Genomic DNA, 54,958 nt, shown 5'->3' on the forward strand with positions numbered 1-54,958 from the left:
AATAAATAGGGTAAACCTGCGGCGAAGAAAGGTATTTGCTTATTTACGAATATCTTGTCCCCTTTAGTAACACAAACATTGTGAAGTATGGATAACTGTAATGTGATATATTTAGGATCGAAGAATCACAGTATGTTTTAATCATCGTTATTACAGGAAACATGTCATAATATCATATTGGGGGAAACCATGTAAATCCCAGCCTACTTTTTGCTCACTACAGTTGCAAAAAGTGTGGTTTTCCAGTATCTAGACAATTTTGTTATCCTCTCTGTCGCCATCTACCCGCTTAGAGAGACCATGGCCGATAATGTTCTCTTGGGCTCTGGCTGCTGATGGCAATGTGGCATGACTCATTGTTTAAAATCCCAATCTGCAGGCTATAGTACCAGCGTCATAGTCAGCATAGCCACTTGGAGCCACAAAAGAACAGTTTTTACAATATGAATCTAAAAGCAAGAAACACAAAATAGTTAAAGTAAAAACAAAAACGTGACACAATTAAGGATCTTGCTTTATATTTACATTTTTATTACTCTTAATTATGTTGCAAACAATGACATCCAGATATATTGGTACACAATTTATATTTTGTGAGTGTATGTGAGTGTGTGTGTGTGTGTGTATCTGTGCGTGTGTGAGAACAGTGAGATCACAAAAAGCAGAATGAAGTTTTTTTTTTTGTAGTTTTGTTTTTTTACGTCAAGGGGACTTCAGTATATTAACAAGGCATAGAAAGCAAACGATGGGACTTTTGAGCTTTACTGGATGCACAAAGCTACTGCACATACAGAGAAGCTCTAATATCCTTCCACACATCCATTGAGACTACATACACAGCTTTGGAATAGTAGAGGCTAGGCTACACAACTGCTGTTGTTAGAAACAGTTACAGCTGCGTGCACCACTCACAGAACCCCTTAAAAGTTTGCTAAAAGCTGCCTCTCCGTCCTAGCGTTAACTCAGAGAGGTGGTTTTAATCCACATTGATGTTAAACAGCACACTTTTTTCTCCTTCTTTTGTTTTTTTTTGTTATAACCTCCTTCAGTTCCATCACACCATAAAGGCTTTTGTCCTTACATGTGTTCATAGTATGTGCACACAAGACACATACATACCGCTCTGTCAACAGTTAACACAGAACATCCTATAGAGTTATTGCACTCGTTGGTCTACCTTGGAGGCATCTTTCCACACATTTCCATACTCAGCCAGACTTTGCAGGTCAGTCAACAAATGATTAACAAATGTACAGTTTCTGCAGCTTTCTGCAAAGTGTCATCAACTTCCCTGATTTAAGGGAACCGAATTTGATAACAAGAACAAGAGAAAAGCTTTCTTTAAATGGCAACACCTTTAGAGGAACCACACGCTAACAGAGACCACAGATATGATCGTGCAGTCAACAATTTGTACGGTGTGGGGAGGGGGGTTTATTATTGAGTTAAACTGTTAAAGAGGAAGCGTTTCCTGACTAGAAAAATGAAGTAAGCTTAACTAGGGCTTAGGGTTTAGAGTTAGTTTGCCAGTGATTTGTCAAGGCCATCTGTGGTGGTGGGCGTAAAGACATGGCTAAAGCTGAGGATGGCTGTTTTATACATGGTACAACACACAGTCCCTAAGAAAGGGAGATGTATGCACACTAGCCCATCAAGAAAAATCATTTGAGGAGGAAAGGAGGGAGGGAAGGAGTGATAGTCTTATCTATGAAGACTTCAACCAGGTCCAGACAATCACAATAAATCCAACAGGTGAGGAAAAGAGGTGACAATTTTCACACACAAAATGGAACAAAATCACAGAAGGAAGAAGCCTAAACCCTGCTCCATTCACTCAAACCATGTACCTCCTTCAACAAGTGCACTTAAACAATCCCTTTCCAGTCATACTGTTGACACTTTCAGGTCTCCTTATCTTTTCATCTTGCCTGTTTTTTTGGGGGGCAAGGCTTTACTTCTCTGGCAAGTGACTTGAAAAAGAAAACTGTAGTCATATTCAAGGTAAACTGGCAAGGCAAGTACATGTGCATTAAATAACCTCCCAGGTAAGCAAGCGCTAGATAAACCCAACGCTAAATTTGAGATTTCCTGTATTTTCATTAAAATCTCACTAGATTCAATGACTACTATACCACATTTAGCAGCTAAAATGTATCAATGCATCAACTTAGGTCCTTTGGGGATGTGAGTGAGAGGGAAAACAATGTATCCAGTCAGGCTTTTGTTGGGTTAACAGAAAGCTAAGAGGTGGGCTGTGTAGTAATTCATGAAGCTTAAAGCTGTTTGACTGTTTAATAGGGTTAACTGGAAAACAATACAAAAAGAAAAAGAGAAAACTGAACAGAAAGTTAGACTGGCTATATTTGAAGTGCCCTGTATTTGTAATTCCCCAGACAGGATCATTCTGCCTTCTGTAACGAGATGCTTGATGCCAGAGCACCACCACTGGTGCTCTTAAACCCTTAACGGTAACTTCTAGACAATGGTAAGCAAATTTCTTTTTTTCTTTTTTTACAGTATACAAGTTTTGGAATCACCATGCAAGAATACATTTTTTGTTTTTTTCTTACGTTTTTCCACTCCTTGTGAGGGTGTCTTGTGTAACATTTAATAAGCTCAAACTACATCCAGAATAATTTACATAAAAGGACAATAGGCATTAGAAGAGAGCTGGATGGGGTGGTAGCCATGGTGATGAGTGCATCCTGAAGGACAAGTGTCGGGGCAGGGAAGAGTGATGGTATACAGGAGGGGCAAAGGGCAGCGAGGCCTGCCCAAAGGAGATCAGCGGCATTCCCAAACTTTAACTGTTTGATCTACGCTTCCCGTCACCACATACGGGGAAGTCTTGTGGAAATCTGTAGGGAGAAATAAAGAAGACTCATAAGTATGTTTAGGAAGAAAACGACAGTTCTTAACTATTTCATTAGGAAATGGATGGATCTTTAGGGTCTTTAGGGGCTGATCACTGACCGATGACGCCGATTTAGGCAGGGGTCAGATGGCACATTAACTTTTCTAGGCAAATGTGGTAATTTTGCCTAATTTTTAGCACCTCTTAACAAACATCTATTTAAGTTAGCTGTAAAAATGTGCAGTTGTGTGGTAAGTGGTATCGTCCAATTAGTGGGGTTCAAACTCTAATGTCATTTCAGCTCCAGAATAAGACCTGATCAGCTCTCAGAAACGATTAACTAGAGAAATAACGTCAGGTCACCGAATGAGACTTTGGCTCATTGATAAATACCCATTTCTCAATTGTTATTTATTAGTTTTTTAGGTTTTTATGTGCACACATAATGCAGTTTAAACTTGCATGCTGTATTTATATTCCCTTAAACAAAAGAAACTCCATTTAATGAACAGGAATGTCCTGCAGACAAACAGTTCTGGACAAGGCTGTCATTCACTTATTTTCTTGCATAATAGCTGAATAGTGTTTAGAAGAGAAACATTAGAAAGAACATTTGTTCTGTTTTGTCATTGGAACATATGGGGAGGGGTGGGGATTCATCATACTTCATCCAACCAGAAGTAGAACAACACCGGTTGTGGTTTTACTTCTAAGAGAGGTTGTGCAGTCCATGATTTTCTACCGTCACTGGTGTAAACCAAGCAATTAATGCTAATCATGTTACACTGAGAAGAACAAGACAATGCACCACTGATGTTCTCAGCCCACAGCTGCTGCCTTATGGCAGCACAGCCATGAATCATTAATCGATGCCAACTGGGGACACAGCCCTATAATTATTGAACTACATTAAGCAGATAGCGTTACAGGGATATGGGGATGGACTCCTTTTGTTTTTAAGCTTGTAGGCAGAGAGTCTATTTGTACAGCTTACCCAAAGAGGTAACGAAGTGTTCGTGGGCACTCAGGGTCTTCATGCAGCGCTTGTTTTTATAGTCCCAGATGCGCAGGGTCTTATCATCTGCACAGCTCACAATGAACTTTCCTCCTGGGTGGAAGAGCACTCCACGCACCCAGTTATCATGGCCAACCTAAGTAGGAGCACCATTACACAGAAAATTAAGTTTGTTATCAGTAAACAGTGAAGTTTTAAGTTTTTACACTGTTGCAAATGGTAATATTTTGGGTCTAAATAAACAACTAAGGTGCCAAGGTTAACTCACCAGTGTCATAAGGCACATGCCAGTACTGACATCCCACATCTTAATGGTCTTGTCTCGAGATCCTGACAGGAGGAAGGGACCAGGCTTTCCACTCTTCTTGTTCTACAGGAAGCACAGGAAAAGGACAAAGATACAGTAATTACCACTTATACTAAACAAATGATTTGGAATGTCTTAAAGACAGCAGTCTTGTCTAATTACTGTACAATATCCAGAATACCCAATTTTATTTTTAAGTAATGGAAGCATTATTGCCTTAGTGTATTAAAGAAATAGCTTACACAAAAATCATTCAATTTAATTCACTGACTCCAGATAAAGACAGGAGATCTGATATCTGAAGTATAGAACAGGAGACGCTAGGCTAACATTGCTAAACACTGGCCTATTTCTGTAAATAGGTACACCAAAACAACTCAACCCACTTAAAGTACATTCAGATCTTAATTTGATTAAAAGGACATGATAGCCTATAAATGTAAAACTTAATTATTCATGAATGGTGGTGGGTCTGCCGTTTCAAGCAACTGTGAGGATAACGACTTAAATGTGTATATATGGTCTATTTAACAAAATAACATTTAAAAAGTTGTTTATTATTCAGAAGTTTCTGAAGCAAAAAAATAAATATTTTAATTTATTTACAAAATTTGAGATTAGTATTTGACATTCTACACTAAAGAATCATGTGTCAAGTATCAATCAGCTTTTGGCAGATCGACTGAATTCATTAAGTTATCCAATCAAAATTAACTTGTTTTGCAACAGAAAATGCACGGCTGTTGCTCCAAAATGCAAAACAATATTGCTGGCAATATGCATTGTTTCTGTGACTGACTGCTTTGCACTTTATTTTACTGAATTATTAATATTTTATAGCTACAACCTTTTGTAATAATTCTGAAACTTTTACAGGCATTGATATAAATGCTTTATCTGACTGAGAAAGAAGCAGACAAACCTCTGAACCAGTGGCCTCCAGTATGGTTGGGTGTGCGCTCTCCGGCGCCCAGGAAATGCACTCCACCACATGCTCGTGCTCCCTCAGCTCGGCTTTACACTCCTTGGTGGCAGCCACCCACACGCGCACCGTCTGGTCATTGGAGCAGCTGGCCAACAGTGTGCCATCCTGGTTAGGCCGCACCATCCTTACCCACTCCCGATGACCAGTGAACGTCTTCACACAATAACTACAAATTGCCACAGACATGAAATAAATGTAATAAATAAAAAGAGTCTAATATTAGCACAAATACATCAATCTGGATGCAAAAATGACCATCAACAGTGACCTAAAAACAGTAACTTAATGCTAACCAAGGGAACAGTTGCACAAGGCTTCAACAAGTAAAATTAAGAATTTGTTATGCTATACTGACCGCATTAGAAGTATTCTTGACGGAGCTACTGAATAATTTTTACAAAAGTTCTTTCAATAACAGTCTAAAAAAGGAAAAAATAAATAAAAAACAGGGCAACAAAAACACTGATCCCTGTAGGCAAATATGGTAAGGTAAACACTGATATGCAAGGTGTGGGGGGGCGGCATGTTTTGGCTATGGATGTTTGTTTTATGTATTTGTTTATACAGTGCCTTGCAAAAGCATTCTCCACACTTACAGGTCAACAGATTTGTATGAAATACAAATTATAATTTTGCTGCCATTTAATTTTTAAGAACAGACCATATTAGGAACACCTCCATATTCACACAAGTGAATTGCTCTCAACACTTTCTGTTTTAAGAACATACACAGATATTGCGTTTTTTTTTTTGTTTGTTTGTTTTTAAATGTACTCGCTTGTGTTATGAAGTCAAAAATAAATAAGCTCAAAGTTATTCCAGAGAGTGGCGAGAGTCAAAATCTCTGCATTCTAATTTACCCCCACAGAGGCCTTAATGCAACTTCTGCTAAATTAATTCGTTTGGCAACAGAAGCAGGAAAAACTGCTCTTTTGATCTTGAAGTCTGTAGCTCCAAAAAGCAAAACAAATGTTGCTGGCAAAATGGATTGTTCTGTGACTGACTGCTTTATTTAATTACTGTAATATTTTATAGCTATAACTTTTCTTAAATTAAATTATTTTTTAGATGCCATTTTTGCAGTTTTACATAGCATTTTTTTATTTTGTTATTTTTTAATTTAATTGTTATACAACTTACTTGTTTATTTTATTCATTTTCAAAATTTAACTGATGTTAAAAGCGTCTGTGTGTACAGCAAACATTTTAATGTATGAAAGGTGCTATTTAAGTTTGTTATAATTATTATTATTATTACTACTACTACTACTACTCTGAAGTGTTTAGATTATGCAAGTTAAAATAAATAAATTATTATTTAATAAACAAGCAAATCATAAAAAAAGGAGCTGTTAAACATTAATTTTAAAAGTTTCAGAAAACCTAGATGCACGAACACTGGGCTTTAAAAAAGAATAAAAGGGTTTTGGTTTGCAGGGAAAAAGGGCATGGTTTGCACATGCTCTGTGGTTATTTTTAGCCAAATTAAAACTCATCCAGTTTTCAAACCTATAGCTAAGAAACATATGGAGCCCTAAAATGTAAATACAGGCCTGGAGAATATTCAAACAAAAAAAAACCTGTGTGAAACTCTGCTAATGTTCAAAACTACTCAGCTAGAACATTAGATCTTGGCTAGGGGCATATTGTTTATTCACTACGAAATTTGAAAGATTGATGTGCAAAAACGGGTCTTTAATGCATCTGAACTAATGAGTAGCTGCACCCTTGGTGCTGACCCAGTTTTAGAAAAATGAAGGATTACAGAACTGTATGCCATCGCAGATACTCAGCATCATGACTGTGCAGAAACAGCAGTTTGATCGCTTGCTTCCTGGCAAAACTACTGACTCTATTGCACAATGAGCTCTCTATGGCACCGGCCTAACAAGACAGAAGACCTCTCAACTTACCCAGTGGCCACCTCCCACATTTTAATGGTCTTATCCCTCGAGGCAGATACTATATGATCACCATTGGGCATGATGGCAACTGATGACACATTGTGGTCGTGTCCTGCGAGACGAGAAAAAAAAAAAGATGCTTCCAAATATCAATAAATATTAAACATAACTTGAAACCAAAATGGACTCAAGAACAGGGGGTCTCAACCTTTATCAACCCACTTAATCCACTGCGAAACTTTCCACAGCCCAACAAAACACGTATTATTTTAAGCTCTTTTTTCAAGATACTGTCCTAAACACAACAATTCACCTAGCCACATTAAACACCTATCAAGAGTGTTACAAGAAAACATCTTCCTTTATTCAGGTTACATGTGGTTAAAGTAATTCCCAACTTAATTAAGCCACCTGAGGAAAAGGGATGCCCCGTTATCTAACTGGGAGGATTAAAGCCATCTCCTTAAGTTTACTAATCCGGTCCCAAACAGTCTCCAGCCCTATTTCCAGACAATCCTTAAAACCCACAGAAGGTGGAAAAAGAATGTAAATCTATATACTGTGAAAACAGAATTCTGCAGGAGACCACACCCAAATGCAGTCAGTGCCATGTGTGAATTTGTATGTAGTCATGTTATTCGTGTGATTCCCTCACCATGCATGGTCCTGATGCACTCAAATCCCTGGAAGTCCCAGAGTTTAATAGTCATGTCTGCAGAGCAGGAGGCCAGCAGCTTTCCAGTCTGATCGAAGGAGATGTCCTGCACAGAGTCTGTGTGTCCCTTCAGAGTTCGCTCAAAGTCTCCTGCCTCGTAGTCCCACACCTACAAACATACACACATTTGTTTTCCTCAGTTTTCAGTCACAGCTCTGTGTCGTCTGACATTCCCCGTGGCTGTGTGTACATGATATTAGAGTGAGCTATCAACGCATAGGCCTGTAAGCAACATTTGGTATCACAAACTTAAAATTGCAACTGAACACGTGGAGAAAGCAGAACCGTATCCAGAAAAAAGGCTAGTGTGAAAACACACTAAAACCTAAAGGCCACATAACTAAATTTCGATTTATGACTGGGTGCGAGTTATGACTTTCTGCCTCAGGCTCCTGCCAGAATAGCTAGGATTTCTTATATTTTACACACAACTGATAAAAAACCAACAGATTACAGACCCAAAGTCTCAAAAAGTCTTGAGCAGTCTTGCTGTTCCCCAGAAGACAAAAATATCAGCATGATGCTCAATAGAGATCAGACCAGTTAGGAAACTCTAGGGTACTCTTATGCAAAAAGGCAACTCAAAACATCTCTAGGTTGTGTTCTAATACATATAAAAACTGAAACAGCAGCAGCGACATCTAAAATATTGAGATATAAACAGATCATTGAACAGATCAAGAGAAACAAAAAGCCAAGACACAATATAACGCTCTTAAATGAATTGAAAAGGAGAAAGGGGACCAGTGCTCCGAGAACTGCTGGCTACGCTGTTGCCCTGGGTAACCAGCGCATCACGATTTCTCCATGGATACAGTCAGTGACTCAGCATAAACGATGGGGCATGTTCTTCTGTTAATCAAACGGTGAGGAGGCTTTACTGAAAACACACCATCCGCTCCCTGTTAAGGGTTGTTAACCCCTAACACAACCTTCTTATTTACAGGACCAGATCATAAGCAGACAAACGGAGGCAAAATATACTATTGCTGTCATGAACAATCCTCAATCTCCATCTCTTTACCTCCCTATTTTTTGCCACTTTTTACCCTTATAATTTCCATTAGAATGTGTTAGTTGTTCTTTTCATGGTGTCAATATCTGTTCACATAAAAATCTAAATTCCAAATAAATTAAAAACAACAAAAAACTAAAGTGGACTAATAATTGTTTTTTGGATTTAATATCGGTTACCCAATCACAGATGCTGATCAAGGGTGGGGCTGGAAGGCACTCTAATCTTTCCACCCAAACTTAGTAATGATATCATCGTGCGGGGCTTCTATAATTTCTCTAATAAAACATATTAAGACGAAATGTACTTTCTGAAATCCATCACATTTAAACACTGTCAAACTCCAAGCACCAGCTGTGAGCGCCCATAAAGTCACAAACACAGAACTGCACACACCTTTATTGTGGCGTCCTCCGAAGCAGAGACCATGACACTGAAGACAGGGTGGAATATGACCCGTGTGACAGGACTCCTGTGGCCACTGAGCGCATACTTCTCTGGGGGGCGTGGGATCCATTCTTTGGGGTCCCTCTTTTGCCCAACAGGTCCTCCTAAAGTGATTTCCTCCTTCGCCTCATTCAGCTTTGACTCCAACTCCATTACCTTAATGAGCAATGCAGGATAAGAAATGTTTAATTAGGATTAGTGTAACATATATCTAAACAGGCCAGAAAATGAAAAATGTTCATCACAGCTACATATACATATAACAACATAATTCTAGACTTCGATTCTAGACTTCGACTTCGAGAACTCCACCAATGTATCATGTACATCACCTTCATTATACAGACAGGTTTAACATAATGGAGACCTACTGACCTTCTTTTGTAATCTGATGACAGAGGTCCATTTCTTTTCCAATAGACCTGCATACTTCTTATCTAATTCTTCATTCTGCATAACAAAAGGGACAGGACAGAGAAAGAGGTTGTTACAAACTGCAAGAGATATAAGTAAGATTAATATAGGTGCAGTCATTATTTAAAAATGCAAAAAAAGACAGAAACTGATCTTACCATGTCTATCTCTGCCTCTTTCTTAAAAACAGAGTAGGCCTCTTCATAGCCATTTGAACGAAGGTAATCCGCTATTGCTCGGTTTCTGAAATGACAAAAGCTTTTGTTTAGCACACATTAAGGCAAATATATTATGACCTTCAATTTCTGTTACACCCCTAAACATACTAAATGAAAGGAGAGTACACTTATGCCAATGCAATACTGCTTTATGCATTGTCCAACATAGCTACTGGAAATTTTATATATTTTGATGACTGTATATTCGTGAGGGAACAGACAAGCATAGACCAGCCTGTTGCTACAGTCTGTAAATCAGTTTCACTAATTTTCCTTTCACGACAAATACATTTGGCATTGATTACCGTACCTAACTATTAACCCAGTAATTAAATAAATACAAGTGTCACGATTTTAAGGCAGGTATTCTAGTATTTAAGTACAAATATTTATAATCCATTTCAGGTAATGGGTTGCTATGACATTAAATAAAGGCTATCTTCTCACACTAAGGTATATTTTGTTATGGAATAATGCAATGCAGTGTCTTTGTGTTTTAAGAAAATGCCACAAAAAAACAAAACAAATTAACTATTAAGAGATTTCTCATTTTTGTTAAAAGTTGGAATTTGTTAGAAAAAAAAAAAATCAAATTGAAAAAATAAATAAAATACAATTAGTAGTTCCAGCCCTACAGCCTGAAGGAATCTTTAAAATCACAGGTGATAACTAATAACTGTGAGAACTAACAAAACAAATATTATTAGCAGAGTGGGAAAAAGAAAAGTCCACCTTAATTTATGTTCAGCTGTTGATCAGTTGACTGACATAGTATCTAGGACTCTTAAACCGAATGCACTCTAGACAGCGTTCCAACTGGGAATAAATTCAAGCAAACCCTTAAAGCTTTAAAATGCCGACTCCTGAGGTGGCATTTGTTTTCGAAAAACAAAAAGTGAAAAGAGCTTTTGGAGGAGACAGGAGCAGATCTGAGCTGCATCAGCATTACTGCTGTAGCCTGTGACAGCTGACCACAATGTTAAGAAAAAAGAGAAAAAAAACTCCACCAAACTGAATCTTCCACCTCTAAACAGACGAAAAATACAGGCTACCCTAGCCAAGCAAAGAAAGGAGGAAAAACAGTGTGCTTGTTGTCATGGTTACCAGCCCACAGCCAGAGGATGGAAATGTTCTCAAATTACACAGCGGGAAACACAGCCAAAGCCTGGCACCAGCCAACATGGCGAACCGGGCACATAGGGATGGATGGGTACAGACACAGACCCACACCCTATGTCTTCCAGTATTTCATCATTACATAAATGAGCTTTTCACTTCTGAGAGGGTGGTGAATATTTTATGAGCTGGCCACATGGCTAAATTTAGCCAGTGAGATCAGGAGCCCTGCCTAACCCTCATTCACTTTGGTGGTGGTAATGGTAGCTTTTGTAGCTCTCGTAATATCTGCAATCAGGAAAAGCAGTTAGCGCAGACCCCAGAAACAACCAGCCGGCAAAAAGTGTAGTAGGACATGCAGTGTAAGCTAAACAATATCTTGCATTGGGGTGTTTATAAAAATAACATGCAATATAACATTAACCAGCCTTCAGTGGATGGCCTGACAGTAACTCTAGTACATGGAGGAACAACAGATCACTGATCCTTACACTGAAAGTGAACACTTTCACTTAATAGAAGCACTTTTTGCCAGCTGAAGCGTGAAAAAAGGACCAAGCTAGGCACACAACTATCAACCAATCCAGTCTCCCTAATATGAGGTTTTATGAAATACTAAAGCGAAATAGCTCTTGTCAAAGCTAGAGGAAACAAGCCATGGTACTTGTTCAAGACATTTTTTCACTAGGACATGGGTTCACAGAATTCTGTATCACTGCATTCCAAGCCTGTCAAAATACTGGTAAAAACTACTGTTGGAACCAAACACTTTTAAAGTATATACAGAAAACTAAGGCTCTATTCACAACTAGCAATAACATGTGTTCTGGCTGATTCAATCACTAATGACTGCCAAAAAACACAGCCATTCATATCTGACATTGTAAATGCATTACCTGTAACTACTTGTTATTGGCTCACTCACATAATTTCTGATGGAGGTACAGTGAGTTACAGTAAGAGTTCTCTAGTTCTCAGCCTAATCTGAGATGTGGCACATAATTCAGCTTAAACATCAGACAATAATATCACCTTTTACCAGTAGATTGTTCTTGTAGAATGATTAGCTGACTTTGTCGAGATGTATAGCGATGCTTTGACAAAAAGCATGTGTTCATATGTATCTCTGACCACCTCAGAATCTGAACGTTCAGATTATAATGCATTTCACTCTCACTTGTACATGGTGTTGAGACTTACAATTGAACCACTTAGGGCACGTTTTTGCCGGGTGTCATTAAGGTCCAATTTAGATCTCAATTTCATCTATGCATGAAAGCACTACAAACATAATCCTTACAGTGAATCAGTATATACAGAGGAAGACACTCAAAAGTCACTCAGAAGCACCATCAAAAAAACAAACAAACACCCCATACAAAGATTAACACGTAAATGTAGGTTATGCATTTGTATATCTAGAGCTCAATTAGTTTCAGTTTCTGCCCATTTCCCTAAATAGCTAGAGACTCACAGTTCATCACGTTGTCTCTGTGACAGCACCATGGTGGTGGTTGTGTGGGGGGGGGCGATCTGTGTGCCCCAGGCAGGACGCCTGTGGACGGTCCTCAGCACACTTAGCAACACCTCAGAGGACGGACAGTGGGGAGGAGGGGCACGCGCTCAGGGGCTGACGTCACTCCAGCACCTGCAGCTCTCCAGTCACAGGCTCAGTTCACACCGTTCCTTTAAGCAAGTCAGCAGAGCAGAACTGCACAGACGACTTTCAACACAGTGATCTTCCTTTCATCTAGAAAGAGATAGTGAGAAAAAGAGAGAGAGAACATGGTTAATCAAGAGATTAAAGTCTTATAATTGCTGTTCACCTTGAAGATACCAGATAACGGACTGAAGTCCATCCATCGTGCAGCAACGAAAAGATAACACTGGATAAGAAGGATTTCATTAATTACAATATAGCCTACGTTCATCTTATTACAACAGCAGCAGTCCACTCACTTCTGCTCTGTTGTAAACTGAAAGACCAGTGCACCACTCTACCTCTGCAAATGTTGAGTGCAAGGTCCTGCAACCAGCTCTGCCAGGTCAGCCAGACTGGAGGCATCAGTAGAGACAGGGGCTTAAATCGTCTCAGTTAATCCAGGGGAGACGGTGGGCTACAAAAACAGACCTCCAGACGACCAAGAAGTGGACTGTTTGTGAAGTGGGGTTGAGGAGGGAGACATGGCTTTGTAATCCCCTCAGTTTTAAGGCTGCAAATATCCCCTCTAATCTGAAGGGTGCTCACAAGAATGGCTTGTTGGAGGTGAAAATTATCCAATCTGGCCTAAAGAAAGACAGCCAAAACATAAACATCAAGCAGCCATGCCTTTAAAACCAGTAAAAAATGTAACTTAATGTTTCATTTTAAAAACTTAACATCTGAATATTAACATCTATATATTCTTAATAATTAATAAGGGCACAGGTTATTAAATGTAGGAATGTTGCATTATTATTCTGTTACATAATTTTATCTGACAATTATTCTTAAAATGGCAATAATAATAATAATAATAATAATAATAATAATAATAATAATAATATACTTTAATGTAATTATATACCGATTACGACATATGGTTCCAGGCCATGGTCAAAAATAACTCAGATTTCTAATAAATCTTTGATCTATATTCATAACTCAAAGACTGTCCAGAAAAGCTGAGCTGTGGAACCATCCTCACAAGTCTGCCAAATCTGACGCCCAGATGGCAGGTTATGCAGTAATCAGCTGGGATAGCACAAAAATGGAAGAGCATATAGTTCAGAGAAAAAAAAAGGATCTCTTCAAACAGCAACCTTCCAAACATCATTCTCAAAATCCAACTTCAACAGTTCCACAAATCTATACAAGTATTGTTGAACCACACTGGATTGTTTAAATGAATGCCTTTGTGTGCCCAAAAGCTTTTAAATGATCTTTGACCATGCATGACGTCATTGTTCACCAGCTGTAATTTTTTATTGCTGCTCTTTAATTCCATTAGTGGTGCTGGGCTGTGATCTTTGGGCATGGTGCATACACTCCCCATCATTTCTTTATCTACAATAGGCAAAGCTGAGCAGGTTAGGACTGTGGACAGTTAACAGGTCTATAGCAAACAGGGCCCTTGGTTCTCTTCAGACCAAGCGAATCACGTGGAGTAGCTGAGCCATGCTGAGAATCCTAATGTCCCAGGTCAGACCATCACTGTGAGAGTGTGAAGCATCAATGCCTGCTGTATTATTCATCTGCCACTCTATTTGCATAGAGGTTATTTACAGTGAGGTGTTTTGAAGGGGGTATGCAGTCACAAGCAAAGCCTGAATAGGGTCAGGTCTTCAGAAGAGCTTTTCTTACAGAAAAGTAGAATGCACATGAACAGCCTTTTTTTTTCTAAACCATGTCACTGTTCTAACATGTTCACTTCCACTAAATTCCATTTTTACTTCACAATATAGGGGATTTTGGCTCATTCTTTACATGCATTTCACAGTTGCTGAAATATTATACTTTTAATAGATCATAACCAACACATGCGCTTCTGTGCATCAAGATTGCAATCTTCCAACCACTCCATCCCACACACTGTAAAATGTAAGTTACTACTCTATTACCATTAAGAATGGTGCAACTGGATGGTGTGACCATCACTATCCACATAAAACAATGTAATGGGATACAGAATATATGCCCTCCACATGCAAAATAAGATCAGTTTGACAACAGCATCCTTTTGTTAAAGCAAAAAACTGCTGTGCTGTCATGTCTGGCTTAAAAATATTCATACCGACAAACTATTAATATCTAGACCTTACTGCTTTAAATGGTTTTATTAGTAAAAAAAAAAAAAAAAAAACATGACAACTTAATTTTGAATGCTTTATTTTTTTTTCTATGATGTGATTCTTTAAAAGCAGTGGTTTTCTCAAAAGACCCCTAAGTGATGCAGATTTCTGCTCCAACACTATTCACAACACAGAGGTTTGGAGAGGTGCCTTAGAAATGGTTCCATTTAGCAAGGAAAAGGGTTATAAATTTGTTACAGGTCTGCAAAACCTATATGCTTAAGATGAAGGTTTATCCATCAAACACACGCCTGCTAATATGAAACCTGATTTTAAAAAAGTAAATGTCACGGATGATGAGTAAAAAAACAGGGTCAAGATGCTGAATCTGCATCTTCCCACTCTTACCACCAGCCTCATCTGAAAAGGATTTGAAATCCTCAAAAAACAGTTTAGGAAATCCCTCCAAAAACGTTTCAAAAGCCAGAAATACCTGACACACAATTTTTTGAGAGCAAGTTAAGGCTTTCATTTTGACAGGCAGAGACATCAATTTCGCTGTCTGAAGTGCTCAAGTGATATTGAGAGGATTAGGCCTACAATTGGCCAGGCTTCAATGTGAGAGGTAGGATAAGCCCAACATAAAAAATGTCTTAAAGTGTGCTAGCCTGCAAAGGCAAGAAGTGACAACTGAGTAGTAAATTAAATAAAGTGAGTCACAGAATAAGCATACATTACACCCATACAAAAACACATACGGTACACACAAACACAAAGTGTATAGCTGCATCCAATAGATAAGGTGATATGACATTATATCAATTTTAGCCTAAACACAGATCTACATGCCAAGACTATGGAGAAAAAAAATGTTTATAGTCATTTTGCAAAAGGTTCGATGTAACACTCTATATTCACTGAGATTATCAATCAGGCACAGTTAAATGGCTAATGGAGAACCAACAGGCTCATCACCCAACAGGATTCTTAAACTGACAACAAGATTGGACATGTGTCCAGGTCAAAGCCCAGGTGTGAAGGTCAAGACGGTGTATCAAAGAAAACTACTTAGTGTTACTAATTACTAGAACAATGTGTATAAACAGAAAAAAAGGCCAAATTGAAAGTTGAAAGCTAGGCCTATGATGTAGAACATTCATCAAGAAGGCCCAATATCATATGTGAACAGTGACTGATGGCTAAAATGCAATATAATTACATTATGGACAATGCTGGAAATGATTAGGAGCAACTATGACTGGGAAACTGGAAACATTAAGAAATATAGTTAAGATACACAGTTTAACTTCAAGGATGCTTAAGTAATTTGGAACTGAGCTTCAGAAACATAGGTTATAGGAATAGGTTAGCTAGCTAGTTGGCTAATCTAACCAACCTAGCTAAGCTAGATAGCTCAGAATCCACACACTGAATTAGGTAACGTACCTTACCTCTTTTAGGAGTTAACTAATAGTTTTCTACATATAAATCAATATTATTACTAATAGTATAGATGAGTAGCTAACTAACTAACAAGCTAACTAATGGTACAGTTAACGTTAGCTAACATGGCTATCTAGCTAGCTGTAGCTAACACGATCTCCTTCTGACGTTATTACTGACAAATCCTAGCTAGACTATTAGTCAAAACGGCATATTTTGGTACCACTCCAATCCACACACACGGCAAACAATGTCGAGCTAACTTGCTAACTAGAAAACTAATTGCATTATAAGCAAATTACGAAGCTAGCTAATGGGCAGAGCTAGCAAGCTCCGATACACGCCCTTGCTTTGCTTTCCTACCGTGCAGCATTAGCTCCAGTTAGCCAGCTAGTGCTAGCTAGCAGCCAGTCAGACCCAAGCCGGGTACCAAACAGACCCACCGTGTAATGGGGAAAACAGGCACACCCAAACTACGGATACACACACAGCAGACCAGCCAGCCAACGATACACCAGTCACCGTCTGAGGTCGTTACAATGTCGAAATGTAACTTATAAAAGGCCATTACTGCCACATAAACAGCACGGAAGTTATTCATTTTTTATTATTAACATTATTCACATTATTAAGCGAACTGCTAAGTCATGATTTAAAAATACTCTCACATCAATTTTGAGATACCAACTCAATATTTTGGGACACTGTAATTATTTTGAGATGCTAAGTCACGTTTTGGGACATTATCACTTTATGTTGGGATGCCATCTCATTTTCTATTTTTTGAGATGCTGAATCATGATTTTGGAAAACTATTTCATTATTTTGAGAAGCTAAGTCATTGGGATGCCATCTCGTTATTTTGAAATACTAAGTCATTAATGAGATACCATCTCATTATACTGAAATATAATGTCATGGTCATATAAAGTCATGATTTTAAGATCCCAAGTCATTATTTTGAAGTGCTCTCTCCTTATTTTGAGATGCAAATCATTTACTTGGAATACTGTTATATTATTTTGAGATGCTATGTCATGTTTTGAGATACGAACTCAATTTTTTGGGACATAAATTATTTTGAGAGGTTTTGAGTTATCTCATTAATTTGGGATGCAATCTCTCTCTCTCTTTTGCATGTCTATTTTTTTTTTTTTTTTTTTTGAGATGCCAAGTCATGATTTTGGGATGCTATCTCATTATTATGAGAAGCTAAGTTATTGCAATGTCATGGTTTTAAGATGCAAAGTCATTATTTTGAGGTGCTCTCTCATTATTTTGAGATAGTAAGTCACTAATTTGGGATGCTGTTACATTATTCTGAGATGCCATCTAACTATTTTGAGATGCTAAGTCATGTTTGAGATACCAGGTCAATATTGTGGGACACTATGTCATTATTTTTGAAATACTATTATTATTATGAATACATTATTTTGAAGAGCGCTCTCGTTATTTTGAGATACGTTTTTATTTTGGGACACCGATTCATTACCTCATTATTTCATTGGGATGAAATCTCCTTATTTTGAGACACTAAGCCATGATTTTTAAATGCCAAATCAGTAATTTGGGATACTATTACATTATTTTGGGATGCCATCTCACTATTTTGAGATGCTAAGTCAATATTTTGATATACTATCTCGTTATTTTGAGATGCCATTTCATTACTTAGATATTATGAAACTGTTTTAGGTAAAAGTAGATGTACATACATGAACTTACAGATGAACTTACAGAAGCTATGTAAAGGCTTCACTGCAGAAAGAAAATAACAAGCAACAAGAATAACAACATAGTGTCTCAACATAATTCCTCAATATCCCAAAATAATGACTTAGTATTTGATAATAATGATCTGGAACCTCAAAATATGACTTAGTATCACCAAATAATAACTTATTATTTAAAAAATGACTCAGAACCTCAAAACATATCTTAGGATCTCAAAATAATGACTCAATATCGTAGAATTATGACATGACAACTATGACTAAACAAATGATTTCATAATGAAAAGGCAGGTGCTTGTTTTTAATATTTTTAAGTGGGGGTAATGGGCCCTGTCAAACTGAAGCCCCGGACTCTAACCCCGTCCCCGGGCCTCGTCCTCTACCAACACGGTTTGAACTGGACTGGGCGATTAGCTGGAGATGCTGCTAGGCTAAAGCGTTAGCTTCACCAGTATACAGCGCAGAACAGCCGGGGGTCTTACCATCCTAAATTATGCGTATAAACCTCATAAAACCCTGCATATAAACACCGCACACACCCAGAGACCCCCGTGCCGAAGCGACAGGGGGACTTCTGCTGCAGAACAGCCGTTACCGGCCACATTCACACCCTGCTGCTCCGCTCTAACGGCCTGTCCGCCATTTTGAGAAACACAGTGGACAAGACGGCGCAAAACGTTGAAGCGCAGAGGCGATCCGAGCGATTTTACCGCGACCCGACACCAGCGTTCACATCTCACGGCCCTTACCTTGCTATCTGAAGGGTCTCTCGCGCTGCAGGCAGATACAAAATACACATAAAACAAGTAAACGCGCAGGGCGAGTCACTTCCGATCCCCAGGCTCGCGCAGCCCGCTTCTCCTCCCTGATCTCTGCGGCGCACTCGGCCACGCGCACACAGCGACGGGAGGCGCGCGCGTCTTAAGGAGCAGCTGTAGTTACTGCTCAACCGCCTCACCTCCAAAACATCTGGATTTTACCAGCTGATTATATATATACACACATATATACAGCTCTGGAAAAAAATTAAGAGACCATTTCAGTTCCTGAATCAGTTTCTCTGATTTAGCTATTTATAGGTTTATGTTTAAGTAAAATTAACGTTGTTGTTTTATTCTATAAACTACGGACAACATTTATCCCAAATTCCAAATAAAAATATTATCATTTAGAGCATTTATTTGCAAAGAAAGTTCATATTCATAAAGTTTTAAGAGTTCAGAAATCAATATTTGATATAATAACCCTGTTTTTATTACAGTTTTCATGCATCCTGGCATGTTCTCCGTCACGAGTCTCCACCAGTCTTGGTGCAAATATTTAAGCAGTTCAGTGTGGCTGATGGCTTTTGATAATCTATCTTCCTCTTGATTCTATTCCAGAGGTTTTCAATTTGACTTATTTTTTTCCAGAGCTGTATATATATATATATATATATATATATATATATATATATATATATATATATATATATATATATATATATATATATATATATATATATAGGTATTAAGTCATCTCAGATTTGTCACATCTGTGGTTGTGTTGGTTTCTTGGTGCTATCTGTTATACTGTATTTGTGATAGTCTTGGTTATAGAAAGTGCTATACAAAACATTTATTTGCACTAGCATTGTGGCATAGGGAAAAAATGTTTGCCTTGTTATGGCCTTGTTATTTACAGGCATCAATATGCATTTATTTATTTATATATTTCGTCTTGTGATAGGATTGTATCACATCCCATTTAACTATTGCTATTTATGAATGTATCAAATGAAACATATTTTTGACTTTATGCAAAGCCTAGTATAGTGGTTTGAAGTTGTGCATAAAATCCACATGGAACTTTTGCTCTGAGCATGTATTACTGTCGCCAGTGGGGCCCGGTGTGGCTATAGTTTAGTTCTACAGTTACAGTTGGTTAAGTGATAGGTCTGGGAAGTGAGCTTGGAGGGGAGATGTTTTGAGACACCATACCTCACTGTTGAGCTTTTCAGAGGTGTCACAGAATTTGGGTGCCAGTAATGGGCGGGGCCCTGTGTGTGACCACAATTTTTGTCCGCCTTCAAGTCCAACTCAGATGTCGGTGCTTATAGTTTTAAAGTTTGTAAGTTAAATATGATCTCTGCTGGCTTTGGTTAAGAACAGTACAAACACCAGCAGCTAAGCTGGCTAAGGGGTGTATTTATATTAAATGTGATGTGCTAGAATAGTACTGTCTGTATGTGTATCAGCTATTTAATGTTATTTATACTGAGTAGCTTTCAGCTTTTAGCTATTTAAAATAGGCTAGAGGAACAGAGTATGTATTTTTTATTTAAGTAAAAATGTGTTTTTTATCTTCTTATCTATTGAAAAGATTAGAAGATTAGAATCTTAATGACTCTATTTCTTCTGATATAACCTATTTTTATTTTTATTTTATTATTTTTTTTACGTTTTTTTAGGGAGAAAAACTCTGATTTTAGAATACTTTTCTTCCTTTTTTATTTCTCTTTTTTTCTGTCAACAGAGAGCAAGTACATTTACAATTACTGCAAGCAAAACAAACTAATAATATGAGCAAAGTAAGCAGAGTATTAGGTGAGCTATACTCATATTCAGTATAATTATCTCTGTTGTTTCATGTATGGATGGAAGTAAACACTTAAAAAATAGACTGTTGTTGCTGTTAAATCAGCATTTATTAGCATTTAATCCCCTTATTCGTAAAGTCTGTGCTGAGGTCTGTTAAATACAGGTTTGTAGTGGCATTCATGTACACCCATTTCTGACATGGCTTGAAAGCAGCAAAATCTACATTGGAACTGGTGGTCTGAGCAGGGTTGTACACTTACATTTGGTCAAGTGAAAGGTCTGTAAAATGAGCTTGAAGGGGAATGGGTCTCCTGTTAGGTCTTTCAGAGGTGTTGTAGATGTGGGTGACCTACCCCAATTATCCCCATTCTTATCCTGTATAATTACTATACATATAAACATAATAACTGTGCATTCGGCTTTAAACAGGACAGAAAGGCTAATTCAACTGCATCCACTTTTATTCATTTTAGCACATCTCACAAGGCATTTTACACAATGTATTTAAAGGCATTTTCAGGTCTGTGACCCATAAAAGGCAAACAAACTCAGTTCCATGCACATCCATTAAAACAGCTTCATGTAGACTGACTCCAAACATATCAGTCATTCTTACAGTTATTACATACGAAGATACAAAATAGGAAAATAAGGCATTTACCAGCATAAGCAGTTATATCACTGACAAGTTTAAATTTTTAATATTATTATATTAGAATATCATTTTTTATCTCCAAAATTTCAAACATTTTAAACATTATTTAATTTTAACAATCTTTGACAAACTACTCAGGACTGCATTTTAGATCTTTTCACACATGCAAAACAAAATAAAAAATGCAGTACATTTACAACACATTTTATTCCAGATAAGCATGTTGTTGCCAGTAAATCATATGATTCCTATCTATTCCTTCAATATTTTTTCTTAAAAACCAAAATGGAAAAATGGACATTTATTTTCTTGACATTGTGTTAATGTTTTCTTGACACTCTCCATTAGTGGGTAGTGCTCCTCCATGTGGAGATAATAATCATTGCATATTCTGTTTGCATTTAAAGCAGCATAATGCAAGAATGGGCATTTCTTGCTCTTGGGTTCCCCCTACAGTCAGGATTTGAGCACCTTTACAGAAGGATACATTTACATGCATCTCTGGACAAGCTGACATATACTGAACCATCACTCAAATTAACAAAAACATGTGAACATTTCTGAAAGAGTAACATTACAGTATTTTGCATGAATATGCTTTGTTATGCTATGTTAAGTAATTTTTCGCAAACGTTGTTTTCCCCACTTCATCAAAGTTCCATAGTGCAGTCAGCAGCGTGCCAAGCCACAGAGTAGCAACAAGTCAGTGGACCATCCACATGATCCTGAAAGCATTGTTTTAAGATAAAAATCCTACATAGAGTTGCTTTAAGCAGCTGTTTTCTGAGAGTTTGCTCTGAGGGACTCCAAATCCTTGTTGCTTTAGGGAAAAGGGGCAAAAGGTAGACAGACATTGACATTGAGATAGCACGAAGAAGGATAAAGCACAAAAAAGAGTTAAAAGAAATAAATTACATCACAATAGTCAAAAGCACTTTTAGGCAACTCCTAAGGTGTGGCCTTGTAATGCAATGAATGAATTGGGTAAGACTTGTTGGAATTACAAATATGTATCCTTGAGATTTGTTTGCATGGTTTAAATTTTACAGTGAGAAAACAGAATACGTCACACTGTTGCATTTTGTTTAAACAAGGTTGCTGCTCTAAATAGTAACCTAAACATTTACCCAACTGCAGCAGCCTCTAGTTTCTCTCCTCAATGCACAATGTTATGAATTTAAATTAATTTTAGCTGAGAAGCATATGAAATATATGAATAACTGTCATACATTTAAAGCTCCCTGTAATGAACATCATTCAATAACAGATGCTGCAAATAAAGTATCATTGTATCTCAGTCTTTAGTTATTTAACTCGAAACCCAATACTAGCTAACAGTCAAACTCAGCAGTAAGGATTGGTGGGTGTTAGCTTGGATGCTAACTGCAGATTTCTGATATCAGAATGATTTTAGTGTGCTAGTTTAATAGAGTAAAGACTGCTATTTAATATGAATATGTGAATGATGACTGTATGTTACTCTGGTCTTCAGTTATGAGTCTTTTTGTCAAACTGACCAGAACTGTAGCACCAGGTCAAAGGGGACTAAGGAAGGTGGTTAATCCGCGTTAATTTTTTTTAAACTCATCATTATTTTTTTAAATGAACATGTTCAATTGACAGCCCTAACATTTAATCCAAAAGACCAGATTAACAGTTACATTAGATTCAATTAGATTGACCAGGTATCCTTAATTTGTACACAACAGTTGTTTCTGTTCAGTAGTCACAGCTTACCTGAGTGGGATCAGCACAATGCCAGTTACAAGATTTAGCTGCTCCACAATCCAAGATCGGCTTGGTGCAGTAAGCTATGTGTGGAAGACAGTTAAGACATTTTCAGGCAGTCAAAAGTTTTAGAACACCCTGATGCTTTTTTTATATTTTATGCACATTTAAGCAGTTTAAGATCAGTTCATAATCAGTAACAATACAAAGTCCTGTCTTTTAGAAATGAGAGAAAGCTGCTACAGGAAGATGTCTGACAGACTCAAATCCACAACAGCATCAGAAGACAAGTCTTTGAGAGTCAATAACTGGACGAAACATAGAAAAACACCTTCTAGCAAAGCTTAAAACTTAACCCGGTCTCCATTTCAACTCTAAAGAGAAGACATGGAGCTGTTACATGTCCAGCGACAGTAAGAAAGTCACTGGACTCAACACACTAGTAGACTACTTAAAATGGGGATGTTCTAAGACAATTGTAGGTGTATGATCAAGGATAAAAATACATATATAATAGGCTGCTTACTTTAAGAGGAGCAATATTGCCCCCAGCACTGTTTTTGTAGATGATGTTCATGGTCCTTTGCAGAATCACAGCTTGATTTGTGAGGTGTTTCAGGTACTCTGAGCTTTCACAGGTTTTCTCATGTGCATCACCAACCTGTGTTAAAAATATATATTAATTGAGATCCCTGGAACCGAAAGAGTGAAATACTCTGCTAAAGGGCCAACAGCTTATTGAACCCACAACCCTGTCAACACTAAGCCACGACTGCCACGAGTCCCTATATACAGTACCAACACTGGATCTGAAGTCCTACCATTGAAAACACACCTTATAAAACTCATTATCAAGGCCTTCTGAGTTGATGTGGTAATGTTACATCAGAGAAAATACTGAAATATGGAGGACAGGGTTAAAATGATGAACATGGATAACATGAATTGTGAGAAAGAAATTACCTGACTTCTGTAAATCATATAACGTTCTTTCTCATGCTTCAACGCTGAGCGAAACTCCCCTTTGCTCTCATACACCTTCGCCAACAAGTGATGACTACAAGTGAGAACAGAGGAAAAGCTTTAAACAAGGGGAGCACTCAATAATCAGCTTATTTATTCACATTATGCTAAGGCTGATGCTATGCAATATGTCAATAATGCATGTTAGTCAATTTCTTACCTTTGTGCCACTTTAAGGGAATTGGGCCCCTGATATTTGGAGGTCAAGGCCAAGGCACTCTCTAGAAACTTTAGAGCGAGGTCACACTCGAGTACACCATGTAGCACCAGACCAATCTTACTCTGAACAGAGAAGAGAGCGTAAAATACACACTGAATGATGATATAACTTCAACAGCTAAAGAAACATTTAAAGAAAATTATTAATGTGCTAAAAAAATAGTAGGCAGGGTAAAGTACATATATCTCTAAAGGTAATAATCCTTTACTATACAAAAGGTCTTGCTGCAGGGTACTGGTTTGGCGTATTGAGCTGCTATGTTACCAGGGCAAAAAGTGAAAAAAAGAGTTAATAACATTGTAAAGCAAAGCAAAATCTTTGAATGTTTTTTTCTGTTCATCTGTTAGTATAAAATATATATGAGAAAATAACATGTAAGAATTCTGTTGGCAAGAAAACACGCAAACCACAGAAGACAGCTAATGTAAAAGCAATGTAATAGGAAACTGAAAAAAAGAAATGAATATTATAGCAAAGACAATAAAATGTGAAATTTGATAATTTGTTAATGTGTTTGTATGACATGACAAATACAGAATTAATGAATTTTGCCAATTGTGAAATTCAATATTTTATTTATTATGCCAGCAAAACACTATAAGCTAGCAAGTAATCTGCCCCTCTGAAATGGTCTAGAACCGCCACTGTGTAGAAGGGCAGTTCATGTATTTTATTACAAAACAATTTACATTTCTATCAAATTACAGAACTGGAGCTCAGCTCTGTTTGCTGATAAAGCAAATCAAGCTAATATGATCCAGCCTTCTTACAATATAGAAGAACTGATTTCTTGAGAACAATAAGACAATTTAGAAGAGAAAAATTAGAAAATGAGCGGGGCTAATTTGTCATTGAAACGTATGGGGATGGGTGGAGCTACGCATTATACTGCAACCAGCCAACAGAGGCTCTAGACCTGTTGTTCACCATAGAGAGGCTCTAGCGGTTAGCCGCTAATGCTGCTGCACCCAGCCTTAGTGGAAATTTGAAAATCTAATTAAACTGAAGTGCTTTACTTACTAAATAAACAGTTTTCAGGAGAGAAATCTGTGTAGACTAACATCCAGTGCTCGTTTGACTTAATTTGTTTTTTAAGAATTACAGTTTGTTTACTTAGCTTAGCTTGCTACCCCCCCCCCCCCCCACCACCACCACCACCCATCTGCAAGATCTGTTGAATTAAAAGGAAAACATGGCGACAACCCTGTTCCTTACTAGTGTTGCATAACGCTGGTGCACCTTATAGTGCGAAAAATATGGTATGTAAAAAGAATGAGTCTTGCTCTTGCTACCACACTCATTTTACTTACATCCAACGAGGCCATCTCTGGGTGGTCTTCTCCACACACAAGCAGCATGAGATAGCGGGCTCGGTAAAGCAGCCGCAGTGCAGTGGCTGCCTGCCCACTCGCAAAACAGTACAGACCAAGGTGTTTCTGTAAATAGAGTAAAGAGTGGAGTTATTTTTCTTATTTGTGTTTAAAAATACATGCCTATGATTCATCCAGTACATACTGTAAACACTCCTGCACTCACATATTCCTGTATGGTGTTTGGATGATCTATTCCCAGCACTCTCTCACTGATTAGTACAGCCCTCTGCTGGTGACTCAGTGCCTAGAAGGACAAAACAAATAGTGTAGATAATCACACAGACACAATTCTGAATGCTAATATTGCTTTTGCTTTTGAATGCTATACATGTCAGTGCTGAAACACACACAATTTGCTCGGCATGGTAAAACATGAAAGCAGGTTAAAAGCTAGTTGGTTGGCACATACTTCTGTTACATGACAGCTAAATACATATTAGACCTTAAGATCTGTGCCAAGTTGTTTTGGCTGAATGAGTATATTTAGTATAACAGGGTACTTGTCTATACAATTAGGCCTATAAATATTTAAACAGTTTAACAATCTTTATGATTTGGGCTCTGTATGCAGCCTGGACTTAAAATGAAAAAAATGATCCTATGAAGTAAACTATCCTATAAAGCAAATAGGAACTGCAAACATTTTTGTTCAATGCCTCCTCAATCCAGGGGCTTAAAGGTAATGGGACAAATAACCTCTTCCATAAATAAAATGTCAGCTTTTAATACTTAATTAAGAACTCTCTAAAGTCTGGGACCCAAAAACATTAGCAAACACTGGATTTACTCCTGTTTGATGCTTGGCCAGGCATTTACTGCAGTTGTCTTCAGTTTTTGCTGGTTTGTGGGTTTTCTGCCTTTAATTTGGTTTTACGTGAGTGAAATTCTGCATGATCGGGTTCATATCTGGTGACTGATTCATCCACTGCAGAATATTCCAATTTTTTTGCCTTAAACAAATTTTGGGTTGCTTTCACTGTATGTTTTGGGTTACTGTCCATCTGTACTTTAAAACGCCATCCAATCAAACTTGCTGTGTTTGGTTGAATCTGAGCAGAAAGTAAATCCCTGTTCATCCTTCTGCTTCTGTCTTCTGTCACATCTTCAATAAACACTAGTGACCCAGTGCAACTGGAAGCCATGCACGCCCATACTACCACCACCAGTGTTGGGAAGGTTACTTTTAAAATGTAATCCCTTACAGATTACTGATTACATCACTTAAAATGTAATTTGTAACGTAATCAGTTACATTACTTCAAGTGAGTAACGTAATCTGATTACTTTGGATTACTTACAATATTGTCATTTTTTTAAGCCTGAATGAATGTAGCAACCACATATTGCATATTATTCTTTTATTTTTCTTTCCAGTTAACAATTAGATAAACAAATAAAACAGCCTTTTTAATCACTCTATAAAAATACTTATGAAAACATTTCATCAAACAATTTTATGAAACACTTCTATAAATTGATGATAAAACCATTAAAAAACATAAAAAAACAAACAATGTAACAATAACTGTAAGCTATCTATTTGCAGGTTTGCCACCAGTGTTAATTTTGACAACAAATTTTGATTTATTCTTAGTCATAGTTTTGTGATGAAAATAGCATTTAGTTTTAGTCACAATTTAGTCATCTGAAATGTTTTTAGTTTTAGTCGACTTAATGTCATAAGAATATAGTCTACTATAATTACAGTAAATTTAGTCGACTAAAATGTAAAGGGTGTAAATGTAAATGCTTTTTCATCAGTTCCCTTGAATTATTAACTATACACTTATATGAAATGAAACGTTTAATATCCACTTGAGTAATATTGTTAATGTTTGAATGTGAAATATATTTATATATGATTTAATGTATATTATTATTATTATTATTGTAGGTGTGTGACTATACACATTTTACATTTAAAATTTTGCTCTAGAAATCAGGTCATAAAACATCTGAATAGTTAAATTATAGTTTAAACAGAGCTGTAAATGCAAAAAGAGCTTTTGAAGGATCTAGTTTTATCTCCAGCAGTAACCCAGCACACCTACTGGAGCTACAGTCTATAAATGAGATCAAAAACACACATTCACACAGTCCTGTAGAGATGCTCTCAGGATGTACTGAGAGACTTTGAGTTAAAGTGAGAAACTTATGAGAAAGTGCTGTAAGAAACTTTACACAGACTTTTGGGTTCATAGATTCACTTATTTTATTGTTTTATTTTCGTTATATTATTGAGTTCTTTCTGACCTGTTCCTGTTTTAACACTAGCTATATATTTCCCACTGTGAGACTAAACAGATGATCTGATTTTAATGAGTTAGGGTTCTGTAACAGTTCTGTGTTTTAGTGCACTGCCGAGTTAAACACACTATCAGCTCATGAAATAACATCAGCATTAAAACGCTGATCTCTGCATGGAGATCTGTGTGACTCTGGTCTGCAGAAGCTGAAAGATTAGTGGTGTTTTTACCGGAGATGGAGTCGCTCCACGCGGTTTACACGCTATCTTGTTTTTCGCGACGTCAAAGGAGAAATATATCGCCTCTCCCCTCTCTGTCTCTCTCTCTCTCTCTCCCTCCCTGCTGAACACTGTCGAGTTAACTTCCAGTCGAGCTCCGTAAGTATCGACAGGTTAATTCCCGGGTTTGTAACTGAGCGCGCGGCGCTACTGCAGGAGAGGCGGGTACTGATTGGATGAGTACCCCGCTTGTCTCCACCTTCGCTAAAGTAGCAGTGATTGGATCCCTTCTTAACTGGTCCCTACCTTTCACAGAACTAAATCAGTTCTGATTGGATTTCGTCCCTGCCAAACATTTTCGTCTCGTTTTTATTCGTTGACCAAAATGTCAGTTAATTTCGTCTCGTTGTGTGAGCGCTGTCTGCCCCTCCTCCCTGTGTGTGTGTGCAGCGAGACGGGAGGAGGGGCAGACAACTGTCATATCAGAGCGATTTCACCGCAAAATGTTATTTGCGTTTTGTCAGTGTTGAATTGGAAGAGCAAAAATAGGAAAGTACCGCAATGTAATCCTTTTATTTTAGCAGAGTAACTGTAATCTGATTACCACTTACTGAAGCAGTACCTGTAACGGATTACAGTTACTTATAATTTGTAATCTGATTACGTAACGCCGTTACATGTAATCCGTTACTTCCCAACACTGACCACCACCATGTTTTAAAGAGCATGTGGTGAGCACTGTGTCGAGCCATCCCAAGCCTTCTACATAGTTTCTTCCTGCCATCATTCCAATACAGGCTAATCTTTCACCTGTCCAAAGGCTGTTCCAGAACTGGGCTGGCTTTTTTTAGATGTGTTTTAGTAATGTCTAATCTGACATTTCTATTGCAGCTTGTGGGGAAACCTCTGTATTTGCTATCATGAATTCTTCACTTTATGGTAGACTAAGATATCGATACACCTGCTTCCTGGAGAGTGTTCATCAATTGGGTGGATGTTGTGAGGGTTTTTTTTTTTTACCATGTAAAAGATTCTGTGATCATCTACCACTGTTGTCTTCTGTAGATGTCCAGAACTTTTTGAGTTCCTGAGCTCACCAATGTGCTCTATTTTCCCAGATTGTACCAAACTGTTGATTAGGCCTCTTCTAACATTTCCGCTATCTCTCTGATGGATTTCTTCTTATTTTCAATCTAATGACAGTCAGTTTCTCTTGCATTGAGAGCTCTTTTGGGCGCATGTTGTGGGTTCACAGTAGCAGCTTCCAAATGAAAATGCCAGACCCGGAATCAACTCCAGACCTTTGCCTGCATAACTGATTCTGGATTAATGAGGGAATAAAGCTCATAAAATAGCTATAGACATAATTTGACCAATTCATTTTGGGCCCCTGAATGAGGAGATTTCTCATTCACATCCAGTGTGGTGGCATGCAAAGCCCAAATAATGAAGACTGTGACTGTCCAGATATTTATATGGACCTAGCTATACAATTCTCAGCACCAGGCAATCTAAAGCAGGCACCCAAATGGTAGTGAGCCACACCCGCACCTCAGAGTAGTCTCCAAGGATGTAGTAAATGCGGCCCAGGAGACGGAGGCAGGTGCAGACGTCCCGGTGCAGAGCCCCGTACACGTTCGTAAACAGTCCCAACGCCTGGCTAATCAGCTCACAGCCCTCTTTCAGTGAACCTGAGGACACATTTGGTACATAAACATTTGGTAATGTCAAGCATTAGCTTTCTAATCCTGTCCATAGGTGGTATTAATCATGTCATATGTGGCACATGTGCTCTCACAGACAATGCATGTTCCTTGCACAATGCTGTTAGCAGTGTTATAAAATCCACATTACAAAACTATTTTCAGCTATTTTCATTAGTTCATTAAAAGAATATTCATAATTTTAGTATAGAACACGGAAGTGTTATTATGCATGCATTTATAATATAGTGTGTATAATATAGTAAATAAATTGTATTATATTTAAAGTAATAGTTTACATCAAATCCAGATGATCAGCCAAGACATAATTAATATCTGACAAGTGCTTCTTTAGTTTTGGCTAACACTGTTAACAAACCCTGCACTTAAACTGCCACCAACCTCATCTCTCATCGAATTGCTGACCTAAAAACTTCTCTCAACTTAATGAAAACACATTCAGACCTTCATTTGTTTTGTGCAGGCCAATTAGTGTGCTTTAAAATACCATATGATTTAATTCACTACCTAAACACAATTAAATCTGACTGGTGACAGTTTAAGGCTGCCTCCCAATTGCATATCAGGCACTAATAATACAAAGTATACACTATATAAAGTTTATTTTAGGTCATTTTAGAGAATTTCTATTGGTCCATTAATCAAGACATGTTGACACAGTATTAGAGACAGTTTGTGTGTTCAAATTATGTAGTAAACTAAAAACAACAAAAAAGAACAAAAATGTAGATACTTGTTTTTCATTGGACATGCAACAATACAATAATCTTAATAGAGTGGGTTTGGTAGGTTACAAAATAGTTAGAATTAATGTCTCTTGTTCCAAACTAAGGAAGCAAACTTCAGATATCTGACAAGCATCTGAGACTAAAGGTCCAGAAGAAAAGTGGGCTTATCCACTGGACATGTGATGTCTTGTAAGTGAAATGTTTCAATAGTAAAAGTGCAGTTTATATATTTTATCATTAAATATTTAAAAAAAATCAATCAAACTATAGTGAAGGAGCTTAGCTCATAAAAAATAAAAATATAAAAAATATATATACAAGATATGGCGCTGGCCATGACTGAACACAAATACCATTGAAAGGTTGTTCTGTCTGCAGATGGTCTGTCAATCACATAGATAGATAGATAGATAGATAGATAGATAGATAGATAGATAGATAGATAGATAGATAGATAGATAGATAGATAGATAGATAGATAGATAGATAGATAGATAGATAGATAGATAGATAGATAGATAGATAGATAGATAGATAGATAGATAGATAGATAGATACTTTATTTATCCCGAAGGAAATTTAGGAAATTTACTTCCTAGGATTAATCCCACCTTCTTACAACAACAGAACATCAACATTTTTAAAAACTAATTTCAGATGTAAAAAAAAAAATGTAGGAAACTAATTAGTGAAATTGACTAGACACTGAAGATGAAAAGACAGATTAGAGGAGATATGAGGACCATATGGCTGAGATACATAACTAGATAACTAGACCTGTGGTGGCTTTACTTTTGAGAGTTGTGCACTGTCTGTGCTTCCTATCTAGTAACTATATAGATGTTCTGTACTTACTTACCTTGCTGGACCTTGATCTGACCACAGTGTAGCAGATGGAGGCCATCAGTGGCCCGAGGGTTGATGTGCTTTACTACTGGAAACATGTTGAGGATATCCTCCTCGGTGAACACCGGCCTGTGTTTAGCATCAAAATGATACTCTTTAATAAGAATCTGAGCAGTCAGTGTGTGTGAGGATAGGAAGAGATAGACACAGTTTAGAAACAGATGGGGGTGGGGAAAAAAAAGAGGAGGGAGAAATACAGAGGAGAACAGTTACCACACAGCCACAGAGAGAATATGAAGAGTCAGCATTTTTTGTCGGTTAGATGGATGGCGGACAGATGCTGTGTTACCTGGATGCCAGTTTTGATGGAAATCTCTCTGAGCAAATTAATTCTTTGTAGGCCACATTTATCCACCGCCTGATCCACACTCCAACTGCCACACACAAAAGAGGCATTAGATCTGAGTCAGTGATAAAAGAACCATTATAAATATTAGATTTCCTCACTGACTGTGAAAAAGGAAGATGTTTTAAAAGGAAACAGAGATTATGGGCTCTATCTTACAACCTGCGCAAGGCACATAGCGATGCCCATTGCTAGCTTACACCCTACCAGTAATCTATTTTCACACCTTCCGCCTGCATTGTTTAAATAGCTTGTGAATATATCTTCATTGATAGATGTGGAGGTCTGGAAATGAGGTGTTTTCAGGTAAATTTCTGGTGTATTGCCATCAATCGTCAGATGTTCATTGCTACCTTGGCAGTAAACTGTCACAGCCGTGTTTTGAGCCATGAAAGGCATACTTTTTCCATCATTATGATAACAAAGACACACTTACTTTCCCTAAATCAAGCTGCATTGTGCACTGTTGACGGCTCGCTTAAAGATCTCTAAAATAAGGCCCTATGTTCCTTAGTGTTACCACATGAGCCTCAACATCTCGTAACTGTTCACTATTAAAGCTGCAATGACATCTAAAATGTATGACAATTCAGTAATTTAATAGTCGATTAGTTAAAAAAAGTTCAAAGGCCTGCACCTCTGATGGTCTGTGGTTGCATTAGTGCCTGAGCAATGGACAGGTTACATATAGTGAAATAACTATTTATGATAAACAGTGTATAGATGTTTTTATAACAACATAGGTTACATATATATATATATATATATATATATATATATATATATATATATATATATATATATATATATATATATATATATATATATATATATATTGACTTTTGGTGTAGTAAAATATGATAATGAATACTAACCTTTGTTGAATAGACAACCTCCGTTCACCCGCAGCTTTCCGAGATCCAGTTATTCTATTTCGTTTGTCTAAACATCCTGTAGGATGGCTGATATGGGGCATGTAGCGTAACTCAGAGATGTAAGGGGAACTCAGAGCACTAGGGGATGTAGTCAGTGTTTTTAATAAGCTTCTTGTGCACTTTTAAATGTATTAATGCCTTGATTGAAATATCAGGTTCTCTGGATTCAACCAATGAGGTGGGGATCTACTTTGATCCTTGATAATGGTGTAAAAAGAGGATTTATCACCCAGTCTAAAGGGTGTTTGGATAAACAGAATACAATTACTGGATCTCGGCTAGCTGTGGAAGAACGGATGTGGGCTATTCAACAAAGGTTAATACTCTCCTTAATACTCTCCAAAGGTTCTCCTTAAAAGCAGCCTCCCCTTCACTCTCACCATGGCATACTGTAATGGTAGTACTCCAGAGCCTCAGCCTGAATCATTCTCCAGAGCTCACAGGAGGTCAGGCTGCGCCTGGATGCCAGTCTGTCCATCTGCTGTGTCCCTGGTGCATCAGGTGAGGAGCTGAGGAGGCAGTTGAGAAAATGGCTGACGGAGGCAGACAGGGCAGATGGCTCAACAGCCTGATAAGAGAGCAAAATGCACAAAAGCCACATTAGTGCACCAGACTCAGCACTGTCTGAAAGCAAAGGCAAAACAAATAACAAATACATACAAGAGTTACAAAAGTAAAGATACATTGGACACCTACTAGCAGGTAAGTCTTGAACAAGTGCTTTGTGCATCTGGTGATCAGTTCAGACAGTGCAATTCTCTACAAGAAGGCAAAAGAACAAAACAGGGAACAGGGTTCTTTAGCTTCCATGGGACATGGCACAAATCATGGAACACAGTACTACTTCCTGTGCCATGACATGTGGCATGTCAGTGTGTATTAGTAATGGTACATAACATTTGTACATTGTAAATACACTTATCTACACTATTATTTTACTCACTTTACACAGTACTGTATATCATAACAGAATTATATGTGTTCTGCAAAAATTGCAAAAATATACTCACATAAACGTGATCCAGAGCCAACATACGGGAGGACTTCTCAATACACTCCAGTACAGTGCCCAGATACCGGATGTTGATGCCATGTTGGTGTAGAGCCTCGGTTAATGTGAAACCATCCATGGGCATTGTGGTGTGATCAAGACAGCTCCCAATCTACACAAACACAGGACGGCAAAATTAGACAGTGGCTACAGTTTGCCTTGAAAGTGCAGTTGTATACAGTGGGTATATGAAAGACATATTTTTACATAATTTATATGCCCAAGTACATGTGTTGTGTCAATGGAAATTATTATGATATGATTTTGATTAAATTAAAACCAGTACTCACAAATGCAGGGATTTGATTGGAAATAAGAAAAGCTACAGCATCCTTCAAAAGCTGTTTCTGTTCCTCAATTTCCTTAGAACTTTCACTTGGGAAGTGCACACCTTGAAAACAAACACATGGTACATATACAGTATACACTAGTGTAGCTTAAAAAAATAGAATATCATTGAAATGTTACATTATTCAGTAATTCCGTTCAAAATGTGAAACTAATATATTATATAGATGTATTACACTCCATATTAATTTTATGGTTGATGTTTATCTCTTACGGACAAAAAAAAAAAAAAAATCAGTTATAAATGAGTATAATGATTATAAAAATCATTATACTACTATATATATATTATATAGTTCTTTTGCCAAGTCCTGCTAGAAAATGAAATCTGCATCTCCATAAAAGTTGTGGACTTGATATAAAACAGTGGACCAGCACCAGCTGATGACATGGCTCTCTCTCTCTCTCTCTCTCTCTATATATATATATATATATATACTCTATTCTATATACAATTGACCTCAATTGACTTAAACCATGGAACTGTGAAATATTGTTACAAATAACTACAGATTTATCAACATACCTGGGGAGAAAATGTCAGGGTTGAAGCGTATATCAAAGGATTGAGGTAGAATCTCTTTGGATGAAATGCTCTGGCTAGCTGGGTCTGGAGTAACATCATCAATGGCCTGGTTGCAGATGTTCTGAGCTGCATCTGGGCTCTGGTTTACCAGAGGAGATACAGCAGCTTGGATACAGTTGTCTTCTTGCTTTAAGCCTTGAGATAATGAGTCCATAAATAATTGATGCCTAAAGAAAAAAAATGCAAATAGAATAGAGAATAAGCCTCAGATATAGAAACTGCAGTTTAGCGTTATTACAATGATAATGATAAGGCATTTCTATTAAATGTAGCCAGAAAGCGTACCAGCAAACGTCATGTGTATAGCCTTTTGTGACCTCATGTGTCTTTACAGCATGTATTCTGGTTGTTTTTGCATTAAACATGATTGACACTAACCAGTCCTTTTTAAGAAAAGTAAAACTGTCAGTAATTTAATCTCCGACTGCCGAACAACCTATGCAGACGAGTTCACTTACTTTTTCTAGCCTGCATTGTTTGTAATAAAATACATGAACAGTACAACGTTACACGTGATTTAAATAATGATCACATATTATTAGATAATGATGCAAAAAATCTCACTTCCTAAAACTGTACATTCTAAATTATATTTTTTTCCACAGGGCTAAAATACGGTGGGAGGGATGCTCACCTGTGCTTTACAAAAGCCTCAATCAGCTCTTGTCTCAGGCAGGCTAGGCGATGTGGGTGTTGTCGTGGGAAACCCAGCTGCTGACACTCAGGATTTAGCTCCTCCCCCTCCACAGGTAGGAAGTTGAGGTCTGGCGGAAATGTGAAGAGCAGGTCCAGGATGTAGTGACGACCATCGTTACCCACAATGCCCTTACATTCAACAGAAGAGGCCAACTCTACAGGTGTGTCATCTTTGTTGAGCACAGTGTGGTGCTGCATTCTCAGCTGCTTGCTGGGTTTGTCCATCAGCTTCAGGAACCTTGAGATAATAAGAGACTTTTATTTTGTGTCCAGGATCCCTTAAAATATTAGGATAAAAAGAATAAATCTAATTTTAAATCAAATGTACATGCACAAGTATTACTACTTTTCCTTGAGATATTTCTGCAGAGATTAATTATATTTATTTTACTATATGCTATTTTATATTTTTTTTACATGTTTTACATATACAGCTCTGGAAGAAAAATAAGAGACGACTTAAAAATGAGAGTTTCTTTGATTTTGCCAAATTGGAAACCTCTGGAATATAATCAAGAGGAAGATGGATGATCACAAGCCATCATTACCAACCTGAACTGCTTGAATTTTTACACCAGGAGTGGCATAAAGTTATCCAAAAGCAGTGTGTAAGACTGCTGGAGGAGAACATGCCAAGATGCATGAAAACTGTGATTAAAAAACAGGCATATTCCACAAAATAATGATTTTAGAACACTTTCTAAAACTTTATGAATATGAACTTATTTTCTTTGCATTATTTGAGGTCTGAAAGCTCTGCATCTTTTTTGTTATTTTAGCCATTTCTCATTTTCTGCTAATAAATGCTCTAAATAAGAATATTTTTTTTGGAAGTGGGGATTAATGTTGTCCGTAATTTATAGAATAAAACAACAATGTTCATTTTACTCAAATATATACCTATAAATAGTAAAATCAGAAGACTGATTTAGAAACTGAAGTGGTCTCTTGATTTTTTTCCAGAGCTGTAATTATAAGAATGTCTAAGAAAAATAAACGTATATGTAGGTCTGAAGGATGGGTTGATGATCAAGAAACCATTGCTGAACCAGCTGTTCCCAGATCAATGCACTGACCACCTTAGAATCCAGACCTTTAAAATCATTAAATGATGAATTATGAATGATGTGGATGGTGGAAAACAGATTGTGCTTACAACAACTTACTTTTCATTAGAGACGACAGTCTTTCCAAAGTCAATAGATCCATATACTACACTCTGCTCCTGACCACGCTCTAGAATGCCTGGAACGATCGACTGGGCGGTCACGCGGTAACCTCGGTAATCCACCACCACCGTACCAAGCATATACAGACCCTCTGCATCCACCACACTGTACGCGCTGACACCGTTCAGATCAATGGTTGAGGCAGCATGAGCTGCAGCCTCACCACCCAGCTTCTGATAGTGTTCTCGCACATCAAAGCCCAGGCTGAAGAAGATACTGCTCCAGATGAACATCTGATTGCGTGGGTCTTCACCAGGGTTGATGGGCATCACATTACCATCAACCACTGCCATTGCGCCTCGTGTTGCAGTGGTCACAAAGTCACTGTTAGCCTGAGGAGAGAGTCAGAGTGCAATACTGATAAATTGAGTTGTGAACATTTAAACATGAATAAAAATGTTGGTGAGTTTTGAAATTTTAAAGAGCAAAGCAAGAAGGAACGTATGTTAGGCTCACTTTAAAGATGGCTCTATCTCTTAGCAGACGGTCAGTCAGAGTCTTTCTTGGAAGTTCTCTTGTGCTCTGAAGCTCCTCATTCCAGTCACGAATCTGCATATAGCACAGATAACCCACTTAGACATTCATCATTATATACAATTAAGAGATCACTTCAGTTTCTGAAACAGTTTCTCTGATTTTGCTATTTATAGGTATATTTTTGATTAAATTAAACATTGTTTTATTCTATTCTATTCTAACTATGGACAAGATTTCTCACTAATTCCAAATTCCAAAAAAAGAGCATTTATTTGCAGAAACCAAGAAATGGCCGAAATAACAAAAATGATGCTGAGCTTTTAGAACTCAAATAATGCAAAGGAAACTAGTTCATAATTATAGATAATAAGAAATCAATATTTGGTGGAATAACCCTGGTTATTTACAGTTTTAATGTATCTTGGCATGTTCTCCTCCACCAGTCTTACACACTGCTTTTGGATAACTTTATGCCACTACGGGTGCAAAAATTCAAGCAGTTCTGATTCCTCTTTTCCTCTTGATTATATTCCAGAGGTTCTCAATTTGGTAAAACCAAAGAAACTCATAATTTTTAAGTGGTCTCTTATTTTTTTCCAGCGCTGTATACAGACTTCTGAAGGACTGACATTCTCGTTCACATTTTAAATATACACTGATATACCAAATGCCATGGTCAGTGTAAGTATGTAAACTGACCATGAATTTTTACCTGTATAAGTTATGAGGTGTTATCTTGTGAGTGAAACTGAACACTAGCCATGACTCACGACAAACCGATGCGAATTATCAAGGTTAAGGTTAAGCAATGCCTGACACTGAGTGCCAGATGGGTGAGACATTGCATTTTTAAAGTTGTGCCACTACTTATCATTCCTTAACCAAGACATATGTGATAAAAGGGATTACCACCCACAGTGGATAGCACATGATCGTGACCGGCAGTGTCTGACTAGAACTGTCTGTTTGGATTGTAGTGCAGATCAGTATAGCATTATTTTAATTCTATGAGATGTGTCAAAAATCACTTTTGCCTGCAGACAGTTCTCCATAACCGGTAGATTACCTGTCCAGGCACATGTTCTTCATAGCCCAGACGGGAGGAGCTGGCATCTTCAGCCCGGACACAGTCCATTGCATGGTCAAGCGCTGGGGCAGTCCAGCTGAACAACTGGAACGGGGTAGATATTCTTTCAAAAGGGTGTGTTGATGTTCTAAAAAGTAAAATACAGTTTGCAGGAAAATAACATAATTAAAAAATATATATTTAATTTCGATTTTAAGAACGTATGGATGACAAACATCAGTGCTTGTGAAAAACATAGTCCAGTTACCTTTTCTTGAGTAAAGCACTAAAGTTTTTCTTAAAAGTTGAACTGATCTGACTGAGGAGCTCCACCAAAGAATGACTATGCACACTGGGACTCGCTGGCTTTGGATTAAAGCTGTAAGTAGTAGATCTAGAAAAGACAGAGGACCATCATTTTAAGACGCAGTAAAACTGTATACTGTTAAAGAGGTGCAGAGCAAGATCATACATAATATTACACAATTACCAATATTAATTGTTTTCAATTCTTTCTATAGCGGAAGTAATGCAGTTTTAAAATTGGCAAGTTCTAGTTTACTCACTGATTGAGGAAAAAGCCCCGGGTGGACGCTGTAACACTGTAATGCTTGTCCTCCATGGTGACCACATTCAGGTACACAAGATCACCGTGCATCTTTCGGTTTCCTGGAGGAGGATTCCAACTACTCATAGCTAGAACCTTCAGGCATTCAGTGGGCTATTGAAAAAAAAGCACCCAGACCAGAATATCTATGAAATCATGTTTATTTAAACTTGTGTGAGTGTAGATATAATAAAAAAACACATGAAAGCTTGAAAATCTGATTTTTAAACATTAAAAAAGCAGAAAACAACACATTTCTATTTAAAGATAGACACAGAAATAAGTAAAGGCATCATAAGCAGACAATAACCACTTTCTGTGTGTTACTACTCCCTGTGTTAATGCATCATGTTGTCTACCAATAGGTTGAAACAACCCACTGGTTAAAAGTCTGTCTGTGTGGAGCAGGATACTGCAATGCTACCCGGGTCAGCAGCCAGAATGTGTAGGTTTGGAGCAGATTAGTGGCAATGTTAACAGTCAGGTGGGCTCAGCAGGAGTAGAGCCATGATGCTAACAGACACAGCAGACAGGCTCAGCAAGTTTAAAGCAGAATATTTTCAATGCTAATAGCCATTCCCAACAGTGTTAGACCCTAACAGACACAACAGCTGGGCTCTGCAGTGTTGGGACAGTTTAGTCACCATGCTAACAGCCAGCCTCTATAGAAATGGAAGCACAATGCTAACCAACACAGTAGCCAGCCTCAGGCAGCTTAATTTAGTGTGTGTCAGTTTGTGTTTGCTATCTTAATGACATTAAGTGTACACCTTGCGCAGCTCGAAATGTGCAAAAGGCATGTACTAATTCTCTTAATTATTCATGAGTGTGTTTTGGACGTAAAGTGCATTAAACCAATCAGCGTGTCACTTGCAACTTCCTTTAAGTGCCAGGTGTGCTCTGACTTTGGTGCATTGCTATTTTAGGGGGGCAACTTCCTGCCAAATGCTTCTCAGGGGAGGAAACTGACCTGCTCGTTCACACTTGTTCATTCTGTTTATTGTTAATGTATAAGTTTGCATAGCTGCCAAGAAGCACACGCTATGGGTTTGTTCACTGCTGCGTGTAGGGGATGCGCCTGTTGACAATTCACTGCCAAGATAGCAATGAACATTTGACTGTTGATGTCTGTCTAGGTTGTGTTCAGTCAGTGCTGCATCTGTGTTTTCCACTGCCAAGATAGCAATATGCCAGAAATTTACATAAACACACCTCACTTCGAGACCACCACGACCATGAGCGGAATATATTCACAAGCACTGTTGCTATTTTACTGATGCAGGCACAAGGTTTTAAATTAATTGGTAGGGTGTAAGATAGCATCAAGCATCGCAACGTGCCTTGTGCAGGGTGTAAGAAACTGTGTGCGATTTATAAAAATCTTTAATCCTACCTTTAAGTTCTCTGTCTGAGGCTGCAGTGGTGAGAGATGACATCCTTTAATTCCTGGAAGGATGTACTCGGGAGGACTGTAGTTAAACTGCTTAATCTCCTCACCTCTCTTCTTCAGCTTGCTGCTCTCTGAGGAAAAAAAAGGTAGATATAAATGACATTTACATTTACGGTATTTAGCAGACGCCCTTGTCCAGAGCGACTTACAACAGTGCTTCAAAGTTACTTCAGATATCCAAAGCTAGTTTGTAGACTAGGATCAAGAGATACATAGAACTTAATCATGTTTAGAACCCTAGGAACCTCTTTTTTTTTTTTTTAGTTTAGGAACTCTTTAAAAAGATGTGTCTTCAGTCGACGTTTGAAGACCGCGAGTGACTCTGCAGTTCTGACATCCAGTGGAAGTTCATTCCACCACCTTGGTGCCAACACAGAGAAGAGTCTGGATGTCTGTTTTCTGTGTGTTTTGAGTGATGGAGGTTCGAGCCAAGCTGTACTGGAAGCTCTAAGAGCTCTTGGTGCAGATCTGGCTTTGACCATAGCCATCAAGTATGAAGGTGCTGGTCCGTTTTTTGCCTTGTAGGCCAGCGTCAGGGTTTTGAATCGGATGTGGGCGGCAACAGGAAGCCAGTGGAGGGAACGCAGCAAAGGAGTCACATGACTGAACTTCGGAAGATTGAAGACGAGTCGTGCTGCAGCATTCTGAATTAATTGCAGTGGTTTGGTGGCTCGCAGTGGAAGACCAGCCAGTAGAGAGTTGCAGTAGTCAAGTCTTGAGATGACAAGAGACTGCACAAGCACCTGAGTGGCTTCCTGAGACAGAAACGGTCGAATTCTTCGGATGTTGTACAGGAGAAATCTGCATGACCGAGTCAGATTTGCAATATGGCTCGAGAATGATAACTGGTCATCCATTACTACACCAAGGCTTCGTGACAATGGTGTGAAATTAATAATCAGGCCAGTGATCATGGGCATGCTCTTTAACAGCATTAGGCAAATATAAATCTGCCATCACTAAGTGCTTAAACAAGAACAAATAGATCTTATAATCCTAATTAACCTCTTAATATGTACATGTTATTATAGTTATGCAATTTTACAAACTGAAGTGTGAGCCCACATACACCTGCACTCTAAGCATTAATGTATTCAGGTATTTTGTAATTTCCCCGCAAAATCTTTTAAATTCTTGCCTCACCTTCAATGTGTTGTTCAGTGAAGAACCTGAGGAAGCACAGGGAGCTGCCCTCCAGTCCATTATAGGCATCTGTAGGGTCCAAACTCTTCAGCAGATCTCTGATGTGACGCAGATGGATTCGAACTTCCCGATTAGTGTACGGCTCTAAACGTTTAGCAAAAATGACATCAGTCGTGTGTCAGGAAGTTTACTTTTTTTTTCAATTCTTTGCATTACCATAGTCACAATTTTTAGACTTACAGGTCACTGATCTAGAAAGCTTTTATGTTAAAGCAAAATGCTACCAAGTGTTGCTTTAATTGAAACTCAAGAGATATTTACCTATTCTAAACATTACAACAACATTTACAACATTCCCTATGCTTTACATTGTATGTCTTTCACATCGTATGTCTTGCCTTCCACAATCTTGAGAAGTGAGTCTTCTTGTAGACCAGAAATGGACCTCAGGTGGGTGAAGTTATCTAGTGTACTCCCATCTAACTGTAGGGAGAAGCAGGTGCGGTGGCAAGTTTCCTCACGGTCCATCAACACTTGCTTGATTTCGTGCACCATTGCAAGAGGTGACACCTAAAAGTCAACACACACAGTATAAAGTAACAGCAGATTAATTTTAAGGGTCGATAGGAGGTTGCAGGTGAAGTTATAATGTTAATAGAGCTATTTCAGGGTCTCAAGGTCTCTTTAGTTTAATTAAAAGAGGAATAAAATGTGTTTAAGAATATAGAAACAGCTACACTGGATTTTCTGTGCAGGGAAACAAAACCCTTACGTGGAAGTCAGTGGGTTCAGTGCCAGGAGCCTGAATCTTGACTGTGAATCCGGCATCTTCAGGAATGTCCCCTTCAAGAGCAGAAGGATCCTCCTGGTGTTCACTGGCATCATACCTGTCCAGCTCCAACATCTCCACCTTATCACCAAATGCACTATCAGCACTTGGCCCTTACATGAGGTGAACAGGACAAATTCCAGTGAGTGATTTATAGTTGTTTATAATTGCTTTATTACAGAATGTATTTATAATACTAAGTTATATTCTAAAACCATTTCAATAGTAGACAGTCTGCTTCTAGTGCTGTATGCAATGTGAGCTGCTATAGAGAAGTGACTGGTGTTCAAGGTGGTTGAATAGTTGGTTTACCATGTAAAACATACCCTATGCTGAAAAGCTTGCTGGCAAACCAGCTCTTGATCACCGTAGTGTATGCTGCATTTCAATGTGGTACTGCTGGACATGTGAGTCATACTGGTCAATCGATTTGGTAATGCTTGTCATGCTGGTCAAAACATTGGTCAAATTGAGGGCGTCGAGTGGTCCAGTGGTCTAAAGCGCTGCCACTATGAGCGGGAGGTCGCAGGTTCAAACCCCCGCTCATGAAGCTTTGCCATCAAGCTGCCGGGAGCAAAATTGGCCCTGCTCCCTCCAGGTGGGTACATGGCGCTGTCTCCCCACATCACTTCTACGGTGATGTCCACAACACAGGGCGTCTGTGAGCTGATGTATCAGAACCTAGTCGCTGCGCTTACCTCTGAGCGCGCTGGCATGCATCAGCATTGCAGCTCGAAAAGAAGCGGTAGCTGGCACCACATGTATCGGAGGAAGCATGTGTTAGTCTTCACCCTCCTGGTGTGTTGGGGCATTACTAGTGATAGGGGGAGTCCTCGTGAGTGGGTTGGGTAATTGGCTGTGCTAAATTGTGGAGAAAATGGGAAAAACTTGAAATAAAATGATAAAAAAAGAAAAACTTGGTCAAATTGGTCATACCAGATTAGCTTTGTTGTAGACCAGCTAAACAATCAAACCAAAACTTAGTCAAAAAAAACATAGCCTATGAATGTCAGGAGCAACTTGACCAGCAATTTTTTCTGCATGGATGATATGTCAAACATTTGGTCTACCCTCCTTTATAAACACCTGAATGGCTGAATAACTACCATTGTATATAATAGACAAATGCCCAAAATGTGATGCAAATCAGCAAACAATCTCACACATTTACAAGGTATATGCCTTGAGATCTAAAGACTGAATTGTTAATATTATCATCACAACAAACCTGTGATATTCGGGGAGGCCAGGAACAGCTTGTCAACCACAAACAAGGTAAACCGCTCAGCCTTTTCTGCTCCTTGGTCAATAACCACAGTCATCTGCTCAGTGTTTTTTCTCTGTTGAAACTGCATCACATCTCTTTCTGTTGGGTCCAGATTTGGAACAGCCTCAGCTTCATCTTTTTCCAGTTCTTCTGGCATCTGGATGACTGTTTCTTCTATACTCTTTTGGCCTTGGTAATTTGATGCATACTTTGGCCTGTTTCCAGGAGTATGTTGTTCTATTTGCAGTGGTGTCCTCCCCATCTGGTCTGTGGCATTTACCATCTGTTTAAATTCCCCTTCTGTCTGAATGGACCCCTGCTCTAACTCAACCTGTTCCACCTGTGAGATCTGCAGTTGAATGTCAGTATGTTGCTTTATCTGCAATGAATTTGGTTCAAGGCCCTCAGACAATGGATCCTGAGTCATTAGAGCACTGGAATCATAAGTTCTTACATCATTATGTGGCCGTTCTGTGCTTTGTCTGTGATGTGCTTCTCTCTTTTCTCTCAAATTTGTATAGGGTTCCATTTGTATGTCTATTTTTGCATCGTTTCCATCGTTTCCAACTCTTTCTTCTGCCTCTTTTATGCTGGGCACATTTATCAACACATTTTCTTCTGCTGTCTGGATCACTCCTTGCCCTAGTTGTGTGAGACTCTGGTCCCTGTGAAGCAAGTTTTGCTCCATCTGTTCTGTATCCTTTGCAGGTTCAGTGGTGTCTTGTTCTTTTTGCTGCAGTGTATGAACCCTATCCACCTTTGCTTGAATAGTATCAAAGTCAGTTAATGCACTGTCCTTCGCAAATTTGTTGAAAAGAGGTGTGCTGAAGGTGCCAGTAGGTTGTTGCTCTGAAACAATGTGCCATTGGCTTGCATACCCTTGTGCTAGTACCTGTGCTCCTTGACAAATGGATGAATTACTCCAAACTCCAGTTCCTGGTACATGAGTGTAGATCAAGGTCTGAGAAGTGGTGAAATTAGCAGCAATTGGCAGCTCAGAATGTAGAGAAGACAACAAGGGCCATTCCTTCTCGGTGGCACACAACTGATTCCTGTCCACAAACTGGAACTCCTTTTGACCTATGCTCCTACTTGGCGTTCTCACTCCATCCTTGTCACCTATGAAACCTTCATGACACTGATCCTTTCTTTCAGGTCTCTCTGTTAACACAAGTTCCAAGGGCTGGGTCAAGTCTTCCCTGTCCAAGGCAGCTCGGAGGCTACTGCTCAAGACTATATCTGGGTAAAGGAGGTGGTCCTGGTCTAGGACAGGAGATGCCAGCATGTCCGCTGATGGAGTCCCTGATGGAGAAAGGCTTTCCACATCACTGTTATCTCTTGACAAGAGAGGAGAACGCTCCTCGGTTTGGCCAGGAGCAGTAGCATCCTTGCGCCAGATAAAACGAGACAACTGGTGACAGCATTTAAGTAGGTTCCCCATTTTGCTGGAGAACAATCAATCAAGCCATTGAAATCTACCGGGCACATAAGTGAGTCGGTGTTTAAAGAATCTGTGCTCAAAGAGTTCTTGATGTCCGGTAGCTGCAGTTAATCCTGGAATTTGTTGCAACTAGTTGCAAAAGTTGGTAGTCAATTCACTTCCAACTTTTGATGGCTGCAGGAGGCCGCATAGACATGCATTTTGTAGAAAAGTAGAGTAGAAGTCCTAGTTGAATCCTTGATAGCGTGTTTCCGTCAGGACAGATCAATGAGTTTGAAGAATCCTCAAGGCTGGAGAAGTTATTTTTTTCAATCAAAAACAATACTTGCAGGAAGCTGACAACACCATACAACACTCCAAAAGTTAATCAGGACCATTGATCAGTGTTCTGTCCTGTAGTCCAGAAATCTGCAGAGCTGCAGACCTCCCATAAGCTTATAGCAGTGCTAGAAGAAAAAAAATAATCAAGAACCATTCCTCACCATTCCATCTTCTCCTCTAAAACAGCTTCTTGACAATCCTGGAAAAGCATGGGAAAGAATAGGAATGCATGGGAAAGTAATGCACCATACAGGGCCTAGAGATCCCCCTTCTTCCCTTTTTCCCAGCACAGGTTACACAACCTCTGATTGTATCCTTTTCTGCCCTTCATTGTGTGCCTCTCTTGCTATACCCCCTCCTTCCCTCTTTCGCTCTCCCTCTCTCTCTCTGTCTCTTACTCCCCCCTTCTCTCACACACTTTCCCAGGGAGGAGGAGTCTGATTGGGGCTCTCTGTAGCCCACTTCTCTTTCCAGGCTGAGAGGAAAAAAAACCCTAAATCATCTCTCTAGCTCCACACAGAGGCACAGTGGTCAGCCAATGCATCAGAGGTTTATAATCCAGGTCCTGGAAGTACCGATCCACTCCTGGATTCCGCTCCACCTGCCTGGGCACCTTTGCGGCAGAGCTGTTCGGGCAGTTACAGCGAAATCCAAGGGTGGATCTGTACTTCCAGGACCTGGATTGAAGGATTGGCCACCTTTGCAATGAATGAAGGTGTCACGTGATCAAGAATGGCCTGTAAATCACGTGTGTTCTGCTCTACTGCTCAATCACTCTGGTCATCTGTATAAATAACCTCAGGACATCTTTCAACCCCTGCATTGTGCTTATCAGGCAGAGGAAGACACATTTTGTCAGGCAGGCCCACCACTTTTTCTTGTCCCCACTGAATCGTCTGCTGGCTCATGGGAGCTCCAGGCTGGTTGCTGTGGCAAAATGCTGCAGTAACAGCAGAATGCTGATGTGTTTGTTTGTCTGAGGAGGTTTTAAAAGAAGAGTTCACCTCAGCAAAAGAGCCAGCAAAAACACGCTGTTCCTCACTTCGCACCACATCGACCTTGACGACATCCTAGTAATGGGAACTGCACATTTTAATGGCCTGTAGCAAAAACGTCATTGAGCTGAGCATCCCGATCGGCGCAAAGGCGTTAAGTGAAAATAAATGCCTGGTGCTTTATGAGCTGACAACCAACACACTCACTCCTCCTGAAGAGCCCTCTCTGTTGAGGAACAGACCAACACTCGCTGTGGGCTGCTGTTTCAGGATGATGTCATCGGCGGTGCATTTTTCAGCATGAAGCATCTTTTAGTGTTTAGTTCACTTTTCTTGCCTTACCAAAACAGGAAAATAGTTAAATACATAGAAATTTTATTAAAGCTGCACTCCTTAAGATTGTTTTCCTTTTATTCTGAAAGCAGTATTATTCACATTCCTAACGGCGAGGGAAAAAATCCTTTTAATAAACGGCATCAGTTTGCTTCTGTGACTATTCCTGTAAAGCCAAATATATTCACATTCTATCAACAGAAGGTCTGGTAGGTTTTTCTGGGAGTTTTCCGGCCACAACAGCTTACAACACTGCTAATGGTGCTGATACAAGAACTACTGCGAGCACAGAGATGTCAGTATGGCAAACTCAGTCTTCATCTGCTCATTCACGACTCGTTATACCAAAGTAACACAGAATCAGAACTGAGGAGAGATGGCAAGCTAAAAGACATCCCCGAAACTAACGGACTGTCATTTTAATGTACCCCTTTACATCATCTTTTATGTTGTTTGTGATCATTGTGTAAGAGATTATCCTAATACTCAACAATGTACTTTAGGAATATTAAGGATATCATCAGCATAACTAATCCAGTTTTAATTAATTAACTGAAGCATATTTTAAATAAAACTCACTGAACTGCATGGGAAAGTAACTGATTATGTTTTTAAGGATATGTCAGTGCTGTATTTTCCCATTCTTGTCCTATTCTATGTCTTTCCTGGTCTAATTCTGTTTCATGCCTGTCTGTTTTCCTAAAGAGCATATGGCTTTCTGTATTGTTTTCCTTGTCTCTGCCCCTGTGCTCCCACATGTGTTGTTTGTAGCTCCGCCTCTAGTTACCTGTTCCCAGGTGTTTCCTGTCCCATTCTGTGTATATATAGCCCTTTGTTTTCGGTTCTTGTGCGCTTTACATCTGTTTTGGATGTTGTTTTCAGTATGAGTATGTTCTGTGTTTATTCTAGTTACCCTGTCTGTTTATTTATCCAGGTTTGTGTTTATTTTGGTTTATTTCTGTTATTAATAAATATTACTCGCATTTGCACCCTGACATGTATACACCCAATATATCTACTTTAATCACAGATGAGCAAATGCACACACAACATATCTAGTACATGTATTTCCGGATGTGCTGACTCATCTATCCCCAGTAATTTTCTATAATATTCTATTTTATTTTACTGTCTCCACCTTCTTTCCTTCTTTCCATTTTGCAAAGTGTGGACCATGCCCTGGAATGGAGACAAGTAAGCAACTCAAGAACATTTGAGCTGGAGTTTGGGTAGGCCTTGTGGGCGTCGTGTGGGAGTCCTCATCACAATATATTCAAGCCATAGAAGAAGAGAGGGGATGGGACATTTGTAAAGTTGATATTTGCAAGGTAACATACAGTAACACTTGTCACACACACACAATGATGCATACAGATGCTTTATGACTCTGCACTGTGCGATTACTTAGCGTGCAACAAAACACCAAGCTGAATTTTAGAGTATCTCATTCATTATAGCAAACCATGGCATGTGTATGTAACTCCACCTTTTCCCAAATGCATGAATGATTGAACATTTATAGGTAAGGGTGTGTGTGTGAATGTGATAAAACATTCAGCAGTCTATGTTTTAAGTGTGAAATGTTTATTGTCGGTTACTGTACATTGTGAGCAGCAAATAACCAAAAACATACAGAATTTTCCTTAGGCACGATATCTGCCCAACTACAACATCAGAAATAAGACTGAGAAAAGTGAACACTTAATGGTCCATATCTGTTTTTGGTCCTTTTTGTCTTTATGATTTCTAAGGTGGCCAAAATACAAATCTAGATAAACATTTTATGTTCTAATTGATTGTGAATAAAAGTAGGAAAATCACCAGTAATAAATAATGATCAAAAAGGTGTTGATAGATGTTATTCCAAGGTATATCTACACACAGCTGCATTACTGTAAACAAATCAAAACAAGTGTTGTGCCATTTTTACCTTATCATACTAAATTTAGATGTTTTCAAAAAGCTGGTTGGAAAATTGAACAATATCCTTTAATTAGTTTATGAACAGCAATAGGCTGCTATAGTTAAAAGCTTAGCTCAAGTCAAGGATGCAGCCTAGTAAAACTGCATATTTCAAATTTCCTTTAAATGTGGCAAAGAAATGCAGCCTTCAATTCTGTAAATTTAAAGAACCTATGAAAGAACTTTCATAAACTAGTTCCTGCAGGACCTCTCCTTCCTCAGCTGCAGCCTACACTGTGAGATGGTATTTGTACACCAGCATTTTAGACTGGACCGATACCGAGACTGTACATTTGATATATATTGTGACTGATCAGTCTTTTAATCCTAAAATCGAATTATAATTCTGTAGTCTCTGGTCCAGGATCTCCCCTCATTGCTCGGGTCCTCAGTCCACCCATCCGACCATCTGACCTCTCAGTTAGCCCCCCTTCCCTCCAGCGTCCACCTAGAGATGTGCGCAGTGGGAGGAGCCTGTGTCTGAAGGGGTACAGGAAGAGGGCGGGGTCAGGCATGGGCCGTGGATCCTCTGGTCCAAGCACTCTTTCTCGTGGCACGCACTCCCTCGCTCGCTCTGACCTTCTTATCCGTACTGATGAATGGCTGCGATGTCTGGCTTCTGCTCTGACAGGTGAAGCCTGGGGAGAACTGGCAGAACAGCCCGGTTCCTGCACACGGAGAACAGTAGCTTGTGAGGACGTTTCAGAGGCTTTTCTTAGCTTATCAACAAATGCATGTGTACAGTGGTGCATTCATAGCATTATTTTACAAATTGAATCTAGAACCATATATGAAAGTGGCAAATATGATTTGAAAAGCCCTGATCTGTGTCAAATCAGCCTGATATACTAGGCATAGCAAGACATTGATACATTTGTGTCTGCAAGTGAACCATTGCTGTACCCAGGGTAAACTCACCTGTATCCTTAAAGCATCCTTGTGCACACGTTTAAAAAAATCTGCTCATTAAGGCTGTGAAGGTGCGCGTGCAAGTAATTTATAGGAACAGCAATGTAATTTTATTTTGTATTCTGTTTATTATTGATGTAAAAGTTGGGTTTGTGCACTGCTGCACATCCTTGTGTGTGTGTGTGTGTGTAACGAGTGGGGGTGTATGGCACTGGCATAGCCAAGATAAAAATGAAAGTCTGATGGTTGTCTGTTGTGAGGGCTTTAATCAGTCAGTGGCGCGCCTGTGTTTTTTGTTGCCTTGTAATGTAAATGAAACATTAAAAAGTACCTTCTCTTACCTGGATATCTCCTTCGCCATTCTCCTCATCCTCAGCCTGGTGGTAGAGGCGGAAGCGTGCTGAGTGCAGTTGGAAAGCGAGCTGGGCAGCGATATCAGTTTGTTTGCGGAGGTCACGGCTCAGGGCAGTGATTTTATGACTACGCCGCTTCAGTTCTTCTAAAAAACGCCGCTCCTCGTCACGCAGTCGCACCTGTAGGGCCACCGCCTGTGCTCCCTTGTTCTGCAGCTTGGTCCTCAACTCTCCTTGGGAACACTCCTGCTCAGCCAAGTGCTGCTCAGTTTCCGACAGCCGAGCCTGCAGCAGCTCCTCTTCAGCTGCTATCTCTGAAAAACACAGGAAAAATATTTCAAAATATAAAATAGGTATGGAAGTGGTTAACCAAATATATAGATATTCATACGTTTATTAAAACAGCATTATGAGCATTTTATCTTATATAAAATAGCAGCTTTAAAATTATGCTAATGCATGACTGATCGTATTATGGCAAATAACTTTTTTACTGTTGTTTCTATGGGCTTTGCGTGCTGCTAACTGCACTATGTATCTCTTGTGCAGCATGCAGGACAATGCTTTATTTTCAGTGATGGTTCTGTATTTCTCAGCTTTTTAAAAAAAAAAAAAAGTCAATTCCCATTTTCAACTGTAGGGGTAGCCTATGAGCAATATATTTCCTGTATAATGCAAGTTCAGTAGAGACTACAGTGTGCTCCATTACTGATAATGACAATACATATTTGCCACACCTTTGTTGTGGCAAATATACTGTATTTATACTGTACATGGTTTGAGAACATGCTTATGCTTAATTTAAATGTAATTTGATTAAAATAGGCATTAGTTACATACATTTTTAAAGAGCATCTATATGTGACCATAAGCATGAAATGCAGCCTCTTGTTTTATTTTTTTAAACAAATTACATACTAATTTTCGACTATCCCCAACTTACTCCCAAAAAAGCAGAGACAATACCTTCTCCGCTTCTTCCCGGAGGCCTTTTGCTCAGCTCACAGCTCAAATCTACACAGATGGGGGTAGAAAGCAATTAGATAATCTGATAGAACAGCAGGTACATTGGCACTATAAACAATCTTTAATTTTGTCATCTGACATCATGACCAACATTCAACCTGAAATTAACATCTATTGACATTGATGGCCAGCTGGATTAGGCCACACAACAGATTTAAAGGGTGCCATGTGGTATCCGGCACCAAGACATTACAGGAGATCCTTTATAATCATCTTCAAAAACTGACTATTCACATGCTGTCTAATATATTTACACAGATGCAACTGTAGATGAAGAAAATCAATGTTGTTCCCTTCATCTGCAATGTGTAACAGCTAGGTAAGAGCAAGTAATGAACAAACCTAAAATCATACATAATGCTGTTGGTTCTGCTTGCTTCAGTCTGCCATTAAAGCAGTAAGCTAACTTGCATGTCAAACTTCTCAGATCTGCAGATACCATGTATTAGTGAGGCCCCAATTTTAAGCAAAAAATTCTGGCTTGCAGAACACAACCCCTGCCTGAAAAACTGTGTGATAAAAAGTGACAGACCGTTACAGCGTTTCTTTAGCTGCCGAATCTCCAGCCGTAGGCCAGTCAGGAGGATCTGATGCTCCTTTTGCAGGAATGCTATGTTACGCTCCACGTTGTCCACTTGCTGGACTAGGGTACTGGTATCCATGGAAACCCCACAGTTGCCCTAGATAAAGGGGCAGAAGGTCTGAACATACAGAAAAACACAGTGTCAACACGATACACTAAAAGAGAATAATTAACTTAAAATGCATTTTACTGAAATCTGACTAAATTTCAGATAATCAATGGTAGATGGTATGAAAGTGTTTTTAAGTGTACTTTTTTGTTTTGTCTTGGTACTTAAAGACAAAATTATTACTGTTTATTCCATTAGATCATTAATGTCAAATATATAAAAGCAAAAGTTATTACTGGTACTTCTGGTTTATGAGTGCATGAAAGAAAATTTCAAGAAGAAAAGAGTGCAAAGCAGTCATGGTATAAGATGCAGACTTGCAGTATAGACTACAAGGTCAGTTTAACAGTGTAAAATGGAAATTGGAAATATCTATGCATATATTAATTATGAAATAAATGGAATAAATAGATAGAATATAGTAAAGGAAAAATCAAATGTGAATCTGTGTTAAGGTTAAACGTGAAAGTAAGTTGTCATAAACTTTAACAGAAACTTTCCTTGCTCACAAAAGCCACTTGGTTATTTATAGCCATTTTTTTTATATACAGTCACTGGTTTGACCTAATTAACTATTTTCTGCTTCAGTGTTATGTGTTTGGACATCAGACATTGGTGTGTGACTACATTTTACAATTTACAATTACAATTTTATATAGACATTTTATCAAATGATTGGTGTATCAACACAGGTCTTTTTTTTTTTACCTAAAATGGAATGATTAAGTAAAAGTAAGTAAAAAAAAAGAATATCTAGGGCTTTAGAGCCATAATAAATCGTGGCACTTTTACATTTGACACAAACATACATGTAATGAATGGAAAATATGTTCATACTTATATTGAAGTATATGTTTTAAGGGAGAACTTAGTAAAGTAATGTGTTACCTTAAGTATCTCTAAATACATTATAGTATAATAGTGTTTAGTACCAGTTATACATATAGCTAGCTAGCTAGGCTACTGCTGGCGAAGTTCCACATTATATAGCTAGGTTAGCTAATGAGCAGGGTGACACCCTACCTACTGTACATGCTTCATCTATTAATTTGCCTTGGTGACTGTTTTATTCATCTTCACTCCTACGCTGTTTAATTCAATGTGTATATATAATGTAAAAGAGAACAGCTAACCTACATTAATAAACTTATTGAAATTATTAAAGATGTTTTAGGTTACCTCATGCTCTTTTGACTGATACTGTATATATCGTTTTTTTTTTTCTTAAATACTTGAGTTGTTACTGTGAACCAGTGCTGTATGTCGTCGGTTGTATCTTATTCTCTGGCAATTTATTATAATAAAAATTAAATAAAATAATAATAATAGATAGCAGGGCAGGTCACAGTCCGGCCACAGTTTAGCACAAACAGGAGCTACGTAACTGCAGTTATTTGTGAACATCGCCATCTAGCTACAGACCTTTAACATACTTAAAAAAAAACAGATTTAATGAAGGATACAAATGTTAAAAAATGTAACAATAAACACTTAATTGTAAAATATCCAAATATTCAGCTTTACACGCCACACAAGCCACACCACATTCATAATTAGCTAACTAGCTAAATTTACTGTACTGACATAGTGGATTTTTTTTCCAGAAATGAGATATTTCAGAGGTCATATAAATCTCTCATAATGATTATTATGGTCATAATTCTGGTCATAATTTGAACGAGTTTTTATAAAGACCTGCATTCATTCATTCCCTGGCGATGATGTCATCCTCCAAAACATGATTTCTCTTCCACTGGGCGAGATGACCTCAGGTTTACCTCAACACCAGCCTGCGCTCCACCACACAGACCACTGAATAAAGCAGGTTAAACCGAGTCTAAACGCTGTAAACGCTCTCTCAGTAAAGAAGCTCAGGGATGCTTACGGTCCGGAGGAGGTGCAGGAGGAGGTGAACGGGTGCCAGGCGGCGCCTCCGCAGGAGAGCATCTCTGTCAGGGCGCTCCTCTCTCTGCCATGCTGCTGAGGATGCCCGCGGTTCAGCCGAGGAGCCGGAGAGACATATTCTCAGTCTGAAGAGCAGGGGGCACTGAACCACTTCTCCTCATAGCAGATACCCTCTGTTCTAGACAGCTACTGCAGAACCTGAAACAGCACAGGAACGGCTGAAGATACCAGAGGAGAACTGGAGACATAAGAGAAGAACAGAACAGAAGCTGAAACGCAGAATCCAGAGCATCATTAGGTTACTTTCCCCCAGAAATAGAGGGGTTGTAATGCGCGGTTATTTAGACAGGAGCATGCCTCCCCCTAGTGTTCATCTTTATGCTGGCTCTTCCTCTTCCAAGCATTGCCATAAAATGTAAATTTAGAATTTCTCTCATTAAAAAAAAGTTTTTGTAGATGTTTCTAAGGTTATAAGCATTATATTTATCTGGAAAAATGAAGAGACCACTTCAGTTTCTTAATCAGTTTCCCTTATTTTGTTATTCATAGATATATGTTTGAGTATATTGAACATTGTTGTTGTAATCTATAAACTACGGACAATATTTCTCACAAATATTGTCATTTAGACCATTTATTTGCAGAAAATGAGAAATGGCAGAAATAACTGAAAAAGGATGCAGAGCTTTCAGACCTCAAATAATGAAAAGAAAGCATGTTTATCACAGTTTTCATGCATCTTGGCATGTTCTCCTCCACCAGTCTTACACACTGCTTTTAGATAACTTTATGCCACTCCTGGTGCAAAAATTCAAGCAGTTTAGCGTGGTTTAATAGCTTGTGATCATCCATATTTCTCTTGATTATAGAGGATTTTCAACTTAGTAAAAAAACCCACGCAGACACGGGGAGAACGTGCAAACTCCACACAGAAAGACCAGGGTCGCCCCAGCCGGGAATCGAACCCAGGCCGTCTTGCTGTGAGGCGGAAGTGCTACCCACTGCGCCACCGTGCCACCCCCATTGCTATTATATTGATACCAAATAATAAAAACATGTCCAAATACCAAAAATCATCAAGTCTTGATTTTTAAGACAAGCTAGAACACAGAAACACAAATTAATCAGTTTTTTTTTTATTAGCATTAAATCAGATCATCTATTGAAGTCTTTTAATATGTTTAGAAGGTTGTCTGACCACAATCTTACATTACTGGTTGGAAATCTTATCGTAAAAAAAAGGTCTAGTTATCCTCTAATACCGTTTTTCCAAACATTAGAATACCTGGAAGTGAGTATACCAATTTAAAGAATGCACTGAGCAAAGGTAACTGGCCAGAGTACATTTTTCATAATTATGTGGAAGAGGATTCACAACCTTTTGTGTCTGTTAGACATAATATAATCAGTCCATTTATGAGAACAGCACAAACCAAACCTCAACCGAACTGTGTCCCATAGTTAAATGGGGATATGTGTTGTTATGGAACAAAAAGAGACAGTGTTTTAGTAGTTACTTGTACAAGACTTGTGTTCTTTTTTATCATCAACCTGCTCAGGGACTGCAGATGAAAATACACCATTTGGCTTAATCTGGCACAAACACATAATGAAATAATGATGCTGATTAATGTGTATTGTTCCTCTTATT

The 54,958-nt window shown here is 38.5% G+C and overlaps 3 protein-coding genes across 8 annotated transcripts; all 3 read right to left on the reverse strand.

Moving 5' to 3' along the window:
* Nucleotides 1-510: 510 nt before the first annotated feature.
* On the reverse strand, nt 511-18,846 carry pafah1b1b (platelet-activating factor acetylhydrolase 1b, regulatory subunit 1b). Of its 3 annotated transcripts, none has more exons than XM_007260717.4 (11): nt 18,690-18,846; nt 12,465-12,740; nt 9,815-9,899; nt 9,618-9,692; nt 9,192-9,398; nt 7,721-7,889; nt 7,075-7,177; nt 5,099-5,327; nt 4,138-4,239; nt 3,849-4,005; nt 511-2,858 (listed from the first exon to the last, which is right to left on the reverse strand). In XM_007260717.4, the coding sequence occupies exons 2-11, from the start codon at nt 12,494-12,496 to the stop codon at nt 2,785-2,787; spliced, it is 1,233 nt and encodes a 410-aa protein (XP_007260779.1). In that variant the 5' UTR covers nt 12,497-12,740; nt 18,690-18,846; the 3' UTR covers nt 511-2,784. The 3 variants fall into 3 exon arrangements, with proteins under 3 accessions (XP_007260779.1, XP_049322328.1, XP_049322329.1); XM_049466371.1 differs by lacking the exon at nt 18,690-18,846 and adding an exon at nt 16,568-16,589; XM_049466372.1 differs by lacking the exon at nt 18,690-18,846 and adding an exon at nt 12,992-13,012.
* A 2,391-nt stretch (nt 18,847-21,237) lies between these two features.
* LOC103047345 (clustered mitochondria protein homolog) lies at nt 21,238-45,527 on the reverse strand. The gene is made up of 26 exons (XM_007260718.4): nt 43,332-45,527; nt 42,047-42,216; nt 41,673-41,844; nt 41,275-41,418; nt 40,075-40,202; nt 38,641-38,795; nt 38,343-38,468; nt 38,075-38,222; nt 36,988-37,080; nt 36,469-36,863; nt 35,241-35,540; nt 34,547-34,773; nt 33,963-34,063; nt 33,632-33,784; nt 33,318-33,380; nt 33,002-33,189; nt 31,630-31,714; nt 31,294-31,447; nt 29,534-29,673; nt 25,682-25,762; nt 25,456-25,581; nt 24,086-24,207; nt 23,866-23,959; nt 23,429-23,563; nt 22,912-22,985; nt 21,238-21,994 (listed from the first exon to the last, which is right to left on the reverse strand). The coding sequence occupies exons 1-26, from the start codon at nt 44,809-44,811 to the stop codon at nt 21,943-21,945; spliced, it is 5,106 nt and encodes a 1,701-aa protein (XP_007260780.3). The 5' UTR covers nt 44,812-45,527; the 3' UTR covers nt 21,238-21,942.
* A 2,506-nt stretch (nt 45,528-48,033) lies between these two features.
* ccdc92bb (coiled-coil domain containing 92Bb) lies at nt 48,034-53,646 on the reverse strand. 4 transcript variants are annotated; one of them, XM_007260715.4, is made up of 5 exons: nt 53,288-53,644; nt 51,243-51,390; nt 50,651-50,698; nt 49,673-49,998; nt 48,034-49,090 (listed from the first exon to the last, which is right to left on the reverse strand). In XM_007260715.4, exons 2-5 carry the CDS (start codon nt 51,370-51,372, stop codon nt 48,761-48,763), a joined length of 834 nt encoding a protein of 277 aa, XP_007260777.3. In that variant the 5' UTR covers nt 51,373-51,390; nt 53,288-53,644; the 3' UTR covers nt 48,034-48,760. The 4 variants fall into 4 exon arrangements, with proteins under 4 accessions (XP_007260777.3, XP_007260776.3, XP_049322649.1 ...); XM_007260714.4 differs by having other exon boundaries at nt 51,243-51,411; XM_049466692.1 differs by lacking the exon at nt 53,288-53,644 and adding an exon at nt 53,098-53,277 and having other exon boundaries at nt 51,243-51,411.
* Between the last annotated feature and the right edge of the window lie 1,312 nt (nt 53,647-54,958).

This window comes from Astyanax mexicanus, chromosome 17, assembly GCF_023375975.1.
Source record: "Astyanax mexicanus isolate ESR-SI-001 chromosome 17, AstMex3_surface, whole genome shotgun sequence".
Classification (NCBI taxonomy): domain Eukaryota; kingdom Metazoa; phylum Chordata; class Actinopteri; order Characiformes; family Acestrorhamphidae; genus Astyanax; species Astyanax mexicanus.

What these genes read in the sequence shown, in the direction of transcription:
- pafah1b1b (XM_007260717.4), bottom strand. Translation starts at nt 12,496, where the DNA reads ATGGTGCTGTCACAGAGACAACGTGATGAACT. An exon ending in TCATCAGATTACAAAAGAAG is followed by an intron (nt 9,399 to 9,617) that starts GTCAGTAGGTCT and finishes TTGCTCATTAAG; the next exon opens with GTAATGGAGTTGGAGTCAAA. An exon ending in ACACTTCGTTACCTCTTTGG is followed by an intron (nt 2,859 to 3,848) that starts GTAAGCTGTACA and finishes TTCTCCCTACAG; the next exon opens with ATTTCCACAAGACTTCCCCG.
- LOC103047345 (XM_007260718.4), bottom strand. Translation starts at nt 44,811, where the DNA reads ATGGGGAACCTACTTAAATGCTGTCACCAGTTGTCTCGTTTTATCTGG. An exon ending in TCAGATCAAGGTCCAGCAAG is followed by an intron (nt 29,674 to 31,293) that starts GTAAGTAAGTAC and finishes ATGTGTCCTCAG; the next exon opens with GTTCACTGAAAGAGGGCTGT. An exon ending in GCAATATTGCTCCTCTTAAA is followed by an intron (nt 22,986 to 23,428) that starts GTAAGCAGCCTA and finishes TTCCACACATAG; the next exon opens with CTTACTGCACCAAGCCGATC.
- ccdc92bb (XM_007260715.4), bottom strand. Translation starts at nt 51,372, where the DNA reads ATGGATACCAGTACCCTAGTCCAGCAAGTGGACAACGTGGAGCGTAAC. An exon ending in GCTAAAGAAACGCTGTAACG is followed by an intron (nt 50,699 to 51,242) that starts GTCTGTCACTTT and finishes CCATCTGTGTAG; the next exon opens with ATTTGAGCTGTGAGCTGAGC. An exon ending in ATGGCGAAGGAGATATCCAG is followed by an intron (nt 49,091 to 49,672) that starts GTAAGAGAAGGT and finishes CTCCGTGTGCAG; the next exon opens with GAACCGGGCTGTTCTGCCAG.